Raw genomic sequence first — 59,321 nt, 5'->3', positions numbered from 1 at the left:
TCGCACACATTAAGAAATGGTATCAACTTTAAAAAGTAATTGTCTCGAATTTATGTCAGGAATTCACAAAGTATAAAACTGAGAACAACGAATTTTAAAGTGCTTACATGACCTTAAATAAGCAAGTTTCTGGGAATAATTGGCATTCAATCGCATTCAGAATAAAGCATTCAAACTTTCTTATTAATTTTATATGATTTTTTTTACATTAAATTACTTTAGGTTTTTTTATATTTTGTATAGCAACGCAATATTTGACTTTTTCAACAAACAAAACAAGAGTGGTATAATTTTGAGCTTAAGTTGAGGGTGAACAATTTATTCTTTGCAGTGTAGATGGCATGTGGAATGCGAATAAAGTTTGACAGTTCGTAGCAACCACACTACAATTCGTTGCTACCAAATTGTTTTTACAAAATTGTCTTGTTTTAGCGAACAAAATGCAAATTTTATTATCCTAAAATTAATGCCAATTGGTTCCTTATAGTTTAATTGTGTTTTTGCTTGACATTGAATTTTTGAAATGTGTAAAATCACGTTTGTTCGTCCATTCGTTCATTCGTTGTTCGCTCTCATATGCAAGGCTCTTAAAGTAGTATTCACATGAGCGCGACCAACGAACGAAGAATGAATTACAAAATGTGAGTTTATATACGTTTGAAGACATATTTCCGCACAAATTCGTAACAAAACTATAGCAATATAGTTTCTATTTGATTTATGATACATACTTTTACTTTTCAATATCATATATTAATAAATTTAAGAAAACAAATTTATTCGTCGTGAAAAAAGTTATAGTTGATACGAACTGCCAAACTTTATTCGCGTTCCACATTATCCACACTCGCAACGAATTAAATAATCGCGCGTACTTAACCTAAAAAAATCATTCTATTCTATTCTAAAGTAGTAGATAATCTTAAAGTTTTAAAAATTACACTTTTAAACTTTTTTGCCCAAATTTCCATCAGTAATTAGAAAATATGAACCCTAATATAATAATTACCAATAAGCACAATCGTCTCGATCATAAAATATGCTATTAAATATTATGTTACATTTCAATATAATAACATCTGAGCATGTTGTTTTCCTAATAAGTGATTCATGTATAAGAACCATAAGTTCTTTTTTACCATTATTGATGACAGTTTACAACTAAAATATTTGTCGATGTTAAGGTGCGTGTCCATTTGAAAGTACTTCTGCTAGTTAAATCTCGAGAACAACTCTCGAAAGACTGTCCATTTGAGAGCCAAATTTTAGAAGTTTTGCTATAGGGAGCTCTCTGCTAGAATATTGAGAGTACTCTCATAATCGTGTCCACTTGATAGATTTCTTCTAAAAGCATATTTTCAGTTGGCCATGTATTCTATCCACGCTGATAACTTCCTATCCCGTCTGTCAATTTGCCTTACTTTAAGGGTTGGTAGGTTTTGTGTTTTGTTAAAAAAGTTGTCAGTTGAATTATTCTAAAATATTTAAAAATTAACAGCAACATTTTGCATTTGATGAAACAGTTTGATTTCAAAATCTATTTTTGTGAACGAGATTTTTAATCGAAAAACAATTAGTACCAATTTAAGTAGCATTTAATTTATTGCTTAAATAAATAAATACAAATTGGATGAATAAATCTAATTTAAAGTCAATATCTTCTATTCTTCACGAGATATGGAGAACCGAAGATCAATTTTTACCAAATTTGCGTAAATTTTGTTTTTTTTTTTATGAAAATATGGATTTTTACAAAAATAAAACTACACAATATCGAAAACAATATTTTCCTTGAAATGAAAAATAGTTTGAAGACAATATTTTTAATTCTTGAAGAGCTTTTCGAGTGGAAAGTAAATTTTTACTAAGTTTTAGTATTGTTTTTGTTTTGTTTTTTATTTTGATTAAGAAAACTATCAAATAGATTTTTCTCAAAATTTTACTGAATGATGATAGGTTCGTGAGATATTTGGGGTTAACTAATATTTTCACCTTTTTTTTAAACTCCTATGGTAAAAAAAACACGCACTCAATTTTCTTGGGATCCCTTTCCACTTCGTTCTGCATTATTATCTGTATAACAACATTAATTTGAAGCCGATATCTTTGCTATTTCTTGAGCCATGGACGACGAAAAAGCGTCGGACGTACGAACATACGTACACACGCTACTTGAAACGTCAAATGTCAAAATTTTCAATTTGAAAAATCTCACCCATTACAATAACTTCCTATGGGAAGTTAAAAATGTATATTTAAATCAAATTTATATGAAAAAAAGACATGGTTTCCACTGCTTTATCATGTTTATTCCCTACAGCTACTCGCAAAATACGAACTGTGTTGGTATTCCGCTAGCTTATCTCGGATAGTGGTAAGCACATGTGTCCACTTGCAATTAGGTTCAAAAACATTTATAAAACTTGGTTGTAGGTATTACCATATTTTTTTCATTTTACTTGTATATTTTTTAAATTGCCCATCCGTCTAAACGGGGAAAATAGACCCCCGTACCCATATTAAAAATTGTTGTTTTTGACTGTTCTATACAAATCCGTCATTAAACTTTGTCGCCCAAAAATTGAAATACCTAAAGTTGTCGTGGCCACTAGGTGCCTCCCCTTAAGAATTTCTCATCACTAAGTGGTGAATTGACTTAAGCAGTGGTGAATTGACTTTATCAGTGGTGAATTGGCTTATTGGGGAATTGATATTAGAATTAGGGGTGCGTGAAAATTGACGTTTCAGCTTGAAGGCAAACAAGAATGACATATTGGTTTCCGGTCTTAATATGGTGTGTCTATGAAGCGAACGTTCGCTTCGCTACTCATAATGAGGGCATAATTATTCAATTGAATTTGTTTGAACAAATAGGTAGTAGTGATAAACAGGACCTCTACGTCAATTTATTTTTAGTTAAAACAGTGGATTTATGTTTAGTCTATGATATGTATAATAATTCATCACATTTTTTATTTCAACAAACTGTGTTGGATTCGTTTTACAATTTTCATTTAATTTTCAAAGCATCTGTTCTTCCTATTTGTGCTGATTCTTAGTATTCTCCACAAGTGGATCTTAAAACCATTCGGTTAAATAGAACTTTCTGTAATTGCCGAAGATACAAAATAAAGCATAAAGTAAACCAAAGACACTCCATATAAAGACCGGAAACCAATATGTCATTCTTGCTTGCCTACAAACTGAAACGTCAACGCACCCTTAATATTAATATCAATTCCCCACTGTTAAAGTTAATTCACCATTGCTAAAGTCAATTCACCACAGATAAAGTCAATTCACCACTTACTGATGAGAAATTCTTAAGGGGAGGCACCTAGTGGCTACGGCGACATTAGCTATTTCATTTTTTTGAAGAGTATGAAACTCAGGCGACAAAGTTTAATGACGGTTGTGTATATTCACAGCTTTAAGTAAAAATCAAAAAAAAACTTATAAAAACACGTCTAAATGATTTGCAATGCTTGTATTTTCTTATCAAAAATGTATAAGCACTTTTCATTATTTTTTTTTTTTTTCATTTCATTATTTTTTTATATTTTTATAAATAGCATGGAAATATGTGGGCAATGTCTGGGTGTGTCTCAATTGTTGAAAGAGCAAAGAGTTCGGGATCATCACTTTTCAGATGTGATGTTTACTATCTGAAAAACAAATTGGGTGACTCTTACTTACTTACTTAAGGTGGCGCTACAGTCCGGGGCGGACCTGGGCCTCAACCAACAAGCGTCTCCAGCCAGCTCGGTCCCTAGCTAGCTGTCTCCAGTTTCGCACGCCAAGTTGGTTGAGGTCCTCTCCCACCTGGGTGCGCCACCTGTGTCGCGGTCTTCCTCTACTGCGCCGTCCTTCGGGATTGGATTCGAAGACCTTCCGGGCTGGAGCGTTGATGTCCATCCGCTCTACATGACCTAGCCATCTAAGCCGTTGGACTTTAATTCTGCTAACTAGGTCAGTGTCGCTGTACAGCCCGTACAGTTCGTAGTTATATCTTCTCCTCCATTCTCCATCTATGCGTACGGGACCAAAAATCACCCGAAGAATTTTTCTCTCGAAGCATCCTAAGACGCTCTCATCTTTCTTTGACAGGGTCCAGGCCTCAGCGCCATAAATGAGAACCGGGATGATGAGTGTCTTATAGATGGTGATTTTACATGCTCGAGAGAGGACTTTACTTCTCAATTGCCTTCTAAGTCCAAAGAAGCAGCGATTTGCAAGAGTTATTCTTCGTTTGATTTCAGCGCTGGTGTCGTTGTCTGCATTAATAGCGGTACCTAGGTAGACAAAGTCCTTAACTACCTCAAAGTTATAGCTGTCCATGGTGACGTTTTGTCCAAGACGTCGTCGTTCAGTGTCCTTTTTTGATGACAGCATATACTTGGTCTTGCCCTCATTGACCACTAAACCCATCTTCTTCGCTTCCGTCGCAATGCTCAAAAACGCTCCACTGACATCACGCTTTGATCTTCCAATTATGTCAATATATCAATTGGGTGACTCGGAGTGATTAAAAAACTATTAAAATTTGCATCCGGGTTTCTTCTAATTAATAAAACACTTGCGTCATTTGACAGCTAAAATCAAATCTAAAATTCTCTCCACAGCAATTTAATAAAACAAAAAAAAAACATCTGCCAAAACAAGTAAATACACCTCATTGAATTGTAGTTGGATTTCACATTTCAAAATGGTCGTTATGTCAAAATTACAAATACAATAATGTAAGCCAATTGGCGTTGGAGGGCAAAATGTACGAAAGATTCCGGGCTTTATATGGAGTGTCTTTGCTGCGAACTGTGGATTAGATATTCGCATATTTTGACTTTTCTTTCACATGGGCTTTATTTCTATTCCCAGCCAGCAACAAGTTTGATACTTTGATTGCCTTTTTTCCATATTTTCTTCAACCATGGTCTTTCACAAAAAACAAAACAAAGAGTGATATAATTTTGAGGTTAAATTGCACGCGAACAATTTATTCGTTGGAGTGTAGATGGTATGTGGAACGCGAATAACATTTGACAGTTCGTAGCAACTTCAGTGCAATTTGTTACTATCAAATTTTGTATTGATTTTCTTTCAAAGCAGAACCTTCATGCATTCCCTAAATTCCCGATGATACACTGTTTGAAAATACTTAAGTGGACAAGCTAACCGACATTTTTTGAAAATTTGTAAAGTTTGTGTACGCGGCTGATTTTCGGGCATGTTAAATCTGGACTTTCCTCTTGCGAGTTATTGACAAATCCTTCAAGAGTAATTCTTGACATGAAAAGCCGTTCGGATGGCTTGACACTGTAGGTCCACTCCATCCCTGACAACAGCAGTCGCACACATGAATGGTTGAGAGTTGTAAGTCACTAGGCCCCAGTTTTCAACGGACTGTTGAGCCACCTAATTTATTATTAAAATCTGAAGCTCTAACTTTTTCTGATAGATTTTATTGATTAGGTATATCAAAACATGTTTTTCAAATAAACATCAACAGTCTCCTGCAAACATCTAAGCATTTGGTTATCTGTTGCTTTAATTCCAAACGGTACAACATGTTTACAATTGGAGCTAAGTCCATTAATCATTAAGACAAATAGTTCTTCATAGCTTTGGTTTTCTTTTTCCATTGCCATATATAGAAATTTCATCAAAATAAAGTGCTACGTTTTTATTCATTAAAGGCAATTACTCAAATTTTTCTTCATTTTTGATAAAACTTCTTCGTCAAAAACTGGGAACAGGTGTTTTATTTCTTTTGTCTTGCATAAAGAAGTAGAATGGGAAAGATTAAAAATAAGAAATTTTCTCATAAAGTTTTAAAAAGCATCATTTCTAAAAACCATTCTGAGAAAGACATTTTTCGTACTTATACGTTTTTTTCCATATCAGTAGCATTTTTGACAAATCGTTTGTATTTTGCCTTAAGGGCAATGTATCAATCAAATTTGTAATTATTTTCGTGTTTTTTGCTTTTTATTTGTCAAACATCCTACTTTCAATATTTTATTGTTCGGTCTTGAACCTATATCTTTGAAATTGGTTTGTTTTCCCTTGATCTTAAATTTGTTTGCGAACAACATCTATTTTTTGCTTCAATTGCCAGATTTCGTTTTTGTAGCCTTGTTAATTTTTCTCTGTGGAGTATTCATTTTCATTACCATTTGAAAATGATTGAAACGCTTACTCCAGTAAGTTAAAAGTTTTTCTTTGTCAGATGAAATATTCAGCCCTATCACGAATTCCATCTTAATCTTAAGCTTCTCCGACTGCCGGCAAAAAGTATAACCAAATACGTAAGTAGTGAAAAAACCCGTACAATTCTCCGTTCCGAACGGAATTACGGAGATACGGTTTCATTTGGTATTGCTAAAAGTTTGGAAGATCATCTTTTTTTACTAACAGGCATTATGCTACTCCTAACAAAGTTTATTTCCTCATCGGTACATTTATAAAATGTGTTCGAACTAATTACGTCTCTTGGCCCCACAAGAAAGAATATAACATCTAACACGGTACACGTTCCTGTGCTTTTCTGTTGAAAACATTTTCAAATAAATCTTATTCTTCAAAAATACAAATTCTCAGCTTATTTAGTACGTACATATCTGAACAAAAAAGGAATTTATTTAACATACGCTGGCAAGCAAACAAATAATTCTTGATATCGTAAAGTACCCAGTCTAAAGCCCAACCGACCTAACCTGTGGAGGCGCCTTACCCATTTTATAGGACAGTAGTTGAACTTTAAATTCAATAGAATTGGAGAAAGTTTTGTGATAAAAGCTCTCTCATAAGACGTGTATTCGCGTTAACAAGAAAATGAAAAAAAAAACGATATATTTATCATTTAATATAACTCATTGACTGAATTTTTTCATCTTAAAAAAATAAGAGATCATCTCAATTATAACCTCGACTGTCTAAGTAAAAGGCGTTTGAACAAGATTAGCAATTTTCTTGAATTTGACTTTTTTTAATAGGACATGAATATACTACATACTTTCTTTTTAAGTTACCACAAAAACGTCCATACATTATTTTACAGTGTTTTCTACTTCTTATAAGATACTTCAATAGATAAATAACAAAGTTTTTTTAATCTATTTTACGTGATTTCAAAATTTAAATTATTAATAATTTCTAGGTTTTATAATTAAAAATCCTTCAGGATACAATTGTTATAAATCTTTGTTTGTATCATCATGGCATCATTTTGGCATGATTACGTGAGTTTTGTACATCCACATTTGAAAAATTAACCATACATATATGCTTGGTAATCGATAGAGAATTCTTGAAATTAGTCGTTTCTATTAAGATTAAAAATAAATTAAAGTATTCAAAAATAATAAATTAATTGTTTTTGTTCCACACGGAAATCTTAAACGATTATCTTAATAATATAAATTGTACCTTTAAATTTTGTTTGATAAGTCATTTATAAGGTTGTTTTCAGAGTAAGGTCAAAAATGTATATACCTTAAATAATATGTTTTGTAAATGCAAACTCATAGTTTTCAACTGAGAAGCCATAACTTTCTATGGTTATGGAATCAATGCGCATTTAACTGTTTTCCATTAAAGTGCTAAATACTTGTACATTTAATTTGAAGCTATTTTTCTGTGAGTTTTTAGTTATCCACTTACACACATTACAAAATATTTATTTTAATGAAAAACAAAGTGAATATTATATAATAATTAGAATCAAGCATAAAAATAAAACACTAAGTAACTTAGATAAAAACAAACAAAAACTTACAAACAAATAATAAAAGACTAGACATATTTCAATATTTGGTTCTAAGCCACAATATACAATATACATTTATAGAAAAAAAACTGACATCAGACTTGAGTGGTTTAATCATAAAATATGAATTTTATTATACATACACACGAATGGGCTTTATACTTTATAATTATACACAGCAAATGAGTCATTTTACAAAACCCATATTTTCTCGCCTCGTTTTCGTGAGATATTAAAAGAACTATAATAAAGGCGGAAATCTTTTTTTGCTTTGATTTGCACATCGCCCAATAATTCACAAGATATTTTAACGCTTTTATGACAAAAAGTATGTGTTAATAATAATTAAAGCTTTTTAAAATTTAGATAGAAAACCCCTCCTTTTATTAAAAAAAATGTCTTTACAGTTGACTTCAATTTATGCCCATATTGCGCAATGCCAATACCTCATGCATTTTGTACCACCAGCAAGATATTTACAACGAAAATGTATTACAGATGTCAAACATACGACCATTTGCAGATGTCGTTAGTGTTGCTGTTGCTGATGTAACAGTACAGGTCCTTGGCGATGTTCGCTTTCTAGCTGTTTTAGTTGTTAAACCATTAGCTGCTGTTTGTGCAGCCTCACCCGATAGTCAAGCATTTTGAGCTTGGTTGAGTTTCTTCTTTTTAGCTGCGTCTTTTAGCTGTTTTGGCATTGGATATTGTGATTTAATATCCCATCGTTTCATCCAATTACGTAGGGTTTTCCTTGGTACTTGATGAAGACGAGATGCTCTTAAATCAAAAATAAGTAACGTGTTATAAATTTGTTAATATACAAAAAATTGTTAAACCGACAAATAATTATGAATTTGTAAAGCCATACAAGGAAGGCAATTTGAATTCAAATTAAAACATAAATACATAACAGAAAGTTCATCAATTGTAGGACCATGGCGACGCAATATGTCAAAATGTTCTCACAGTTTATTTCTTGAATGAAACGTTTGCTACCCGCATAGCTTTACATTACGGACCCGTTTATTGGTCTCGAAAATCGTGCGGTGCCAGAAGATCATCTTTCGATAGAGTAAATTTCAAGTTAACTTAAAATAAATCTTTTTTTTAATCTATTTTTAAAGTTCTTTGTCTCTTAACACTATTAAAAGAACTTGGAAACCTAGAAAATTAGTTTTGAAATAAATATTTGTTTCATTATGATCGAAAATTAAACACTCGGATCAAATTTAAAATGAAAAACAATTAGTTTGCAAGAATTATGCATTATGATTATGATCTTTTTAAAAAACTTAATACTGATGATTTAAACCATTGATAATTTATTTATAGGGTGTTGAAGCTTTAATGTATCGTATCCCAGCTTAATATTTTTTTTTTACATATTTTAAATTATTTTTTCTTTAACGACTCTTCTATAAAGAGTCAACTTGTAAATTCCTAATTACAATAAATTATCAAAAACAAATCAAAACTTACCTATAAATACTATCTCCATATTTCACAGCCATCAGAGCAGCATACAATGACTCATTACTATAATGCCTTGGCTGATTACATCTGGGATTCCTTAAAATAACCGAATTTTGTGTACGTGGATCTGGTGAATCTGTCGATGCCGTTGTTTTTCCAAATAGTGATAGATTTTTACTAAAACCTTTATTTATTTTCTCTTCTATATCCATATTGGGGTTATTTTTGTTTTGATGATAATATAAATGCTTTGGTCCATGGCCGGCATTGACAACCGAAAGTGGTACTAAAGTTGGCGGATCCTTAAAACGTTGATGAAGATGATGATGGGTATTTGTTGATTCCAGCGCTGTAAATTGGTGCGTCGGCGGTATATTGGTGCTATTTTCTGTGGCTGCTGAAGATCTTTTCACTTTTGTAGATTTTTTAAATTTTGTGTTTGCTTTATTTTTCAATTTTTGAGGATTTTTTTGTACATTGCCATAGGTTTCAGCAACTAAACGATCATAATCAATGCATACACCATCTTCATCGTCATCAACATTTTCAGAAACGTCCTTACCATATTCATGACCATCATACATATAAGATACATTCGGTTGGCAAATGATATTCTCTGTTTCCGTTTTGTTATCCTGATCTTGAATTTTTAATAGACAAATATATTAGTAGAAGAATACAAAACTGAGATTAAAAAGCAACTCACTATTATCAAACTCCATTGGTTCCATTTTCACTTGAATTTCCTGCTTAATACCATGATTCTTATCTTCATCTAGTATTTCTTTAAGCTGGTTATCTTCACTATCATCTTGTTTTACTTCGTCTTCATCTTCATTTTCTGAATTAGCATGGATGGATGGTTGATTTTCTTGTAGTTCTGCTTCCAGTGCCATATTAAGAACATTCAGCTTCTCGCGGTCCTTAGTGCGATCAAGATTCTTAATCGATATAGCCATCGAATTGCTATCGAATTTTAAAAACGATGGAACCACCCTACCATATTCCAATATCGATTCATTATTCTTTTGCACAGGTTTAGTAAGAACTGTTGTCGCCACCGGCGTCAATTGCGGCAATGAATCCTTTGGCCATGGCAACGTTGCTATATTAGCGCTGAGGGGAACCTGTGTGCTTGGCGATTGTACATTGGAACCTGACTGCGCTGGTATATGAATATAAGTCCAGGGAACATTCGATGGTGAATGATTTCCGTTTGGCTGACCTGGTCGATTTAGTTTGAATAAATTTATAAGCTTAATCGTCGGTTTTACTCTAATGGTGGGGATTGTTTCAATCGATATCGGTGATGTTACAATTTTTTCTGTTACTGTCAATGTTGGCACGCTCTCAAGTATATCACTTCCCAAAAGTTTTTTTTCTTCAATTTCTGGATCACCTGCATTTGTTTCACTATGATTTTCATCGGATATAGGCAAACAACTGTTTTCACTGGCTTCTCCATGCTGGTCTTCATACGCCATTTGATCATTGGTAGGAGTGCAATCTTCGTCTAAAGAAGATAGTAAGAACAAAAAATAAGCTCAATGTATTTTAGAAGTTTATCTCACATACATATTAAAGCCCTCCTAAACTTTATCACTGAGAAACGTTGGCATAAATTTGTGAAAAAAGATATTGGAAATGTTGAGAGTTTAAACATTTTTTAATTTAATTTCTACAACTTCCTACAAATGGTCAGGAAGGTTAACAACAGGAGACAATTGATTTGAAAGCATAACATATCTCTAATGAAGATAAAAGAAAAATATTTGTGGCAAGTTTAGGAAGTCGATAAGTTCCTGTTTTGAAATATGCAAGGGCAAGCGAATATTCTAATATGAGCCTTAAACTACCAATCCTCAGGATTTTTTAAACATATTTTCAATTCTTTCGGAACTTGATTTTTAGAAGAAGAATTCTAAAACAGATCTTACTAATGCATTGAGAGAGATTTAAGAGTGTAAGGATCAGTAAACTAATTAGAATAATAATAATAACCTAACGTAAACCAAACAATAGTTATTAAACACAAAACTTTTCGGTCAAGAGTTCGAAGTTTACAGAAACGATCGTCATGTTCGAAATGCAAAGGATTTAAGTGGAGGTGTTCTCATAGCGTTATCTTTTCCATTTGAACTGGTATGTGTAAAGATAATGGTACAGACTAAGATTATTTTCACTTTAAACGTTTACATTTATCCAAAAACGTTTAAAGTCTGTTCATAGCGAATTCTACTTCGCATTATACTCTCTTATAAATTTTTCCTGCTCGGACACTAATATTTTACTTTTAGGTGATTTTAATTTACCACACATAGATTGGATTTCATCTGAAGACGAATCCAGTCTTAAAGCCTCTCGTTCTTCTTCACAGTTGTAACTATCTTTTCTCGATAAAATCCTTCTTACTGACTTACAGCATCAAGTTGTATTAAAAATTCAAAAAATCAAATTCTCCATTGAGTATTTTCTTGTATCGCTATTAGAACTCTTGCTTTATAATCTAAATAAGGAAATACTAATATTTATAAATATCACCCCCCTTGGACATTTTTCCTGACTTAAGTAATCATCTTAACACAGTAGTTCCTCAGATTATTTATATAATTTTAATTTCAGGAGCATTTTCTAATATTGACGAAGAAGTTTAAAATTTGTATAAGCTCCTTAATAATTGTTTGGCCAAAAATCAAATCTTCCTTTAAAGAAATCAAGAAATAAAAACTTAAGTCACCCTTGGTACAGTCAAGAATGCACTTTACTGCGTAACAAAAGAAATAACGCATGGAAAATTTGTCTCCTATCAACTTCTCTTTTTATTTTTAACTCTTTAACGAATTTAAGTCTCTTTCTTATTTGTATGGGATTTGTATCAGATAGCTTTGCAGTTAACTTCACTTACAATAGCCTCATTTCCGTGAGTCATTTGTTAATAGCTCTGAAAAAGCCCCAATCTTCACTCCTGCCCATTAAAAGGGAATCGAATGAGTGAATTAAATACACGATCCATATTAATAGCAGAATAGTCCTGATGGATTTAAGACACGCTATAGATTAAACTTTACTGTATACTCGTATATATATTGATAAGATTGATTTAAATAAGCAAATGTTATTTAATTCATATTATTTAATACCCCTATGTACAATGTACATAAATTCAATGAAATGGAAAATAATACATTTGAGTTCTATTTAAATGTATTAAAACACAAATAAAATAAACTTACCTTCATTAGGAGATAAAGCAGATTCATCTTGGCTATCGTCAATTTCGATAAAATCAACTATTCTCTCAATAGGTCTGTTAACGTAATTTTCTTCGTCTGCTATGTTTTCTTTATCATTACTAATGTCACTATTTTCCTGACTTCCATCTTGGTATTGATCCCCACTGTCCTCTTGTTCTCTATGATTCTCAATTAGATCAGACATAGTTTGAATGTGTTTTTCTTCCTCCTCGTCTTTTCCATCGTTGTTACTAAAAGTTGTGTTATTATGTGAACTCACTTCACCATCATCCTCATTGCAGATTTCTCGGAATTGTGTTTGTGGGTCATATAATCCGATAACTTGAAGAAGTTCAGCACTTTCAATGAGTGTTTTAAGTTCAGCTTGATCTATATAAATCTGTCCGCGATACATAAAATCTATAAGTGACTTTAAAATATGCCATTTAACTCCCATTGGAATTATAACTATGGGATGTTCTTTAGGATGTTCCATTAATAGTCCTTCGAAAAGCGGTGAAGCTGCTGCTAGAACTAGACGATGACATTGAAATCTATGACCATCACAAGACAGTGTAACATCGATGAGACTCTCGTTTACCAGTAACTGTATGTTATGCGAAAACTTATTTTAGTACCGTTGTGAAATACTAAACTTGTTTGTCTTTATTTTTACTTACCCTATTAATAGCACTGTCCAAGTTTGTCATGTGAACGTTGGAACGCACATAAAATTGTGGAACCCGCATTTTTGTATTTTTTACTTTAGCTTTTTATATTTAAAAAAATTCTTCGTGCATTTCTATAAGTAAATGGAAAAAAGTTAGAATTGAATCAAAATGCAATTTGGAAATTAAAATAGAATGTTGTTTTTTTTTTTTAATTAATTTGATTTATTTCCGATTTTAAAATTCTTACGTAACATTTACTTTAAAGTGAGAAAGATTTAGCATTCATTTTAGTGTGTCAATATTTTGTAAAAAGAAATTACCAACTGTAGCGATACTTTTTATCGAAACCAATTTTTTCCTGCCAAAGGCCATTTGAGAGAAGAGCAACAAATACGTAAGAGTTTGTTAAAGAGATCTTTGAAGTAAACAATTTCGCAATCTAATTATTAGTAATTGTAATGTTACTGATAAATTATTTACGGGTGATGCTTTTAATGAATATTTAATTAATATCGATAAAATAATTGAGGAATATTCGAACGCAATAATCAGATTTATTGCAACAGTCGTTGGAAAATACGACAGACGTATTTGGCATTACTTATGGCGTTCAACGCCAATTGACGTTTTTCGCTTTGTTGTAGATCGTTTTGTGGCAGACGTTTCCTATGATTTTGCTGCTCGTGAACTCCACATCAAACCAAGAAAACACCGCTCCTTAAAATGATCTGATTTCGGACACTTGCTGAAATGTGAACAAACTTCCAATAAATCGGCACTTAGAGCTACAAAAGGTCTTGCAGTTACACTCCAACGTATAGAAAGTCAAGAGGACCTAAGAGACAAAAACACATCGAATAGAATGGGATGAAGGGCAACGCCAGCAAAAAATAATTGTATAAGATAAATGAGGATTATGGAAACAATTAAATTCAATTTCTTTATTTTTTATTATATAATTTTAATTCTTTTAAATTGCTACATTGTACTCGTAGCTTATTTGCTTAAATGATTTTTAAATGAGGTCCATTATTTTTATTCAACAACTGTTTGGTCATTATTGTAAACAGAATTATCTGCTTCTAGACTTAGAGAAAGTTCATTAACAAGCCAAACTAAATCTCTGAGAAGCTATGATTTGTAATCTTCTTTCTTCCTCGACATCTTTCCATGAAAAATATCTGGCTACACTATACATTTTTGTTTACTGAATAGTAAAACTTAAGTTTTAAAGTAATAATTTAGTAAATAAATTAAAAAAACCGATGTTCAGTGAATTCAAAAGTAGTAATTTAGTGAATAAATTAAAAAAAAAATGGCTGTTCAGTGAATTTAAAAGTGCAATTAATTTATTCATTTCAGCTGTTTCAAAGGATCGCATATGGAATGTATGAGCAACTAGTAGGCTAGTTGAAGTTTGCAATACCGTCCGAAAACCGACACGACTAAAAAACAAACTAGGACGTGAAACGAGTATCGCAATAATGGTGAATACTTCAATCATGTATCTACTTACACAACATAACTAGTAGATCAAAATATTTACATATACTTTCTAAGAAATCTAAGCTTCAATTGTGGGCAACTACTAAATATGAGAGTTAAAATGAAGTTTCGGACCAATGAAGGCTTTGTTAATTACTACCAAATTGGAAGGGGTGAAATAATTGGTTTTCCCACATTCTGAATCTTATTTTTTTTCAGGGTTTTTACATTCAACTGAAATATATCTGAGTCTACAAAACTCATTTAAAAGAATTATGCATTTGTGTGCAGCTCAGATTTAGTTCTTATCTAATACCCATCTCATGCGCCATTGGCCTACAAATTGGTCATCTCCTTCTGCGTTAAGAAATATTTATACGAAAGTAGCTCCTAAAAATCTGGCAAGCCTACTACTAACAAAAAAATAAAATCATCTCTTGACTAAGTTGCCTCATGGCCAACATTTTATTCTCAAAGATTTTTTCTTTGTTATTTGGGGTGATATTGCTTATTGTTATTTTAATTCTGAGTTATTTTTTCCTTAAAAACGATCAATGAAGATGAAAGGAGCAAGTAAAGTTTTCTAGTAGTGCAAATTTTTCATTGTGAAATTATTTAATTTCTGATTTAAAAGGACTTTTTTGCTTAGTCAAAAAGTGTACAAAGGACATACCCAGAAATTGTATAACATATTGGGAGATTCTATCAAAACGACGAAGTCCGTAAACGTAGCGCACTGTTGTGTTATTTTTATTTTTATAATTAAAATTACACAACTATTGACTTAAATATAAATAATGCCTTGGACAGGACAAAGCATTCGAAGGATACAACCATTTTATAAACATGAATATCCCAATCAGCAGTATGAGAAAAAAGTATGATATGATCTTATTTTAACAAATAATGAAACATTTAAGCGTTCTAAAAAAATGTTTGATTAGCCTTAAAGGGCAGCTTTGGTATAACAGCTTTTCATCGGCATACATGCGAACCTAACAGAGTGTAACTCAGCCAATTCGTTCACGTATATTGTGAATAACAAAGAGCCACCACTATTTACCGCCAGAAATTATGACTTTGTTGTCGACTCGTTTGAAATCACTGCAGAGTACGAAAAGTTAAATTGATTTAAGGGGCCAATTATAGTTATCATTGGTTTTTATTATTGAAACCCATCATTATTACTTTTTTGGCAGGTCGTTTGTAGCGATCATTAGAAATGTATGTCATTGAATAAAATTTCATGATTAAAATCCACCGAACACATGACAGAAATCTGTCATTACAATTGTGAGAAATTGGAACACAAATCAGTGCAACGATTCGATTTACTTTGAACATAAAAGTATCGGCTGTTCAGCAAAATGGTTTTTGTATTTCTAATCAAGAAAAAGCAGTGAAATATCCAATTAAAACGAAATTCCGGATTGATTTCAATGATAACTATAGCTGACTACTAAGAGCTTATAAAAAAAGCAGAGTTGTAGGAACATAAACTAACTTTCTAGTTTAAGCTTGACTTTAATTTACATTTTGAGTCCGAATCCCCTGTAATTTTAAGTTAAGTAAAATCAAAATTGTAAATTCTTGTACATTAAAGAGCTTTGATGTGGGCCTTAGGGCCCACATGAATTAATGTTGAAAACTGATAACAAGAACTGCAAAAAAAAAAAAAATGTTAAGCTAGTTTTAAGTTAAGTTAAGTTATGATAGCTTGTATTAAGCTAAATAAATAAATAAATAAATAAGTAATTGTTTTCTTTGGATTTAAAAAAAAACATTTTTTTTTTTTCAAAATTCGATATCTCGAAAATGGGTCATCATTTTTTTTTTTTAAATCAAATGTAAATAGGCTGTAAATAACTGCATACTGAAAAATATCTTTAAACTCAAAGTGAAAAATTTTATATTAAAATATAATTGATAAAAAAGCTCAAACGATTTTCGAATACACATTTTGAAAAACTAAGATTTTTTTTTGAGGTATCAAATGGCATGTACATTTTAAAACAGCCTCTTTAGATAAATAAGCAAGTTTGTGCGACCCAATCGTGCATTTTATTTTTAATTCATAAGACACTTGTTACTTTGTGATTAAATTCATAATTCACTTATTAGCTCATAAATTGATTTTTTTCTAACTATAAGTCAAGAGTTATAAATAATTTTTTTTCTAGTTCGAAAGACACCAACTAATTCACAAGTCGGCTAGAGAGTCTTAACTTAATGATTTTTTTATACAAACATTTGGAATACTGTCTTCTCTGATACAGAATTAATTTTTTCAACATATCTACTAAATTACTTGTGGCAGTGCATCCTTAATTGTTTTAAGATGGAAAGGAAACAGTTTATTGGTTGAATCGCTAGAGAAACAAGATTGGTAATGTTATCCTAAGAGGTCTTTCAATAACAGGTAAATTTTGTCTTAGTAGGGGACCATCGATAAACGATATTACAACAACTGTGTACCTGAAAACGTGATAATAATAGAATTATTTAATGTACAACTTTGTTTTCATCCGCGATAAGCTCGGAAACAATAAAAAGAAATTCATTAACATGACATCTGAGGTCGTCCAACTCGGACATTGGATGCTAAGGTAAACGACAAAAAAATTACTAACTAAAGTAAAACCTAATTATTTTGCAGGATCCTCAAACTTACCTCAACATAATATACTAACCCTAACTTACATTATATCAATGCATGGTTCCACCGGGCAGCTTTTCGGCCAATGAACTGTTTCCCTTCAAACCCAACATCGCATCTGACTCCACAAAATCGACGAACTACAACCAACCATAAACTCTTTCACTGGTTAACAAGGTTTCGAATTTTTATTTTTAAAAGTTTATATATATATTAATATATAACTCTAAATTTGTAAAAAAAAATATGTTATTGAAATATTTTCAGTATCTCATTAAGCCCTCATGCTAAAACGCTTTATGAATGAAAAGGAACAACCTATTAGGAAGTAATTTTCTTACAAAAAGTTTTTGAAATACGTATTAAAAAATATCTAAGTAACATTTTGTTTTTAATAAGAACAAGCAGCTGAAATCAAAATTAAGCATTATGTCTGCCATAAATATTTGATTATACATTACAGAATTATTATAATTTGTTTTGTTACGAACTATGTTAAGTCCTACCTTAGGCTTAAGTACACTTTATTAATAATTTTTGAATCAAATTAATTAGCGGGCGATTTGCAGGTCGAGGAAAGAATTTTGTGAGCAAGTAGGAAAAAACGCCGATCATCGTAAAATCGTCTGAGTTGCTTTTTAGAAGACATTCAAGAACTTTGAAATTGGAACAAGGAGTATTCTTTTTTTTTTCAAAATATTGATCATTGGTTTAGACAAAGTAAGGTGTATAGGTCAGAATCGTGAAAATTGAATTATTGCAGAAATAGTTGCAAAAGAAATAAGGACCTATTTACAGAATAGAACTCGAACGCGTAGAATATAAAATGTCGTATTAAAATCTATTTTAAATTTGAATCTCATTTTTATTTTAACTTTTTAAGTAAAGAACTTAAGTAATAAGAAAATAAATATAATATGTGGTGCTGCAGCTCGAAGAGAATCAGGGTCTAGTGACTTATATAGCATACCCCACTGTTTATACGTCGTAATGCTGGATGCTAGCACTGTATTTCTAGAAGAATTAACCCTTCTTAAATAACAAAACAAAAATGCTTGTTTTTGACCCCTCTGCAAATAACCGTTATTAGATAGATATACAATTATATACAATTTTATTAGATTTCAAATTAGATTTTCTTTATAATTAAAAACCGTAATTAATATTTGGCGCTTAAGTTATCGTTCTAGGCACAGACAGGAATTGAACCCAAACCTCTGGCAGGAGTACTACATTAAGTTACATTCGGTTAATTTTGCATAATAATGCTAATGAAGTTAAATTATGCATAAGTAAGAAATGTTATATTTTGGTTTAAAATTATTAATTTTGAATTGTTCGTTTTTTTGTATTGAATTCATTGATGTAAGAAAAAAACATGGAAAAACTCCTTATCTTATTTAATTCAGCTTAAAACCATTCTAATATGTATTTATTTGAATAATGTCAGGTAAGCGAATGAAGAAGAATTCTTCTTTGAAGTATTGATTTTGTAGAATTTTTTTTTATTTTTTAAATAATTGTATTATTCAATTGTGCAAATAATCAGTGCAATGAAACAGTAATATAATAAAAAATAGCTGAACTATATTCTTCTCTATGGCATTAGCATTGGGACCACAATCCAAATCTCTTTAATAAACTAACTCAACCTATAATAGGACAATGGATTGTCAGAAAAATGACAATTGTTCAATTCATTATGCCTAGTACATCAACTGCAGTTTACAACATAACCTTTTGGGGGGTCTGAGAATACCTAATAACCACACCAATAGTAAGGCGGCGGCGGTTTATTAATTCCAATTTAATTGATATGATGATATTAATAACAATGCAAGGGAAAAACTAGCTTATCTCAAAATTTGTGTTTATATTTTTTTAACAGTTTTTTGAAAGCGTCTGTAAAATGTATAGATTTTATTAAATGATTAAGAGATAAACCACACTCAAATCTTTTATGTTGTTAGAAAAAAAACAACCGTGCACAAGTGTTTTAAGAGGAATCGACCCACAAAATAAAACAACAAAACTAAACCCTTTTGAAACACAGGAACAAACTACCCTTACAATGGGTTCACTTATAGATACGATTCAATACATCATCTATCTGTACTATTTATTCTTTTAGTCGGTAAATCTTGTGAAAAAAGAAGAATGTACCCACGCAAATGAACGATGATACAAAACAAACTCAACTAAAAACCACAATTAAAAAACTGTTTAAGAAAATAATATAGTTACGCCGTATGAGCTCGTTCGTAGTGCAGCAATATTTATACAGACGATATATGTATAATTTTGTATACTGACGATGTCAGATTTGTTTCTTTTGTTCCAAAATTCCGAAATCAAAGCAGACATCTACTTATTGTATTTATTATGAAATAACATATTTAACTAATTTTATAAAAAAAGAAAACTGAAAGAATTTCACCTTTGCGCTACGTTAACAAATGAACAAATTGTCTTAGATATTACTTTTTATGTACACACACCTCGGGAATTAGAGTTTATTTGAAACTGCCGAGTTTGAGAATTGAGACCGCAACAGAGCAAAAACTAGGGGTTCGAAGAAAATAAGATAAGATAAATAAGATGCAATATTTTATGTACGCAGGTCACAATTCATTTTGAACAATTTTTTTTTATCTTGTGTGTTTTAAGATTGAATTTCCAGAAACATGACTTATTTTGAGGTATTTATTTCCTTCTGTTTTTGTTCTTCCCAAATGACAGCAGACAGACCAAACCAATAAGACAAAAAAGAAGATATTTTCTTGTTTGTTTCCAAGGGGAACATAATATAATCAAGTGCAAGTGATACCTTTGAAAATAAAACCTTTAATATGGAGCAATTTATTTTTGGTTCGTTATAACCTGCGTGGTGGCGTTGGGGTAACATAAATTTGACAGTTGGGAGTGTGCAGTAGAATTGATGATAACAAAGAGACTGATTTTTTATTACCATTTTTCATTTCGAAATTTTTGTGTAAAGGCATAATAAAATCGTTTCAATTCAATTTCTATTCTTCGACTGACTTAATTGTGTTGGTATAATTCAGGAATTATTAAAATTCTTATTTTTTTATAAACTTGAAAAAATTGAGCTTTAAAAACAATTCAATGCAAATTAAAAATATTGTGCATTATAAAATTTAAATGTTTAATTAAAATGATTTGCATTACAAAAAATGAGTGTAAAGCAAAATTATAGCAATTTTAGAGCGAGGCAACATTCATTTCTATTTTAAATTAATTTTCAAAGTTCACTTTTGACATAAAACATAAGCAAACATGTTTGATTTTGACGTTTTTAGTTCAGTGATGCCATACTTGAGTTTTTGTGTTAGGGATTTCTTTGATTTTAATGTTCAAATGCAAAAAGTACTGTGCATCAAATACCCAAACTCGCACCCACTCCGAATCCTATACTGAGCCAAGCAGGCGTGCTTACTTACCTCGCTGTTAGTGTGCTGTACTGTAAAAAAATTGTTATAGGTTAAAAAAAAAGTTGGGTTAAGTCCGAAAAATAGAATATTTTGGCTCAACTTTCCATTACCGCAGCACGAATTTTGACATGCGGTATTTTTTTGATGGATATGTGCAAATAAATAATAATTAAAGTAATTTTGGAGTGAGGAGAAATATATTTATATTCTAAATTAATTTTCAATCTTCACTTTTTCACATACATAACAAGCAAAAATGGTTGATTTTGACATTTCTTTCCTGTTTTTTGTTCAGTGGTGCCATACTAGATTGTTTTAGTTTAGGATTTCTTTGACTTTAGTATTCAAATGCAAAAAGTACTTTGCATACACCCAAACTTAAAGCCAGCCCAAATCCTATAGTGATTCCAAGCAGGGGGATATATAACTAGCTGTTATAGTACGCCTTACTATCAATTCAAAAAAAACTTGTTTTAGGCTAAAAAACGAAATACAAAAAGTAGGGTTAAGTCCGAAAACTAAAGAATTTTTTGTATGAGTTAAAGGTATTTCCTCACCTAAATATTCAAAACATGTTCCATTAAGACCCTTGACAGGGTCCAGGCCTCAGTGCCATAAATGAGAACAGGGACAATGAGTGCCTTATAGATGGTGGTTTTAGATGCTCGAGAGAGGATTTTACTTCTCAATTGCCTTCCTAGAAGTTATAGCTGTCAATGGTGACGTTTTGTCCAAGACGTCGTTGTTCAATGTCCTTTTTTGATGACAGCATATACTTGGTCTTGCCCTTAAAGACCACTGAACCCATCTTTTTCGCTTCCGTCACAATGTTTAAAAACGCTCCACGCTTTGATCTTCCAGTTATGTCAATATTATCTAAGTATCCGAGTGATTGGATGGACCTTTAGTAGATTGTGCCTCTAGTGTTGACGGTTGAGTTTTGCACAATTTTTCGAGAACGTAATTGAAGAAATTGCAGGACAATGCATCGCCTTTGCTAAAACCTTTTTTGACATCAAATAAATCGGTGAGATCTTTTCCGAACTTGATAGTCCAGGGTACATCCTCCATCGAAATTCTGCACAAACAGATAAGTTTGACAGGTATGCCAAAACTAGACATTGCTCTGTAGAGCTCTTCCCTATAGATGCTGTCATATGCCGCTTTAAAATTGATAAAGAGTCGATTTAGTCGATTTTGGACTTTCCTGGCCTGAAGCCACACTGATAAGGACCTATCAGCTTGTAAGCGAATGGCTTCAGACGTTCTCATAATACGGCAGAAAGGATATTATATCCAATGTTAATGGGAAGGATGCCACAGTGGGTGGCGCAATTTAGAGGGTCTCCTTTCTTATGTATAGGGCAAGCTATACTGAGATTCCACTCATCGGGCATGCTTTCTTTCGACCATATTTTGCAGATGAGTTGGTGCATGCTTCGTACCAAGTCATCCAGCAGCTTTGTTTGACTTCAGTTTAGATATATCTATTTTCACTTCGTCCAAGTCGGGTAATCGGAATCGTTGATCTGCGTCACCTAGGTGGTGTGGTTCTGTCTCCCTTACAGCGGAAATCGGTTCGTCATCACCGTTATATAATTTGGAGAAGTGGTCTTTCCACATTCTTAATAAAGACAGGCTTCGGTTCTGGGCTGGTACCCTTGGGAGGTATTTTTAACTTTTGGTTAAATGTACGAACCTCATTCCTGTTGTGACATTCCTCTATCTCCTCGATCGCGTGCTTCTCATGCTCTCTTCTTTTCCATCTAAGAAGCCTGTGTTCCTCTCTCCTCTTCTGCTCGTAGAGCTCGCGAGCATCTCTGGTCCTTCTATGCAGCACCGTTTTGTATGCCTGTTGCTTACCTGCGCGTGTTTGTCGGCATTCGTCGTGAAACCATGGGTTTAGTTGTGTTAACCGTGTAAAACCTAGCACTTCAGAGGCGGCGTATCGCTGCAAGGCAATGTTGCCACTGGGTTTCAATGCTTATTGCAGGCAGAATAGTACTTCTTAAGAGGTTATTAGAGACTCGAACGGGAAAGAACATGGCAGTCTCTTGCAATTGTAGCCGTCTAACGCCGAATCTTCTCACAGTACTTCCTTGTTTTGGCTAAGATCGGGATAACCGCAGCTCTACCTTGGCTACAAAGATTCCATCTCAGGAATTCTTGCGCTGCCGTCGAAATAAGGAGAGGTGCCTCAGTGGAAACACCTCTCCCCCCTCTCTCGTTTGCTACCCCCAACAACTTTCCACTGGTTTTAGAACCAAATCTTCAGTTGAAGTACTAGGCACCCGATGTTCACGTGAGTAGGTGAGAGTAGGAGTTCTTGATAGACAGAGGTGGGTTTTGAGAAAAACTTTTGGACGTTTGTGTCCTCTTGAATTCACATGTCTATAATTTGAACATCCCACCTTACTAAAAAAAAATCAGAAGGAAATTCGTACCGCGTTAATGGAAAGTCAAACCAATATTTGTCTTAAGACTCAACGGGGTTTCCTCGCCTTCATATTTTATTGGGCAAGAACTAAAAAAGAGTGTTAAATTGTTTCGTCCAGAGAGAAAAAAAAATTAAACTAAGTTTTTTTTCCCTAGTTGCGTCTCCAACCCCACGACACTTTTTGTTTGCATTTTCTACACCGTTTTAAAGTAGTATTCACATGAGCGCGACCAACGAACGACGAATGAATTACAAAATGTGAGTTTATATACGTTTGAAGACATATTTCCACACAAATTCTTAACAAAACGATAGCAATTTAGTGTCTATTTGATTTATGATACATACTTTTACTTTTCAATATCGCATATTAATAAATTTAAGAAAACAAATTTATTCGTCGCGAAAAAATTATTGTTGATACGTACTGTCAAACTTTATTCGCGTTCCACATTATCCACACTTGCAACGAATAAAATAATCGCGCGTACTTAACCTAAAAAGATAATTCTTGTTTTTGTTTCAGTGGTGAATGGTGTTTGGCTGTGGCTCCTTGTCAAACTTCATTCGCGACGAATTAAAAACTCTCATTTGAAAGAAATGTCAAAATCGACGAATATTCGTTCATTTGTTGGTCGTTGGTCGTGCTCATGTGAATTGTGCTTAAATTCCCTTCAGCGAATATTCATGCTTATGTTCATAGAGGAAATATATTATCTAGAGTCCCGACCGGTACCCGTCCTACCTGAAACACCCTCAAATTTTATTCGAGGTGAACTCTCCCAAATTCGAGGTGAACTCTCACAAATTCTCTATCAGTGAATACATGTGAGTGGAGAAAAAAAAGCAAAATGGGGGATTGGGCTAAAAAGAAACTTATGGAATTTTTGTGACCTGACAAAAATGACAATCAATTTTGCAAAACAAAACAATGGGTTTCGGATTTTTAGAGTAAGTTTTTGTTAATTGTTTTGAATTTTAATATAATTTGATATTTTTCAGACCAAAATTCTTTATAATGAAGAGGGTATATGCAAGTTCACTTCATTGAATAAAAATTAAGTCAAATTGCAGTGAAGGAGGTGCAACAATAATGGATTTATTTTATATTCTTTCTTTTCATTTTAGATAGTGCCAAAATGCAGGAAGCAATTTCCTTTAAGTAATTTGGAAAGCAAACCAAACAAGGCGCTGATTTGCAGGTAAGTTTTTTGTATATTATATTTCTCTCAACAAAATAATATCAATGTTTTTAACTACAGATACTGCCCATTGTTTTTGTATGTACTTCTCAACTGCAATAGCTGCCGCAGGTGTTGACGGCGGAGGTGTCACCATCAAAACCATTAGAAACAACACGACCAAGTCAATGATGCAAGTGGAAGTTTTGCCATGTAATAGTCGACCGCTGACGCCCTTCTCCATCAATTGTGTAAGTACGTATCGAAACATTCATATCGTAGTCAACTAGCTTAATCTTCATCTTCTAGGTGTAAAGAGTACTACCAGTCTGCAGTTCTGCAAGAGACGCAAACAAAACAAGAATACAATCGCAGGAAGACTCCAAAAAATGTCCAACCCTGACTGTAAGTGAGTTCAAATTTTAAATCTACAACGAATCCATTCTTTTTGCTCCTAAGGATCGCACTGGCTTAACGGTGTCAATCATTCGGAGGCAAATGAGCTGGCCCGACAAGAATCCCCCAAGAAGCCAAACAGATTCAGATCAGTCTCTCGGCAGCTACTGACAATGTCGGCGAATTAAATCCATCGATTTTCACACAGAAAATCAACATCAAAAAAAGTAAGTCAACTTCCATTTCAGATTTCCTTATATAATGAAAATTAATTTCTTTATAGTCACGACAATTCAGCAGCGTCATGGTCAACTTGCCGATCAACCATTCACAGTGAACAACCTCTATTCGTAGCAGAAGCGATCTCTGCGTTGTCGACAATGCGAACACAATGTCATCAAGCCGGAGTACCATCCAGGATCGATCAAGTATCGCATTCAATTGTTTGCTAACTACCATGTGCCAGACGTTCTGCTTGTGCGTTGTGAAAAGCCACTGAAGCCTGGCACGTCCACTGAATTGATCCTCAAGCTAACTAACCCAACGATGTACCATATGACCACAACCATTATGAAACTGCTAACCAAGGAAGAAGAACGGCGAATGATCGACTTCGAATAAAAGTTCAACGAAAGGAACCAAAGTAAAAAACAAAAAAAATCGAATTGGAAATTCTTATTCTATGTTGTTTTTATTATTTTTTTTTTATAGATTCACCACTTGGAGAAAGTCCAATAACGTAACAATTAAATTGAACTTCACACCTGAAGAAGGATTGAAACCAGGCGATGATGTTACCCTTAGTTTCTTGATGAAATATACTTTTGTGAATACATACACACGCCCGAAAAGAAATAAAGTCAAAAACACGCATTATCATCGAAAGTTTTTGTAAAAGTTGGTCAAATTGAAGCCTAGATTTATTTCTATGTATTCTAGAAAATAATCTTTTTTGCAAAAAACTGTAATTTTGTATATATTGTCTATTCTATTGTTTCTTTGCTGACTAGGATCATTTTTATTCAAAATTATTTATGATTTACTTTACTTTAATAATAAAGGAATTTGTTTTGAATTCAAAGATGTTGGTGCTTTTTGCTTCAGAGGACTTACATAACTAAATGTTCGTTGGAAAAACGAATAAGCTGTATAAAGTATATTTTTCTTTATTGAGGCATTACAAATTTAACATTTGTAATACTTATTCTTCTTATGTTTTGGTTCATCACGTTCGTGTGAATTCTTTCGCTATTCCATGTGGTTAACAGACTCATGAGTTTCATTTGATTCTACCTAAAGTATTGAATTGTAATACTTTTATGGTTTTAAAAAGTTCGTGAGTTTATTGTTGATGCTGATTACGAATACGAACTTCGATTTTAGCTAAAAAAAAACTATTTTTCAACATTATTTTTATCAATTTTCAATTTACTACAGGAACTTGATGTTTTATCCTAAGACTACAAATTCGTAATAAAAAGTACGAAACAAATTTAAACGAAATACTGAGGAAAAATATTGTAGGTTTGAAACAACATACATAACTCATTTTTTTGTTTTAAAAAAAGCTATTTCATGAATTTAGATTAAAAAGTCTACATGATTTGAATAATTCTTTATCACAGAAAAGAATACAATATTATTGTTAAGGACTTTTAACTAATGTGAATTTTAATTGTATAATCTAAACAACTTGTTTTTATTCATATACTCTTCCTTGCCAACAAAAATGGAACATTAACCATTTTGAACGGATCGATTCAAAATCGAAAACTATGAACAAAAGAAAACATAAGAAATTAACAACTTGAAAATCCAAAAAGCCAGACGTTAAGCTGCAACAAAGCATTAACAGCACCAACAGTAAATAAATGAACGCTCATAGAATGAACTATGCCTTCAACGAACCATTAACTCGAAGTGTTAGAGAAATTAATAACTTATCAAATAATATTGACTTTAATTTTCATATTAATAGAAATACCTTTAAATATATGTATGCTTAGTTTATTTTTTTTAACTTTACATTCTTAGTTTATAATATAATATTTTAAATAAAACTTGTCATATTCATTAGTCTATTTGAGTATACTCTTAACACTAGTTGATGTAATAAATAAATAAAATACAAAACATATGAAAATGGGAACGGAACACATAAACTACATTTACTTTTGATTGATATAGAACCCTTCAGTTGTGATGATTCTGTTTGCATCAGCTGAAAGAAGAATTTTAATTTTAAAATAAATTACCTGAAGCAAAAACTTAACACTTTTCACTTACTCTCAGTTGTAAAACATTTAGCTTTTAGTGCCAGATCAAGAATGGATAGTCCAGGCTCTGAAAAAATCTCAACGATCGGATTTCGTTGTAATTCAGTTCACCTAGTCCTTCAACATTTCCCTTATAGAGCGCCGCTGTGACTTTTTCGTCTTGTTTTAGACATACCTCTGGAACGAGAAAAACTTAAATAGCTAAAAGAAGTGATTTATTTGTTTATTAAAAATCACCTCCATAGACTTGAAGCGTCACATCTTCTTTGTGCTTTTCTCTTCTCTGGTAATTTTTTGTGTTCTTCAATGAGAAATGCAATTTCTTCTTTGTGGGATAAAAGTGAACAACTTGAGAAGCTTCTCGACTTCAGAATCTGGCATTTTCAAAAAGAACTGATAAAGAACAAATGGCGACTTTTTTCTTCGTCCAGCCAAATACCATTGCCAGCAGATTTTCCAAACTTGTCTTCTCCTTCGTTGATCACTATTGGAAGTGCCAATCCAAATACTGATTTCTTTTTTTCTACTCTGCTGATAGTTCGTGGCGTAGTACCCGTGGCATGATTGTTAGTGCGTTGGACTGTCATGCAAGGGATCTTGGGTTCAATCCCTGCCTGTGCTACCTTAATTTAAAAAAATTAATTTTCGCGGGTACTGCCTCTTGCGAGGAATTGACAAATCCTTCAAGAGTAATTCTTGTCATGAAAAAGTGCTTTCTCAAAAATAGCCGTTCGGATTCGGCATAAAATTGTAGGTCCCTTCCATTCCTGACAACAGTACTCGCACACAGGAATGGTTGAGAGTTGTAAGTCACTAGGCCCTGGTTCACAACGGACTGTTGCGCCACCCCATTTGATTTGATTTTGATGATAGTTCGTGGCCAGTCATTAAGTTACCCATTTGTTCACTGCCTCCCATTTGAAAGCGACAATTGTATTTCTGAAGCAAATGCAACAAGTCATAACCCTGGAAAATTTGTTATGTGAATTCGGTAAAGCTCATTCTAGCTGCACTATTAAGTCGCGACTGGACTGACGATATTGAGAGCAGTAATCCCATTCGAAAGTGTCTTCCCATATTGGCAACAAAGTCCTCTACATTCAGATTTTCTTACCATGATGCATTGTTGACGACTCTGAAAAAAGATTATCAAAACGATTGAGTTTTTAAAGCGCATTAGGTTTCTATTATAGTTACCTAATTTGTCTCAATGACCGACAACCCTAGTTTATTTCGTTTTGTTTTGCCACTAGGATTACCGATAAGACCCGTATTCCAACTAACGCAATTGGATTGTGTCTTTCTCGATGCCATGCAGAAGTCCAATTATTACCAGGAGATTGCCAACGTTAGACTATCGGCAGCTTGATCAAAGCCGGCGTAGATTGATTGTTGTTTACCTGTGAAAAGTTTTGCCATTTCCGGACTACCGTTTTAAGAAGAATAGAATATAATTCATTACAATATACAACTTACCCAGCGGTGTCTGGAAAGAGATCCTGAAAGAATCCTCTATCAGCTAGAGCCAAGTTACGTAGGGAAATACTTCTTCGGATATGATGAAGTCACTTTTTAGATCGATGAATTAGTTGACTCTGGATCATTTTGTATAAAATTATTTATATAATATAGATACAACAGTTAATCAGCAGTACTATTAACAACTTTGTTTTATTAATTTTCACTTTTGTTTTGATTTATTTGTTTTGATTTATTTAATTTAATTTTCGCTGTCGAAATACTTACCTCGCTTTTGATCTGTCAAAAGTGGGTACAACTCAAATTGCGCCACGTTCGCATTGCAGTTCTAGGGTGCGTCTATACTTTCGGCATGATTTATTCTGTTTTTAGCTAAACTTTTCATAAAAATGATAGAATTTGTTTGCCAAAAGCAGTTACATATTATTTTTAGCACTGTTTTCACTAAAAAGGAGTTGCAAAATTAATTTTTCTTAAAATATTGCATTTATTTTTCAATTTTTGAATTCAACGGATCTCTTTTTTGAACGGCTGAGTTCACCTCATAGTTTTTTCCCCCGCGGTCGAGCAATGTGGGCACAAATTCCATAACAACTACATTCATAATGGCTTGGTCCCATAAGAAATGCACGGGACCACTAACACATGCTTATCCTTATGGACAAAATCCTCCCAATTTAGCTTGTAGGCCGAAAGAGAACAAACCCATTAAGTCGGGACTCTAGATAATATATTTCCTCTATGCTTATGTTCTTGCATATGTGTTTATCCTATTTGTTTCATATTGAGGTAGTACAAATGTGCAAGTTGGTGCTCAACATCACAGCTGATATGCTATAAGAGAGCCTCTCTCTATTAGTTCTTTCTCTCTGGATCAGCCAACCTTAGAAAATGCAAACAAAATGTAGAATGCATGTGTACCGAGGAAAGCGAACAGCTGATTAAATATGTGCGTGACGTTTATGGCTGAAACACAAACAAGCTTCAGCTTCGGCTTCGGCTTTGCCTGGCGTTTACTAGTTTAGCCAGAGGAATTCAATGGCTGCGTTCAATCTCGTGTTCGATAGGGTATGGTAGATAGGTGGATTTGTACATACCTTGTTGAACGAATTGGATAGCTGTCAAAAAATAAAAACAACTTTCAGCTGTTCACAAAAAGCAGAGAAACATTTGAGCTTCGAAGTCAAAATTGTTTTAAGATAAAAGAATTAATGGATAATTCAACTGATTCGTCGGACGATGATGAATTGATAGGTGCGTAATAATTTAATAAATAAGAGATACCATTAATCTGTAATCTATTTTAAATTTCCTCTTAGCCAAATTGGAATTCTATACGATTAATACTTGCGAAATCTGCGGTTTTAAACAATTTACGTTTAACAGAAAACTATCCTAACAGAAACGAAGACTATTATGAAGTGACAATACCTAGATATAGTCTGGAAGAATTTCGATCACATTTCTGAATGAGCTTTGCTGTAAGATTTTGAGTTGATTAGCTTATTGGTGGGACCAACGCAAGAACCTTTGTTGCATGATATATCCGTTCGGTTATCCAACGCTTATTTAAAAACCATTCAAGGGGCACCATCAACTAGAATAGCCAATAAATGAATTGTTTATTAAGTATTTTAGGATCTCTTGCACAAAGTGCAGCAAAATAAAAAACTTTTAACTTATAAAAAAACTGTTGTTTTTTGTTTGGATCTTGAGTAAGCAAGAAAGTTTCTTATCAGCAATTTCTTAAAAAATTGTTCTTCGTTGGGTTTTTGGGTCTCGGAGCTGGTCCTTTCTTTTTCTGCAGTATTCCAAGAAGAGCAGAATGGATTTATGTTCCCAACCTTAAAAAAGGGAATAGAGTGGTTCTTTTTTGGGGTTTTGAATCATCTGAAAGAATAACTTACCTTTCCTTTAAGCGCTTACTTGCTTGTAGCTCCACAAGCTGTCCGCCTCTGTCTGCTTTATACATAAAAACAAAAACGTAAGATTTATTTATTTCCACAGGGCACTCCAGTCTAGTGTCCAGCATTCTGAAGAAAGACCTAGAAAATTGGCCATCAAAACGAAAATAAACGAAGTCAATTTTGAAGTTAAAAAAAAATATATCACAGTTAGCTCTAAATTCAGAGGCAAACAGGTTCTTCATCGTCTGTTATGTACAGAACATCCTCAAATTCAACTAACATTTTGTATCCTTTTGTTTACCATCAAATACAAAATGCTGAAATCAATTTCCAAGTTGCTTGAAATTTAACCATGTGTTGAATCATCTGTTCTGTTAGATACCAACATACCCCAGAAATTCTTTGATACATTTGGGTTCTTTTTTTGACATCTCAGCTGCTTTTGATTCGCTGTTATTTGAGACGTAAAACACTAACAAAAAGTTATTCGGATAACCTATTTGTCTGAGATTGAACGCAGCCAATGCATGCCACCGAAGCTTCGACCTCACGTTTCTTTTGACAATCGTAAGGAAATAACGTTAATTCTTTTACCGCAAAAATTCACATTGTGTCATCATATCTATCTATATTAGAATAGTACTTACCCAGTTTACAAGGAGAATTGAATCGGAAATGAATCAGGATTTATCGCCACACATAACTGGATCCGGTAGAAAAAGGATTATTCAATCCGATCTCCCAAAACGAGGTGAATCGAATCGAAAATTGTCTTTGTATAAAAATATAATAGAACTATGGCGGCGCTGCCTGTACGAAAAAATGTGGAATCTAAGAGCGACTTGAAGTATACAAATATTGAAATAAATAAGTTACCTGACATTTGTTTTTTTCATACCTATCAATGTAAAGAAGGTATTCATATACAATACATTTCATTGTATGTGTTTTAGATTTGTTTTAATTTGATTAAGTTTTTCTATTTTTGTGAAATCTGAAAATTTAAAAGCAACGTTTTCAAATTTAAGTTTTGATACAATGCTACGTTGCCATATTTTGAATTGTTCCATAGCAAATACATTCGATTTAGGTATTTTTTTTAAATTTGTATTTTGTTTGTAATGTTGGTAGTGGGTGGGTAGGTATGTAGAAAAGTATGTATTAAGGAGGGTAGGTTGGTGTGTATTAAGAAGAATTGTAAGGACTCAACTCGTTTCGTGATTGCAGTTAAGCCATGACTAAAGTTAGAATGAAACAATCAACTTAAAGGGTCAAAAATTTGACTCTCTGACGTCATAAAAAAATCTGAATTTTCTGTGTCAACGCACCGTCAACATTCACAGCATCAATACTCGAAACGTTGACTATCACACAATTTGACAAATTGTTGTTTTTTAAGCCAATTAGGCTGTGAAAGAATGTTAAAATTGTGTTGAAAACTGTTGTATACCGCCTTGCATGAGAACAAGCTGGTTAGTTTTTTGTGGAAAAATTGCATGGGTTGTCACATGTTCTTGCTTCCTTTCCATACTTCCTGTGGCAGAAACAAACTACATCTTTTGATGAAACCCTTTTTACCTTTGAAACGGATTTGTTTCAGGACTGCGTTTGAGATATGTTTTGACCAACTTTGAGACTTTGCACAAGTGTTGTAAGGCTAGACAGTGCAGATTCTACCTCTGTCAGACGTTGATCGAGGGAATTGATGTTTCGACATTCATTTACCTCTGCAGCGAAAACGAGATTTGGTGCTGTCGACATGTTGTCTGCTATCTTAGATAAAGCAGTGATGTCCAGACTTGAAGAAAGAATACCCCTCACGTGGTTCTGCATTTTTGACATCCAAATTGTAGAGAGCATATCGTCAGGAACATTTTCTCCCGCAAGTCTTCTCATCTCTCTCAACAAACTTGAAGGACGCCTGTCGCCGAGTTCGAGTGATGTTATAAGCTTATTCAACTGTCGCTCCTTGGACTCAGTAAACCTCCCTATTAACTGTTTTTTAAAGGCAGGATATTTGTCAGTGACTGGTGGTGTTTGCACCAAATCCGAAACCTCATTTAGGATTTCAGGATCCAAGGCAGCGATTATGGCATTGAATTTGCTGTTGTCGGAAGAGATTCTGTTGTTGTGAAACTGCGCCTCAATTTGTACAAACCACAAGGCTAGATTTATTTTCCAGAATGGTGGAATCCGGAGGTTCTTGAAGGCTGCAACTTCCTGTACCTGCTGGTGGGGCCATGTTGGTTGTCGTATCTTGTGCTGGGTAATTTCAACAAAATCACGTCGGGGTCACCACTTTAGCGTTTGTGCCAAATAAATCCCAGACACAAGGTTTACTTTACAACTTATCATTTATTTCTCTTAAAATTCTAATACAATGAAATTAGTTTTGGTTAAATCAGCGTTGCACGAGGCAGTCTAGACGAGATCAGAGTAAAAAAGTATCTCAAAGTGCAGCTGCTTTTAGAACGTTACTTCGGTTCATTTTTGTATCTTTCTTTCCTACGATCGCTGCGCCATCTATCAGAGATTGGAAATTTGCAAAAGGTCGCCGCAGGTCGCCACATACTTTTCAAATATATATATGTACAAAGGAATTTTTTTACCCTTGTTACGAAATTGAATTGAGATTTCGATCCAGGTAAGCGTCGTTAGTGGATCGACGAATCGAATTGAATTTAAATCGAAATGATACTTGGGTTTTGTCCGTATGCGTACAGTGTTGTGAGATACAAATTAGCAAATTGTGTGGTTTTAACATTAAAATATAATACTGCTTAAAACACAAAAACACGCACTAAAATAAACTCATCTGAAAAAACCCAAGAGAGATAAAACATGACACACATACAAAAGCAAAACCCCGAGGAATTAAGTTATTGGCGTGCGAACGTTTGCTTGAATGTGTGTATTATGTTTTTCTCACCCAAATAAAACCCAAATATCAATTTAATTCCTTGATCCACTGACAACGTATGCCTGGACCGAAATCTTAATTCCATTTCGATTCGATTCCTCAATCTGCTCTTGTAACCAGGGTAACTATTGTAGAGAAATATACTTAGTCCGGTATTACACAGCGCATGTATTTAATGCGTATTAATCGGCTATTTTGTTTTGAAGTGTCATTCGGTAAAGCGCGCATTATTACACGAAGACTTTTTGGATGTTTAAGTCTGTGCATTATTTTGACAGATGTCTTCCATTTCTACTTTCGTTGCTTGCTCGGTGTACCCAACCCACGATTGCCACATTAGTTATCTGTGACCAAATTTGGTCATTATTTTTGCACTTGGTCAAATGGTCATTTTTAATTCCATTTGTCATATTTTTTTGAAACGAAAAAGGATGTTCGACAATTCGAGTAAAACGTTTTTTTTGTATAATATAATATAATATAATAATAATATAATATAACAATAATTTAATATTATAATAATATAATATAATAATAAAATAATATAATAATAATATAATATAATAATAATATAATATAATAATAATATAATATAATAATAATATAATATAATATAACAATAATATAATATAATAATAATATAATAGATGATGATGATGATGATGATGATGATGATGATGATGATGATGATGATGATGAAGATGATGATGATGATGATGATGATGATGATGATGATGATGATGATGATGATGATGATGATGATGATGATGATGATGATGATGATGATGATGATGATGATGATGATGATGATGATGATGATGATGATGATGATGATGATGATGATGATGATGATGATGATGATGATGATGATGATGATGATGATGATGATGATGATGATGATGATGATGATGATGATGATGATGATGATGATGATGATGATGATGATGATGATGATGATGATGATGATGATGATGATGATGATGATGATGATGATGATGATGATGATGATGATGATGATGATGATGATGATGATGATGATGATGATGATGATGATGATGATGACGCTGATTTTAATTTAAATTTTGTCTGTTATGAAATCATTACAATCCTACATTTGTAATCATAAAAGCTTTTTGTTCGTACAGCTTATTGCCTTCAATATATTATATTTATTTCACTTTATTTGTATAAAGGACAATTGCAAACACCAAAAATACTAACGCTTGCGCTCAAGAAACTAACTTCAAAGAGAAAAGTAATGTTTGTTGTTTGCCCCAACTGTGTTTTTGTATGGGTGAGAACTCCTAAATTCCAAGATACCCCCAGAACATAGGGTAGTCTCTCAAAGAGAACTTCACTTTAACATCAAATTTGTATGTTTCTTGGAAATCCCAGACAGAATATCTACCAGAAGGGCAACGGTTGTCTCGTGACGTTGGTGTTTTTGGATGTTTCGTTGTTGCGTTTCAACATCAGTGCGGGAGAAAAATTCCAAAAAAATAAGTCCGGGAAAATTGTCTCACTTCGATTCATCTTGCCCAGATTAATGTTTTTTTTGTGCACATTGATATGAACGGATTGTTAATCTAATCGAAACGTTTAGGTAACAAGTGATTCTATATATATATATCAATTGTATAACCTTTATGTAACCCCAGACGCGTATCCCACTCTCCCAACTCCCACAGAGCTGCATGCTGCATTTCCAATTTTACAACCCTTCTGGATGCAGCACGTGCGTGCAGTCTCTTTGAGTATTGATAAACAGGTGATACATTGTTTGCTGTGAGTACTATTTGAATGAAATTCATTAGGTCAACGGTACGGTACCATAACATAATCTTTGAAACCAGATAACACAACAGCAATTATTGCAAAATCACCCCGGATGTATGAACTAATACACATACTTAAATTATTATATACATAAAATCCACAAAATGTGTACTACGATGACTACTTAAGAAAGCATATCAGGTCAGGAAACCAAACAAAAAAAATAAGGGTAGAGAAAAGTCCAGGATTTGCTTGTTTCCGGAAAATTGAACTTTTTAGTTTGTTACTCTTATTTGTTCTTAGAATGAAACCATAATAAAATACATGCAATAAATGCATTTTTGTTAAATGTCATGTCCGTCAAATCGTGTTGGCAGGCTTTTTATAACAACATTTGTTGTGGTTTTTTTTGTGTTGTTTGTTTTGAAAAATTAATACACAACTCAAAAATATAGTTTTTTTTTTTAAAGTTAAATCTCGAATAAGATTAACAAGTAATGTTAATTGTTTCTAATTATTGCACTCTAATTGTTTTTTAGTTGCAAATTGCTGTTAAGTGCATCAAACTATGTAGGTAACATTTGTCTTTCTAAAAAATTACGTTTTGTAAGCAAATAGAGAGTTAAATTTAAACTTTGCCTGTATTTTAAAATTAATTATTTAAAGGAATATAAACCCAAAAACAAAACAAAAAATTATGTGTAGAGAATCTTTTGTATTTACATATTTTGAACGCAAGCTAGGTTTATCGTTAAAATCTAAAAACTCCACTCTTTCAATAGTTTTCATTTGAACCACTAAGGGGTTGTTATGTTTATACATGGTTATGTAAATACATGTATATACATTCAGAAACGTCAAAAAGTATAGGAATTTTTATAGATATATTAATTACCTTATGAGTTTTATACGGAATGATAAACCTGATAAGCTTAGACAAGTATTTTCTGACCTTTGTATGATATAAAAGTGAAATCAAATATGACCAAGGTACCATCGAAGAAAAATAAACAAAGACGAAAATAAACAACGTTTTTAAGGGATATTTAAGTTATCGTTAGTAGAAAGAATGTACATATACATACATATCTTTCTTTAATGCTAATGTATACTTAAAATCAAATTCATCATCTGGCGCAGAAATGAAACAATTTTTTGTTTAAGAATTATGATGTCCGGAATTGTTATGTTTTCAAAATCTACCCCTTTAAACATGCTAAATGCGACGAAAAACAATGTTTTTAAGGCTACGTTCAACCACAGCATATCCCATTACAACAAATTGTATGATTATTTTGCAAAGTGAAAAAGTACTTTTTCTTCTAGGAACATTTTAAATCATTTACACTTGAATCAAGTTAGAAACAATTTTGTTTTTAATTTAAAAAATGAGTACGCAGTTAATTGAAGCAATTTTGTTTTGAAGAAGTTGTGGAATGAAAAAAATACCACACACATTTTTTTTCCTAGCTTGACACGTAAAGAAGGATATTCAAAAATGTGCTCATGTAACTGCAAACAAATTTGGTTTCAAAAAATTAAATGTCATTTCATTAAAAAAAAATTAATTTTTGAAAATCGTTTGAGCGGTTTTCTTTTTGATTACATTTTAAATATATACAATTCTTAAGTTGAAGTTTTAAAATATTTTTAATATGCAGTTATTAGGAGCTTATTAATATAAGTTTTACATTTCAATTTTGTAAAAAAATGATGTCCCGGCTTCGAGATTACCAATTTAAAAAAAATGTTTAATATTTTTTTTTGATGAGCGTGTGCAAACAAAAATTAATTGAATCGGTTGATTAGTGCTTGAGAAAACTTTAAACCAAAATATCGGATTTATTGAGGAGGAAACTTTTTTTTTAATTAAATATTAAGAAAACAAAATTTAATAAAATTAGTAAAACAAGATTTTTGGCCAAGAAAATTGTATGGTTACTGCTGTTATTTTAGTTTAAAAAAATTAAAAAAAACCTAACGCAAATTGGCTCAAAGCTTTAATTTCCAAATTTGAAGTCAATTGACTTAGTGGTTTAGGCCGTAGGGGCCACGTCAAACTGACAGGCAGACGGAAGGGATTGTGGGACCCACCTTTTTCGACATATCGTTAGGTCATGTTTAATTAAAATCTCGAGTTTAAATTTTTTTTATGAATGCAAAACTTGTCATAGGTTTTTATATGTCGCAAGTAAAAATGAAATTTGATACGGTGAAATATGTCCTCGATGTTGACTTTCAAATTAAAAAACTTTATGTTTTATTTCAAAAACATTCTCTGCTAATTTTTTTTACCAATTTCAAGAAAAACGCAACAAACGGAGTTCGTCTAATTTAAGCACCTAGTTATTAGTTCATTATTAACACCGTGAAAATAATGGACCCAAGGTACAAATGTGGCCGACAAACTTTTAGATGTTGGAGAAGGTTTGGACTAAACATCGTTTGTTTAGACTATTAGTTTGTATGGTTGAAAATATTCCAATTACCAATTTCGTCAGCTCTGCATTCAAATTATTTCTCACATAAAGCTCGGCAGATTTTTCTCCTAAAGGATAAGCCGTGACATTTAGCAACGTTAAAATGGAGATTATTTTATTCAAATGTTGACCTTGACTCCGCCTCAAATGGTCCATCGACAAAATCTAATTTTGGCATAGTCTTTTCAACATATCGGCCGGTATCTCACGAATAAATGCTTCAAATTGTCTTCCAATGCGTAAATTGAAGCAGGATTGCTCTGTAGACCTGAGCTTTAACATAGACTGGTGTTGACCGGTCCACCGGTTGGGCAAAAAAAAGTTGGATATCATCTCACGGTAGGGCTCACCATTCACAGTTACGTTACGATTCGCATCATCTATGAAGATGCCACCAGCCCATAAGCCACATTAAACTTTGAATTTTTCTCGTTTAGCTTTTGCAATGCTTCTGGCTGATATTCACTCCAAAGTCGACAATTCTGTTTATTTACGTACCCATTTAGCCAAAAATGAGCTTTTCGCTGAACACAAGAAGCGCTCGATGAACATTCTTAACAGAGCACGCATTTTGATAATACAATTCAAAGATTTGCAAGTGTTGCTCGTTTATAAGCCGATTCATGGTTAAATTATAGACCAAACTGAAGATGTTTGACAGTGAAATAAAACACGAAACGTGCGTCAGCTGTTTAAACCAGTGTTGCCAAACAGATAATAGCTAAGTAATCACCCTTTATTTCTATAAAAGCTACAAAAATATGAATGCAGAGACTCAGACAAGGAATGTTCGCCATAAAATTAAATTTTTTTCTTAGAAAATTAAATACTGACGTATTTTTATCGGGCTCAATTTTCGGGAGTCTAATATTACTATCGTTATCTGTCTGCTTATTTATAGATTGGAGCTGATGCTGGATGACAAATTTCTGATACTTGAATTTAAGGAAATAGGTGCATTAATGTACATAGCTTCTCTAAAAATTAAATAACAACAAATTAAGTCAAACAAATAAGATGGGAAGAAACTTTAGTGTGCCACTCACAAATTACACGTTGCATAATTTCTTTTCACATCAGTTCTTTAGAGATTCAAAGCTTTTATATTAATAGATATGAAACGTTCATTGTTTTTCAATTAGACCTTAGTTTAACAAAAGTGTCACTTTGGGACATTTATATTCTTGAAATTCGTCTTTAAATCTCAGTTCTAGAGCATCCAAAGCAAAAAATAAATTCGCTTAGTTTTTTTAAAATTTTAAAAGTGTTTGCATTTTATCGAAACTCAACTTCGAAAGAAAAAAACACTTTAAGAAAGCCTCACATTTTGTATGTTTGTCAGAATAAAATAAAAAGGTCTTTAAAGTAAGAACCGGATTATTTGCTCTTTCTCTCAGAAAATATCATATAAAAATACTTAGAAGCATTACTAAAGATTTTTTCAATTCTAAATTGTGTTATTTTTGACAGTAAACTGCTTTTTGGTGAATATCCTTAAAGTACTTACAAATTTTAAGATGAAATCTTTACTTATACTACTACTCATACTTTACTTATATTACTAAACTGTATAAGCCTTGTGGCTTATTTAAATCCCCCGCTGAATCGTTTATTGGTCAAAAATTGATGAATTTGTGCTGAACGTTTGGAATATGGCTGGATTTCCGATTCTTGGCCCAGTCATCAGTTAAGTAGTATTTTTAGCAACAAAGTTTGAAGTCGTATCCATTAAAAGGTTTGTAGGTTTTCGTGTTTTATTAAAAAAGTTGCTAGTTAAATTATTCTTAAAAATTTTAAATTACCAACAATATTTTGCATAAATGAGATATTAGCCGAAAACCACTATATAAACAAATACAAATTGCATGATTGGAATTAATTTGAAGTAAATATCATCTATTTTTCACTAAAAAAATTAATTTGAAGCCAATATCTCAAATTTTTCAAAAGATATTTGAGTCGAAAATCAATTTTTACAACCTTTTGGTAATTTTTTTTTAGCTTTTTATTTTTGTTAAAAAAATGTCAATTTGATTTTTCTCAAAATTTTACCGAATGTTGAAAACAATACTTCTTATAAGACAAAATTAGTTTGATGGCATAATCATAAATTTTTGAAAAGATATTTGAGTCGAAAATAACCTTTTACCAACTTTTAGTAATGTTTTTCTTAGGTTTTTTATTTTTTCTAAGAAAAACTGTCAATTCGATTTTCTCAAATTTTTACCAGACGTCAAAAACGTTATTTTATATTGCACAAACATATTTTGGAGATAAAATGATTTTTGTTCGTAAAGTATTCGAAAAGGCAGGAAGCCGACCCACACTGATAACCTTCCATTGGTAGCACCTACACTAGTTCGACTAGTATTTTTTTTAACAAGTTAGATATGCAATTCAAAGCTTAAGTTTAAGCTGTTTTATGTAAAGATATATTCGAGGAATTAAATAAATGTATTTTTATAGGAAAACACTGTCTTTACATAATATTACTAAATATTAACAACAATATTTCTATGGCATAAAACAACTTGGAAGTCAATATCTTCTTTTATTCTCAAGATATTTAACTCATGATATAATTTTTAGAAGTTTTCAATATTTAAAAAAAAAATAATAATAACTAACTTTTGGAATTCATGTCCAAGAAATCATAAAAAAAAGTAATCCTTTTAAATTATAAATAAATTGGGTGGCGCAACAGTCAGTTGAAAACTAGGGCCTAGTGACTTACAACTCTCAACCATTCCTTTGTGCGAGTAATGTTGTCAGGAATGGAGGGGACCTACAGTTTATATGCCGAATCCGAACGGCTAATTTGAGAAAGCACTTTTTCATGACAAGAGTTACTCTTGGAGAAAGGCAGGAATCGAACCCGAGACCAGAGTATATCAAATAATAATTATTAGATATACTCTGCCCAAGACCTCTGGCTTGACAGTCCAACGCACTAACCATCATGCCACGGGTATCCTTTTATTAATCGTAAATCAAAGTCATATAAATAAACTTATAATTTTCAAAGTTATTTTTCAAGCAATCATTCTATAGGGATCACTTGCTTGGGGTAACTGCACAGAAAGCCACATCCAAAGGTTGCAATTTCTCAGAACAAGTTGTTAAAAATGATGTTAAACCTTCATTGCCATTTTTCAACCAACGAATTACACACGTTAGCTAATATTCTGAAAGGATTATAAAATTAAAAGAACGATATAAAGTTTCCTCCTAAATATCTGACAATGTTTTAATGTCAAACTTAGTTTCATAGTTATAACATTTAAAAGAATGATTTTTGTTATTTATTTATATTTGTCTTTGCTGTTGGTTATTTATTATTATGATTTATTTATTATTTTTTGTTTATTAATTTTGTATGTATCTATTTGTTTTTTTTTCATTTATCCATTTATTTATTTATTTTTTAATAAACTTATTTATGTTGTTTTTATTTATTTTATTCTTTGTGTACATATTTATTTATTTCTTTATTCACGTATTTATTTTATTGTTTTTTAATTTTTATATTTCTTTCGCATTTTTAGCTGTTGAACCCACCTCACGCCTTCTCTCTACTCTATATATTTTATATAGATTTTTTTTTATTTATATTCTAAATTTTTTTTCGCTCTTTAATGAAGGTTTTGAGTAACTTTTGCTCCAACCAAAACTTTATCTTTCAATTTTGTATTAGAAACTCATTTAAACTTGGTATACCAATCTCTGTAAATTGTGCAGTATATATTTAACATACAGAAATAATGTAATATTTTTAGCTCCAATGATAAGATAATACAAAAATTTTATTATATAATAAAAAAAAATGTAATTAAGTAATTTTTTTGTTATCAAGTTATATAAGTTGAAAATCAATTTTAACCAATGTTTAGTAGTCATATTTTAGGATGTTACCAGATGTTTAAAACGTTATTCTTCGTCACATACAATTATTGTAAAATTATTATGAATTCTTTTTTTAAAAACATTCGAGGCAAACTTTTTTTTCAGTTTTTTTATTTATAACTAAAGGGTTAACCGATTTTTGTTCTTAAAATTATATTTAATTAGTATCGCATCACATTACATAAAACAAAATTTAATTAAAATCGACAGCTTTATTAGTTCGTGAGATATTTAGGGACCCACAAATTGCTATCCTCATTTTCTGCTTTAATGTCTATACAACATTTATTTGAAGTGGATAACTTTTTTGGTTCTTGAGATATGGGCGACGAAAAAAGCTTACACAAGTACACATGACACACGGACATCTCTCTAAAAATCTTTGATTTAGATTCTAGGGACTTCGAAACATCAGAAATTGTAAAAAATTTCAGTTTGACAAATCGGATTTTAAGTTTTCTCAAGAACTAATCAACTAATTTCAATTTTAAAAATATTTGATGATCAAAACTATCATTGTTTTTATTTTGGATTTAAAAAAAATATTACACTTTTTTTTTGACATTCAATATCTCGAGTATGGGTACACATTTTTTACGAAACCATATTATTTCATATGTATATTTTAAAATACAGGAATTATTTTTAAACCGAATCTTTGGATACAAAGTTTTAAGCAAGTTCGAACGAACCAGTAGTGCATTTTATTAATGCCCAGTTGCATAAACAATTTTTATACATTGAACAGGATTTTAAACTGTTAAATGGGATATTTTGGTTTCACCAAACATTTTTAAAGTAAACAATATTTTAAACACCTTTTAAAATTAAATGCCCATTTATGGCTCATTAAATTTTAAAAGTGTCATAAAGAAATGAATATGACAGATTAACAGCTATTGTTTTGACTTGTAAAATTTTTACAGGGTTGTGAGGAGAGCTCTATTTTAAAAAAAATATCCCTGAAATTTCCCATTTTAAGCTTGGTGAAATTGAAAAAAATAAAAGGTCTGATAAAATTTAAAAAGCTTTTAGATAAAATGGCTTTTAGTGATTTTTTTTTTGAAATCGGACATAAGTCTTGTATTTGATAATAAAATTAATTTTCTAAGAAACTTAAGTTAAGTTGGCTTCAGTAGCGAGCAAATTTAGTTTGAACTCAACCCAGTATGTATCGTGTATACATGCCTCAATGATTACGATATCGTTAAGGCAAAACCACTTTGTCTATGTATGTCTTAGCACATTGGGGGAAAAATTATGGGTCTTGTTGATGCCGTATTTAGTCAGCTACACCATTTTCGGTGGCTCGAAATGAAACCTTGCTTATTATTGCATTGTGTAGAGATTCGCGAACCTTTGATCACCAGTTTAACCATTATTCTCAAAGTTGTATCAAGTTGGAAGAAAAACGAATTATACTACGAGGAGACAACACATATGGCCAAGCTTGAAACCTACTGGATGTATTCTCTTGAATAAAAAAAAAAACTCAGTTCCACCGGGACAACACCTTTCATAGCTCTTCCTTTGCAAACAAGATTACGGCTCCGATTAATCAATTTTAATATCAATATCAATTCCTTAAATTTTTGCAAAGATATTTGAGTGGAACATCAATTTTTAACAACTTTTAGTAATTTTTCTTATAAGATTTTAATTTTTTGTAAAAAAAATTGTCAATTAAATTTGTATCAAAATTGTACCTGATGTTGAAAACGACTGGTAATTAATTTATATAAAAAGAAAGATACAACAATTATTTGTTAGCTTAGAAATCAAAAAAAAAAAACCTTTATTTTAGCTCAATATTATTTTTACACAAAATTTTCTTTTTATTCTTACAGAAATTTTTCTACTCGAACGTGTTGTTGACTTGGTTGAAAGAAAATAGTGAACAGCTATACGATTTACCTTTACTATTTAAGAATGACAATGCAAACGCCTAAGCCCATAGGACTTATAATACTCTTGTTCTTCTATCCATTTGCATGTCAAAATCAAAACAAGAACTCTAAGCCAAGTCAAGAACTAGTATCGGTAAATCTTGCCGGAGATATAATACTTGGGGGCCTTTTTCCAGTGCATGAGAAAGGCGAAAATACACCGTGTGGCCCGAAAATTTATAATCGTGGTGTGCACCGACTTGAGGCGATGCTGTATGCTGTCGATCATGTTAACAATGATTCAACTTTATTACCCGGAATAACAATTGGTGTCCACATTTTAGATACTTGTTCACGTGATACATACGCATTAAATCAATCACTACAATTTGTTCGAAGTTCCCTTAACAATATGGATACATCTGCGTTTGAATGCCAGGATCTTTCGACTCCACAACCACGACGCAATACAACTGGACCGGTGTTTGGAGTAATTGGTGGTTCATATAGTTCCGTATCGCTGCAGGTGGCGAACTTGTTGCGTTTATTCCACATTCCACAAATTTCACCCGCCTCCACAGCGAAAACACTTAGTGATAAGACAAGATTTGATCTTTTTGCAAGAACTGTTCCCCCAGACACCTTTCAATCGGTTGCTATGGTTGACATAATAAAATGTTTTAACTGGTCATATGTCTCAACTATCCACTCGGAAGGATCCTACGGTGAATATGGAATAGAGGCTTTTCACAAGGAAGCAACCGAGCGAAATGTATGCATCGCTGCCGCCGAAAAAGTCCCATCAGCATCTGATGACAAGGTTTTTGATGCTATTATAGCAAAATTGCTGAAAAAACCAAATGCCAGAGGTGTTGTTCTTTTTGTTCGAGCCGAAGATGCAAGAAGTCTTTTACAAGCAGCTAAACGGGCTAATCTGGCACAACCCTTCCATTGGATTGCCAGTGATGGATGGGGCAAGCAACAAAAATTGCTTGATGGCTTAGAAGATATTGCTGAAGGTTCAATTACTGTTGAACTTCAATCGGAGTTAATTCAAGATTTTGATGACTATATGATGTCACTGTCTCCCCAAACAAATACTCGAAATCCATGGTTTGAGGAATATTGGGAAGATACATTTGATTGTGTATTGGAAAAGAATCTGCCACCGTTATTAAAGGATCGTACAGGCATTCGAAAATGTGATAGGAATTTAAAGTTGTCAGAAAAATCGGGGTGCGTTTAAAATCATTTTTATCTTAAGTCAGTTTTTAAACATTATTAAAAGACGTATTTTATAAATACGGAACGAGAGGATTGACTATAAATCCGACATTCTTAGATGTGTCAAAAACAACATCTCAAAATGAAATATAAAAATAATACAAACTAAACTAATAATAATCTAATGCCAAAATAATTTCGTTGGCATTGTGTACAAATGCTTATTCACTGCTCGTGCCTATTTTTAGAACTTAGATCCAGACTGATTTATTGATTTTTTACAATGTCAAATTCTATTTTTTTTTATAAACAAAAGAAAGAAGGTTTATATTCCAAATAAAAAATAGAAAGAGTTATTTAGATATACCCTTTTGTGACTATCTAAATAACTCTTTTTGCCTTCAATATTACACTTAAGGAAAAAAGGTATAAAGCAAGGATACCAAAACCAATATCAAATGTATGAACATCTAAAGTTATTAAGGAACAACCTTAATATCAAGATTCGAGTCTTTCGTACGTATTACTCTCTCCATTTCCTTAAATTGATGTACATATTTGTAGTTTTGACATGATGTCCATAAATGTGAAATAAAATACAAATTATTACGCGATGCGCTAATTTTTTTTTGTCAAAGAAACAACGATTTAGCGGCCGGGATGCGTATCACGTTGACAAGTGATAATATCCCGTGTCAGTTTGTGAAGTTGCCTAAAAAAAGTAGGATATCGTTTTATACATTTTTGAAAAAATATTCTGAGGCAATATGTTTCAGAAAGTACATTTTAAGGCTTTAATTTTTTTTACAACGGTAAACATACTTTCTAGAATTAAAAGTTAACCCATTTATATTGAGATCACGGATGTTAAAAATTTGGAACAATGTTCAAAGCAAGTAGACAAATTTGGGACAAGTTGAAAATTTAAGAAATGGTTGATCACTTTACGCACTCTAATCCTTGGCATTTTTTTGTTGTAGTTTAAGCAATTTTTTTTGTGGGGGGGGCATGCTGTAAGTACCCTTGTTTAACTAAAAATAAATTATTTGACAGCTGACAAAAAATTACAGACAGTTAAAATAGTACAATGGTCGGAAAAAGTATTTTAACAAACAAAATATGATACAGTTTTATTCAAATATTTTATTTAATCAGTTGAAAAATATTTTTAAAAAATGCATAATAATGGTAAGGCCATTAGTTTTTAATAGAAGTTTATTTCATTAAATTCAATGATATAGTTCTGCAACTAAAAATTATTTTTCAGAAAACGCATTTTGAGGAAAAATGAAAAAAAAAATTAAACAACATTTAAAGCATAATTTAATAGAAAATGCAATATCCGTTGCTGTGAATGACTTTTTGCAATCCGCCTGGCATATATTTTACTAAATTTTGAGTTTGCGGAGAAATTCCCTTCCAAAGGTTTTTTCCCAGGGATTCTGCAAAAAAATTTCTTTTTTGATCCGTTGTACTCAAGACAACTTTCATCAGTCCACAACTCTTTATCCCAAAATGATGAGGCTTGTGTAAAAATTCTTTGGCAACTGCAGGCGTTTAAGTTTATTTTTTGGGATATTTGGGGTATTGTTCTGGCTATATAAGTAGCATTTAAATGTCATGCCCCTTTTGTGTTTCAATTCATACAGATTTTGGGGTGTTCAGCACATTTTCCTTAAACTTTCTGACTATAAAACGGTACTCTTTCTAGGAAGTCTTGCGTGGTCGCCCTAAACATGGAACATTTCGCGTGCATTTGTTTTTTTTCTGCTTATTGATTTGGCGATAGACGGTTTGACGATGAACTTTATATAGTTTGCTCAACTTTTCCACCGAAATACCCGCATAATACTTGGTCAAAATCTCAATTCTTAAATCTTGGCTTACTTCCGACGTTTTACCCATTATTATTAACTAATTGTTTGTAAATCTTGTCGAAGTTAATAAATGTATTAAAAAGTGAAAATATAGATAGGAAATCTCAATTCTTTTAGCACGCGACACGAAAGAAACTGCAAAGATTACGATATCAACATACTTTTTCCAGTTAGTTTTGACTCACACTCGGTCTATTCATCAAAAGGGTCCCAAAAAGAATCCATTAGAAAAAATAAATATTTCTGGATTTTACCGTTGCCTAGGTGCCTTGTTTTTGGTTTTGAGTAGCAAAAGATTCCCATTACGTTTCTCAGTTTACTATACTAAGTGGTCTAGCATTACAAATAGTATTGTCAAAATACTTCTTCCGACCATTGTATTGTCAATTTAAAGTAAAGACATGTCTTATAATAAATAGGCAAATATTAAATACGTGCTACAATTTATTGTGAGTACTGAAAATAAAAAAACCGGTGATGCATGGTTAACATATATGATAAGTTTAAACAGGAAATAATTTGAAATTCTTAGGGCAAGTGGATATGGTACTGCACTATATGCAAAACCTGGATGGGCAGGTCATAGAATGTATTCAGAAAATGGCAAAAAGTATATAAAATGAGTATTGAGGAGGAAAATCAAACGGAGAGGAAACTGCAATGTGTAATCTACTAATAAATTCACGCCTTTCAGCAATTGTATCTAAAGTGCCATTTTCAGTACAAAAATCACTCTAACTTTTAAAGTTTTTTCGTAATAAATGAAGTCATAAGTGTTCATATATGCGTTTCGTCCCGGTGTAATGGGTCATCAGAAGATGACCATTAGACCTTGTCTTGACGCGTATTTTCCGAATAAATCGGGATTCCATATAATCCGAGCTACATAGAGCAACTGCGAATTATATCAAGATTAATTTAAGTGTGGTTTGTGAATGTCCTCCAAAAACAGAAATAAACACAAAAGCCAACATTGCGTTCATTGCTTTTGTCATAACATTTAATTTTATTTGTCATTAGTTTTTGTTCTTTGCTCATCAAGATATATCTTATTTTTAATAATTCCGACATTCCACAAAAGCCTTTTAAACTAAAAAAGAAAGCCAACAAAAATTTTCTTTTTCACAGCTATGAACAAGAATCAAAAACTCAATTTGTTGTGGATGCGGTTTATGCTTTCGCTCATGCACTACACCGTCTCCATCAGGATTTGTGTGCATCAGGAGGTGTTGGCACAAACCAAACGCATAGACATCATCACAGTGAATCCGTTTGGTTGCATAAACCTGCAACTGGTCAACATCAAATGGCATGCCCCGAAATGGTTAACTACGATGGCAAACAGTTCTATGATAATTATCTGTTGAATGTCTCTTTTATCGGTTCGTGTTTTAGCTTAGTAAAATAATAAATATATTTTAAGAATTTGTGCAAACATCTATTTGTTTTTTTTTCTCTGTTTTTGATTTTTATTTGACATTTTATAAAAATGCAGATCTTGCTGGAAGTGAGGTTAAATTTGATAGCCAAGGTGATGGCCTGGCCCGCTATGACATCCTTAATTACCAAAGGTTGGATAATTCCACCGGATATTACTATAAGGTAAATGAGCGTCCTCTATTTATTTATGTTCATAATTATGAATATTTGTCTTCTTTCTCATTTCTTAATAATACAGGTAGTGGGGAAATGGTTCAATCAACTAGAATTAAATTTACATGATGTGGTATGGAATAAGGAAGTTGAAAAGCCAACTTCTGCTTGTTCACTTCCATGTGATGTGGGCATGATTAAGAAGCAGCAGGTAAGAAATAATAACTCATTCTATTCTAGATCCCATAGAATAGCGTAGATCCCAGCGCTAATTTTTCCACAAGTGGGGGCAATTTAACAAACGAGTTTTACAAATCTCAACTATTCACTGTGCAATTAATGCGATGGATAGAAGAACCTTAATTTAAGGGCAAGTTATAGGTATCATTGGTTTTTATCATTGAAATCAATATTTTTTTTTATTTCTGTCATAAGAAAATGTTTAGGTAAGTTGTTATCATTGAAAAAAATGGACTGATACTTGTGTATAAATATAAAATGAATCACCTTTAATGATTTGATATGATAAATGTTTTGAGCCTATTTGCTCCATGTGACTGTGAGGAATTTCCCACTGTCTGCTTAAAATGATCGATATAGCATAAAAACAGCTTTTTAATGTTTTTAAGTCTTAAAGAAACATACAAAATGAAATGCACTACTGGGTCGCACAAGATTGCTCCTGTATCAATAGAACGTATTTAAAAATAATGACTATAATTTAAAATATACAAATGTACATACCTGCAAAATAATTTTATCTTCAAAAATTTAAATGCCATTTGACAAATCAAATTTTTGCAACTGGACTGAACAATAGGAAATCGCTATTTTTAATTAATTCAATATGTATACAATTTTTAAGCTTTTGTTTAAAAGTATTTTTAGTACGCATTCCACATTCAATTTTCGTAAAAACATATTGACCCGTTTACGAGATATCGAACTTTGACATTTTTCATCATCGAATGTTATAAATACAAAAATATTGAAATAAGGACAAGAGTTCCTGAGAAAATTTAAAAAAAAAATAACAAATCCTTAGGGAAACGGGGTACCATTTTGGATCAATACAAACATTTATTTTTTTTTATTGAAAGAAGCCAAGTTAAATAAAAACAACTAAATTTCATTTGAAAATTGAGTAAATTTGAATTTTCATTTTTTTACCAAACAATTTGTATGGAGACTACTGTTATTTTTGATCTTTAAAAATGGAAACATCTTTTTAATGACAAAAACCAATGATCTGCCGAATCCGAAGGGATAGTTTGAAATTAAACTAAATTAAACTAAATTAAATCAAATTAAATCAAATTAAATAAAATTTAATTAAATTAAATTGATTTAAATTAAATTGATCATTATAATAAAACAAATTTTATTGCTCTATTTTGTATGGGATATCTATACTTATATTTAGTTTACAGGTGCAAATATAAATTAAAAAAAAAAAATAAAATTATATTTTCTCAGGGTGATACGTGCTGTTGGATCTGCGACAATTGTGAAAATTACGAATATGTTTTCGACGAATTCACATGTAAGGACTGTGGACCTGGCTACTGGCCTTACCCCGATAAATTATCCTGCTTTGCACTGGACATTCAGTACATGCCGCTACAATCTCTGTTTGCCATTATTCCAATGACATTTGCTATTTTTGGCATAGTAATGACGCTTATGGTCATACTTCTATTTGCCATCAACCACGATACGCCATTAGTAAGAGCTTCAGGTCGTGAGCTAAGTTACACGCTACTAATTGGAATTCTAGTCTGCTATTCGAACACATTTGCCTTGATTGCTAAACCAACAATTGGTTCATGCGTTGTTCAGCGTTTTGGAATTGGTGTTGGCTTTTCAATTATTTATAGTGCATTGTTGACTAAAACAAATCGTATATCAAGGATCTTCCATTCAGCATCAAAATCGGCTCAACGATTGAAGTATATCAGTCCACAGTCGCAAGTTGTAATAACAATGACTCTTATCGGTAAGTTTGATTGCATAGACTTTTATCACACAATTACTTGGAAACGATTTATGTATGTGTAAGGGTGTATATAATTTAGCTGTGTGATTTTACTGCGTTAAACATAAATGCAATAAAAGACCCAATTACCAATTGGGTAAGAAGTTATGAAAAAATTTAAATTCTATTAATAAAATATAATGTATAATATGTAGCTAGTTGAGTTATAGTTGTAAAACAAGTTCATATATACAAGGTGATTGGAAAAAGGTGCATCAAATGGATAGAGCAAATAGGATGGGTTAAGATATGACAAAATTCGTATAGACACGAGCGACAATTTTCTTAAAAACTTATTATAAACAGACAAAAAAATGTTCAGTATAATATAATAATAAAGTATAATATAAGTCATTCTTTATTATTTTATAAAAACAACGAATCCCATTTTTCATGTATTTTTTGAAAATTGTTTAAACTTAAAATTTCAAAAAAATGTATAAAATTTAAAGACTTGCAACGCTTTCAAAAGTTAGTATTGCTCCCAATATTTTCACCATTCTGTTTCACGAAAACCAAAAACTTATAAAATGTGTTTCCGAACATACACGCTGATATGCGTCCTCTTTTGTTCTTTTTCTTTTCTAGAAGAGGGTATAGCAGGTGAAAAAAGATACAAATAAAACCGTCTTCAGCTTTACGTTAAGTTGCACAATCTTCAAAACTTATTTAAAACTTTCTAATATTTTGCTTGAAAATTAATTTCACAATCGGAAAACTAGTAAAAAAGTGGAGAGAGTCATCTATCCTTATACATTTTAACGATTTAGTTATAGTGTTATTCCCGTCTTCTAAATTTCCCATAACTTTTTTTGTTTTTTTTTTGTTCTTATCAAAAAGCTATTCAAATAATAATAACTATGGTCTGGATGATTGTGGAGCCACCAGGGACCCGCTTCTATTACCCTGATCGAACTGAAGTTATTTTGAAATGCAAAATACAGGATATGTCATTTTTATTCTCACAATTATATAACATGATACTTATTACAATTTGTACCGTCTACGCCATTAAAACACGTAAGATCCCGGAAAATTTCAACGAATCGAAATTCATTGGGTTCACTATGTATACAACTTGTATCATCTGGTTGGCATTTATTCCAATTTATTTTGGTACTGGAAATTCCTATGAGGTAAGGAAGTGGGAATATATACACAAATATTTAAGGGAATGCGAATTGCCAATAAGCATTTTGAAATTATTATGTATATGTATTTGTTTTGTCTTTAAAGATACAAATAACAACCCTTTGCATATCGATCAGTTTGAGTGCTTCGGTGGCACTTGTCTGTCTTTATTCACCAAAAGTTTATATTTTGGTCTTTCAACCGGACAAAAATATTCGCAAGCTTACTATGAACAGCACAGTTTATAGAAAATCTACTGCGTGTGCTGCAAGCGGCAGTGCAACAGCTGTAGCATCATCTAATCCTGTGGGAGCAGCCGGTATAAGTGGCTCTGTTACGACAGCAGGTAATAACGCTTCAAGCCCACCACCAACTCCAGCATTAACCTGCTTGCAGAATTCACTAAGCTGTGGTGACGTTGCAGTTGGAGCAAACCAAGGTCTCGGAATGCATCATGTTGAAAGAGAGATGCTTCCACTTGAGGCTCGGCCGGGACCAAGTGGCCTGGGAGTTAATTGCAACTGTAAGAACCGATACAACGAGGCCCATGATTGCGGTAAGTGTTAAAAACTAAAAGACATATACAATGGCCCTTCCATACTCTTATTTAACTATACTGATAAATTTGTAAATGTTTTGTTACTTTAAATGTTTAACACCTAATGTAAAAAAACATACATTTGCTATCTAACTATAATTTGTAATAATCCTCTTAAGAATGAGACAGCTAAATTCTACGCATTTAAAAAAAAGAAGATTTTATTTTCCTGTGTACGTAATAGTATTAATAAGTTTATAGGTTTGTACATAATTAAATTGACATGTTGCCTTTTAAAAACATGCAAATCACTGTGTTGTATATAGGTAGTTATTATATAATCTAATGCCTAAAATACATACTTGATGTTTGAAGTGTATCCATCCATATTGTATTCATATCTACTTTTTTGTTCCGTTCACCTAAACGTCAGTACATTTTTCATTTCAACTTATTCCGCCTCAAAACATCCCACCGATGCATTCATGGTTAGTAAATGCTTATTTTTTCGTTACCTGACTTTCATGTAGCATAAAGCAAACTTTAAGTCCTCGGTATTCTGCACAATTTGTCGAGCAAATGGGAAACAGCAAAAAAAAAAAAGTTAAAAAATACGGTAATTGAGTATTCATCAGTATCTATCAGAAAAAAATAAATTGGTTGGCGCAACAGTCCGTTGAAAACTAGGGCCTAGTGACTTACAACTCTCAACCACTTCTGTGTGCTAGTACTGTTGTCAGGGATGGAGGGGACCTACAGTTTTAAGCCGAATCCGAACGGCTCATTTGAGAAAGCATTTTTCATGACAAGAATTACTTTTGAAGAACTTGTCAATTCGTCGATGGCATAGGCAGGGATCGAACCGAAGACCTCTTGCATGACAGTCCAACGCACTAACCATCATGCCACGGGTACTACATTCCATGTACAGTATCTATTACTGTTCCACAAATTGGCTTTGGAAAGTGCAACAAAGTCCAAAAAGGTTTTGGACTTTATTTTACTCTTGAAATTGCTAAAATGAAGCGCATGGTAATTGCATGGGTTTGGAATAATACAACGTAAGTCTTTTCTGGAATCCCCGATGAATGATATTAAAAAATTATGAGGCACTATACAATGACATACATAAGGATACTAGCTGACCCGACAAACGTTGTGTTGTCATATAAATAATTTCTAGAGAATATTTTGCTAGAAATAAATGTAAATATTGTAAGTGTTTAAGGATGTGGTATATATGTAAGTGGGAGAGCACTGTAAACGGTGACAAAATACAAAAATAACAAATCACCAAACAATTGTTTTAACTTATTAAAATTAATTCTTTAAAATTATATACATATCGCTAATTGTGACAATACCATACGAAACAATATTATTCCCTTAATGCAACAGAGTGTACAATATTTTTGGTTATCCCATCACCCCGGAATTTGCCATTTAGAATTATGGCTTCGATAACATTTTCATTAATTTTGTTAATTACTAATCACTTTTCGTTGCACAAGCGAAGCAAAATTACCGGAGATCCAACTTTCGGTTGTAAACTACGCGGTGGCATGCCTTGCAAATCCAATGAGTTCAAAAACCCAATTGGATAATTTACAGCTTCGGTAGCATCACAAAATGTATCGATAGATTTGTATGACACCAAGCCTCCTGGTAACAAATGTTGTATCTTGAGATTTAATTCGTTGACATCCACATTTTTTTGCTGCTAAAATTGCTCTTTCTGCCGTCCACTCATGATTTGTTTATTGTCAATGAGAGCATCATGTGAATCTATGATCGTGCAGAAATCGACCGGTAATTTTATGCATCTGTAGTAACTTTTCCGTCGCCCATAACTAACAGTTGTTTTGAGAATGTTTCAGCGTATGGATCTTGAAGCATTCGAACACGCATATTTATGTAATTTCAGTTGTAATTTTTCAACATTACGCCATTAGCGATAATTTTAAGCACGCGTTGATCTCATCAGCATACGTGGAACGCACACGTGTCCTGCTACTGGATGAGCTGTTCTGTCTCTATCCTTAATGCAAGAGCCAATGCTATTGCTATTAATACTATTATTTGATCGTATTTTAGCAAAAATTATCGAAATAAGGAATGTTTTTCCAGTTCCACCTGGTGCATCCAAAAAAAGAATCCACCTTGTCCTGCCAAAACTGCGACATGATGTGATCATAAATGGTTCTTTGTTCTTCATTTATTTGTGGGACATTGCGAGCAACAATTGTAGTTCACGATTCAATTCAGTGTCTATTAAATCAAATGCATTACGATTTGGTGATCGTTGCACCGTGTACGATGTTGATGCAATCAAACAATACCACTTAGGAATTTAAAAATTGATAAAAACCTATTCTCTCACCTATCGAATGTATGTATATGCAAAATTCCATTGAAATTGGTTAAGCCGTTTTGGGAAATATGGCAACTAACACTGTGACAGGAGAATTTTATATATTAGATGCATATGCTTTGGCTCTTATAAATGGCCCCCTTATAAGAAATATAAATTTAAATTCTTTTATTTTCTACTCGTTTAAGCAAAATATAGACGATTGTAATCAAAAGCCATCCAATTAGGTTACAATTGTTACCACTCTATCGATTGAAAACTGTCCGGTTATACGGTTGTTTAATTTTATCCAAATATTAGACATCGACTTTGTTTTAATTGTTCTTGAGTCCTATTTTTTTGAACCTTTTTTTGTATAACTTCTTGTTTGTTATTTTGCCAAACAGTGACTACTTATTTCTTTCGATTTTACTTGTTTTGAAATTCTTTTAAAATTCTGTAGATTTTTTGTTGCTGTTTCCTTCTCAAAAACTTTCCGCCAGTAAAAATATTGATTAGTGCACATTTGTCCAATTATACAGAAAATTCGGTGTTTGGACGAGTACAAACGATTGCGAGAATGCGGACAATTTTTTGACGGAAAATTTGACCATAATTGACTGCTATTTTTTTTCTGTCACTTGTGACATATAAAATCGGCTTTAATGTTTTGCAAATATTGAAAGATCTTCCAATCGTGTATACTTAGCTTTGCAGATTTAACTACATTAATAAAAAATCCCTTTCTGTTTACCGGGAGACATCCCCTTTTTTAAAAAAAAAAGTTAAGGCCACTTCAATATTGGGGATGTCCAAAAAGGAAAACTACAAAAGTCTAAAGTCTAGTTGTCGAAATTCAGTTAATTATGCTATTGGATGAGTCGACATTTTGTACTCTTCTAATGTTCAAAGATTTCAAACTAATCTGCATTGGTATTTCCATACCAATCCTGATAGGTACTAATTTCTCATTGAATGTGCTCATAATATACAAAATATGAAAAGTAACATAACTCCTTGTCAAAAGATAAAACAAAGCTTGAAGTCAATATCTTTCTTCGTTCTCAAGACACTTGAGTCGAAAACCATTTTTAAGTAGTTTTTTCAGGTTTTCGTGTTTTGTAAAAATATCGTGGATTGAATATCTCGAAAAAATAACTGAATGTTAATAAAAATATTTTGCATATAATTAAACATTAAATTTCAATATATATGTTTTTGTTTCCAAGACATAATTTAATATACATAAATACAAAATTTGGGTATAATGAAAGAGATATTTAAGTTAAAAATCTGTTTTTCCAGTTGTGTGTAGTATTTTTTGTAGATTTTCGTATTTTATAAATTGTTGTGTACTGCATTTAAAAAAATTAAAATAGGAATCGTGAAAAAAGGTTTTTTTTTTAGTTTAATTATTTCTGTTTATTGACATAAACAAATTAATGAGTTTAAAAGTCTTTTTTATTAAACAATTGTTTTTTAAGGAACACCAGATCAAGTGGGAATTAAAAACCGCTAAGGTTAGTTAAATAAAAGCATCAAAACATACTACCAACCTTGTTCACAAAAATATATAAAAACAAATAAAATAAAATGCGTTTCAGTAAAATTAAAAGGATACAGATGTAGCAAAGTTTTGTAATATTAAGCGCACACTCAGGTGATTTTTGTAACCATTATAATAAGAAGACACAGAGTGAGCATTAGAAAAGGAAGAGAAGGTTTGGGAGCTGATGTCGATGCACATCGCATAATAATTCCTGAACATTTTCTGGGAAAGACAGAGCATTGTTAAGCATTCCACATTCGTGAATTACGGCAAAAGCAATTTCTGTACTAGAGAATACGACCAAGGACATACGGTTAAATTGTATGTGTGACGGGACGTATGCAACTGGCTGTCCCATAATCCGCAGGAGCGGCTTTCTTTTACTTAGGTTAAGTCTAATGATATCAGTCAGATCAGAGGGGGGAAAAGCTTTTGTATCTCCTCGGGAAACCCTATTATCTGTTGGTATTTTTGCAAACAAGAGGTGGTTGGACATATACAGACCGAAAATTTTAAGATGTTTAGTTTCCTTAATGTAAGTGCTACTCTTAAATAGTGTTTGCCACTTGTGTTAAATTATACGACACTTGTCAACATTGAGTTCTCGACCAATTAAATTCTCCGATAATTGGTATTGCAACGACAATTTTTGTGTTCTCAATTCGTCTGGGGAACTCTCTTTCCCCTTTGCTTCGGAAGATAGGTTGCGTAACGCTTTTTAGGACGAGGTTCAAGCAGTATCTGGAGGGCCAGTAATATTGATAGGATGAGTGTTTCTGATCTTTTCCGTTTTAAAAATATTAAGTTTCCTGAATTATTTATTTTATGTTATGCATATTTAATTTAACATACAGTTTTTGTCTTAATGTATTCTTAAACCCTTTTATTTCTCATGTACATTAACAATATCAAACTATTATTTTAAATATATAATTCTAAACGTACCTGCGCTATTTTATAAAAAAATAATTATCTTAGGGTGTTTTTTTTTTTGGTGGCGCAACAGTTCGTTGAGAACTAGGGCCTAGTGACTTACAACTCTCCACCATTCCAGAGTGCGAGTACTGTTATCAGGGTTGGAGGAATTTATAATGTAAAAAAAAATGTACATTTATTTAATTTATAAATACACTTACCAGTTTCAAAATACCCAGTAAAGGTACTTGAAAAAGAAACGGTACCCAGTACTTGATTTTTTGTAAGTGCTGTGTTTTTGTTATTGTTATTTTTCATCCGTATATATGTATGTACGTTGTTGTTTATTAGATATTTTTTTTAGTAATATCATTTGTTTATTACTTATTTGTTTAAACGACATTTTTGTGTGTGTATATTTGTGTTAGTTTGTTATTGTTTATTTGTATAATTGTTTAATTTGCCAAGAATTAACCTCAAAACAAAAAAAGATCACATGCACAACGGACAACGAAAGTTTAGTAACAACTGCAATAATTTATCTTTCTTATCTCAAAAATGTTGCTGCTAAGGATGACATTTTGGATTTGGACGGTGAACTTAGTCAATTAAGAAAAAAAGAATGGCAACCTCAAGAACACTTTGAGGTACTAACCAATTGAAGAAATTTACTCAATGAAAAGATTGGTCAACTGAAAATATCTGCTATAGAATCCAACTAAATTATGGAAGTCAATTGAGGATCTGCTACTTCCCTGTTGGATGTCGAAAAAATGTGCATGAACATTATAAAGCGGCACTGGAAACACATTCAAGGTCATCAGAAGATAATTTCAGTTGTTTTTCGGAAGTTCAGAAAAGAAAAGGAATTCTGAATTTGAAGTGTTAAAAACCAAACCGAATTTTTTAAGAATATAGTTTTCGAGGCGGATCGTCATATAAGGACTCCATGATAACATACCACAAATTTAATTGCACCGAGGGCTGAAAGAGTTTGGGGACCATTGTAATAAAGGCTTTCATGAATTGAAATCATCTGTTATTAGCAGTCTTATTTTCTTATTTTAAAAGTGAAATATTTGAATTTGAATATTGTGTGGGTTTCAAATGGACCTATGCAACAGCATACCATCATTCCTTTTTTTGTTAGTAGTACAAATATTTTTCTTTAATTTAGCTTTAGTTTTAGCTTTAGTTTTATTTTATGTAAACTGGGGCGAAAGCTCTAATCTGGTCTTATGAATAAAAACTAAGGCTAAAAAAGTCGAAACTAGGTGTATTTAAAAACAAGCTTTACCTAGAAGCTAAACTAGATTTATATAGCTTTAGCTTGTTTTAAGGTCAAGCTCTGAACTGTGTGATTAATACAAGCTTAAGCCAAAATATTATAGTTATAAAGCTACAAAAACATCAAAATTTCAAGACTTCTGGCCAAATAACTTTTAATTTGTTCTTATTTTAAGATTTACTTATGACTTGTTACCGGACAGTCTTCATGCCACTTCATTATTATACGAAGTTTAATAACAAAAAATATAGACAGTATTGAGAAAATTTTAACTGGCACAACAGTACAAGTTCCAAAGAATGATGATAAAATGTTTTGTATCCATAATTTTAAGCTTAAACTTTAAAGGTCCATCCGACAGGCCTTAGTTCGATGACGAGCAGTGGAGATTTGTTTATATTATACATAGCTCAAGGACGGTGTTATAAGAACTCTCTTGAACTTATCTATGAATTATCGGCTAAGTTAAGTTAAGTTTTCTAGAAGGAAGAGTGAGTCTATGGCCCCCGCTAGAAGCTGGCGCAGAAAGAAAACGCCAGTGACCTCGATGTATTTTGAGAGGGTTTACAATTTAATAAGTCTTAAACGTAAGATTAGATTATCATACCAAGCCAGACCGAGCACTACAACCCGTAGAAATTTGCACTGTATAACTTTCATTTTTAGAGAGTGCGCGGTCTTATGATGAGATCAGACTTGCAAGAGTATTTGAGAAGTGGTATAAAGGATTAAATGTATAGAGACTAAGAGACATAGGGGTATGTGAGTTCTCTAGAATAAAGCTTAATGAAACGAAGCGATAAGGTGATTTTAATAATAAGACTCGAGTCTTAGGTCATGAAAATAACAGAGAGACAAAATTAAAACATCGCATAGACTATAAGTTCAGAAGGGAAGATGTAATCACATAGGGTTAAATGCTGTGGATTGGCCGGTATCCAATTCTGGTTTTTCCCAATATCTGTACAAAAAATAAAAAGTTTAAAGGTAACCTACAAGAATAATACCTACTGCTGAAAATTAGTACAAAATTATTCTTAACAAAACATTTTGATAACAAAGATAGATATTGACTTTAAAATGCAACTGGGTAAGGTCATAGCGAGTTAAAATAAGCATACTGAAACCATGAGAACTATAATATAAACCAAAAGGAAGTGAAAGTGTAATGTCCGAGAACTAAAAACGGCTTAGTTAATTTATTATTTAAAGTGTTTTTGTCAGGAGACAAAAAGCAATTATTAGTATATAAAGTGTAGTAATACAGAGTTACCGTCCACCCCAAGTATATTAGATAATCATGAACATTTATAAGTTTCACTACATTATTTTTTTACTAAGCATTCTATTCATTCATGATTGAAAAGATCAAAATAAAACTTCAAAATAACTTATACAAGCACATATTCATACACACATATATACATATATTTATAATAAAT

At 32.2% G+C, this 59,321-nt stretch overlaps 3 protein-coding genes and 3 long non-coding RNA genes across 18 annotated transcripts; 2 read left to right on the top strand and 4 right to left on the bottom strand.

The window, feature by feature from the left end:
* Positions 1-6,961: 6,961 nt before the first annotated feature.
* On the bottom strand, positions 6,962-20,097 carry LOC129953296 (uncharacterized). Of its 9 annotated transcripts, none has more exons than XM_056066343.1 (6): positions 19,724-20,097; positions 13,155-13,276; positions 12,475-13,081; positions 9,948-10,754; positions 9,248-9,881; positions 6,962-8,545 (listed from the first exon to the last, which is right to left on the bottom strand). In XM_056066343.1, exons 2-6 carry the CDS (start codon positions 13,221-13,223, stop codon positions 8,404-8,406), a joined length of 2,259 nt encoding a protein of 752 aa, XP_055922318.1. In that variant the 5' UTR covers positions 13,224-13,276; positions 19,724-20,097; the 3' UTR covers positions 6,962-8,403. The 9 variants fall into 9 exon arrangements, with proteins under 9 accessions (XP_055922318.1, XP_055922319.1, XP_055922323.1 ...); XM_056066344.1 differs by having other exon boundaries at positions 19,785-20,097; XM_056066348.1 differs by lacking the exon at positions 19,724-20,097 and adding an exon at positions 19,531-19,655.
* A 3,989-nt stretch (positions 20,098-24,086) lies between these two features.
* Positions 24,087-25,616, top strand: LOC129953324 (uncharacterized). 4 transcript variants are annotated; one of them, XR_008782493.1, is made up of 6 exons: positions 24,100-24,126; positions 24,178-24,202; positions 24,304-24,377; positions 24,438-24,979; positions 25,036-25,395; positions 25,464-25,616. It is a non-coding gene; the product is annotated as an uncharacterized LOC129953324 (long non-coding RNA). The 4 variants fall into 4 exon arrangements; XR_008782494.1 differs by lacking the exon at positions 24,178-24,202 and having other exon boundaries at positions 24,087-24,126; XR_008782492.1 differs by lacking the exons at positions 24,100-24,126; positions 24,178-24,202 and having other exon boundaries at positions 24,219-24,377; positions 24,438-24,761; positions 24,816-24,979.
* Positions 25,617-26,860: 1,244 nt separating this feature from the next.
* LOC129953357 (uncharacterized) lies at positions 26,861-27,568 on the bottom strand. The gene is made up of 3 exons (XR_008782503.1): positions 27,266-27,568; positions 27,039-27,205; positions 26,861-26,973 (listed from the first exon to the last, which is right to left on the bottom strand). It is a non-coding gene; the product is annotated as an uncharacterized LOC129953357 (long non-coding RNA).
* Positions 27,569-27,901: 333 nt separating this feature from the next.
* On the bottom strand, positions 27,902-28,725 carry LOC129953343 (uncharacterized). Its single transcript, XR_008782501.1, has 3 exons — positions 28,505-28,725; positions 28,226-28,428; positions 27,902-28,163 (listed from the first exon to the last, which is right to left on the bottom strand). It is a non-coding gene; the product is annotated as an uncharacterized LOC129953343 (long non-coding RNA).
* Positions 28,726-32,010: 3,285 nt separating this feature from the next.
* On the bottom strand, positions 32,011-32,656 carry LOC129953224 (uncharacterized). The gene is made up of 2 exons (XM_056066175.1): positions 32,641-32,656; positions 32,011-32,579 (listed from the first exon to the last, which is right to left on the bottom strand). The coding sequence occupies exons 1-2, from the start codon at positions 32,654-32,656 to the stop codon at positions 32,011-32,013; spliced, it is 585 nt and encodes a 194-aa protein (XP_055922150.1).
* A 2,100-nt stretch (positions 32,657-34,756) lies between these two features.
* Positions 34,757-58,840, top strand: LOC129953332 (metabotropic glutamate receptor). Of its 2 annotated transcripts, XM_056066438.1 has the most exons (9): positions 34,757-34,937; positions 43,341-44,615; positions 47,609-47,862; positions 47,976-48,082; positions 48,159-48,284; positions 49,550-50,069; positions 50,949-51,244; positions 51,345-51,795; positions 57,164-58,840. In XM_056066438.1, the coding sequence occupies exons 2-9, from the start codon at positions 43,423-43,425 to the stop codon at positions 57,166-57,168; spliced, it is 2,952 nt and encodes a 983-aa protein (XP_055922413.1). In that variant the 5' UTR covers positions 34,757-34,937; positions 43,341-43,422; the 3' UTR covers positions 57,169-58,840. The 2 variants fall into 2 exon arrangements, with proteins under 2 accessions (XP_055922413.1, XP_055922412.1); XM_056066437.1 differs by lacking the exon at positions 57,164-58,840 and having other exon boundaries at positions 51,345-53,820.
* The last annotated feature ends 481 nt before the right edge of the window (positions 58,841-59,321 follow it).

The sequence above is a fragment of the Eupeodes corollae genome, chromosome X, assembly GCF_945859685.1.
Source record: "Eupeodes corollae chromosome X, idEupCoro1.1, whole genome shotgun sequence".
Taxonomy (NCBI): Eukaryota; Metazoa; Arthropoda; class Insecta; order Diptera; family Syrphidae; genus Eupeodes; species Eupeodes corollae.
The sequence above is the reverse complement of the archived record's forward strand: the minus strand, read 5'-3'. Positions and strand labels throughout refer to the sequence as shown.

What these genes read in the sequence shown, in the direction of transcription:
- LOC129953296 (XM_056066343.1), bottom strand. Translation starts at nt 13,223, where the DNA reads ATGCGGGTTCCACAATTTTATGTGCGTTCCAACGTTCACATGACAAAC. An exon ending in TGCTTTATCTCCTAATGAAG is followed by an intron (nt 10,755 to 12,474) that starts GTAAGTTTATTT and finishes TATCTTCTTTAG; the next exon opens with ACGAAGATTGCACTCCTACC. An exon ending in ACCAATGGAGTTTGATAATA is followed by an intron (nt 9,882 to 9,947) that starts GTGAGTTGCTTT and finishes TAAAAATTCAAG; the next exon opens with ATCAGGATAACAAAACGGAA.
- LOC129953332 (XM_056066437.1), top strand. Translation starts at nt 43,423, where the DNA reads ATGACAATGCAAACGCCTAAGCCCATAGGACTTATAATACTCTTGTTC. An exon ending in GTTGAATGTCTCTTTTATCG is followed by an intron (nt 47,863 to 47,975) that starts GTTCGTGTTTTA and finishes ATAAAAATGCAG; the next exon opens with ATCTTGCTGGAAGTGAGGTT. An exon ending in AATAACAATGACTCTTATCG is followed by an intron (nt 50,070 to 50,948) that starts GTAAGTTTGATT and finishes CTTATCAAAAAG; the next exon opens with CTATTCAAATAATAATAACT.